Source organism: Scyliorhinus torazame, chromosome 5 (genome assembly GCF_047496885.1).
Source record: "Scyliorhinus torazame isolate Kashiwa2021f chromosome 5, sScyTor2.1, whole genome shotgun sequence".
Taxonomy (NCBI): domain Eukaryota; kingdom Metazoa; phylum Chordata; class Chondrichthyes; order Carcharhiniformes; family Scyliorhinidae; genus Scyliorhinus; species Scyliorhinus torazame.
In genome coordinates, this window is record NC_092711.1 from 72,182,664 (window position 1) to 72,254,495 (window position 71,832).

At 47.3% G+C, this 71,832-nt stretch overlaps 3 protein-coding genes and 1 pseudogene across 4 annotated transcripts; 2 read left to right on the forward strand and 2 right to left on the reverse strand.

Moving 5' to 3' along the window:
• The first annotated feature begins 433 nt into the window (after positions 1 to 433).
• Positions 434 to 2,693, forward strand: LOC140418389 (uncharacterized). Its single transcript, XM_072501864.1, has 2 exons — positions 434 to 1,115; positions 1,246 to 2,693. The coding sequence occupies exon 2, from the start codon at positions 1,577 to 1,579 to the stop codon at positions 2,579 to 2,581; it is 1,005 nt and encodes a 334-aa protein (XP_072357965.1). The 5' UTR covers positions 434 to 1,115; positions 1,246 to 1,576; the 3' UTR covers positions 2,582 to 2,693.
• Positions 2,694 to 21,285: 18,592 nt separating this feature from the next.
• Positions 21,286 to 25,312, reverse strand: LOC140418388 (uncharacterized). Of its 2 annotated transcripts, none has more exons than XM_072501862.1 (2): positions 25,109 to 25,312; positions 21,286 to 23,070 (listed from the first exon to the last, which is right to left on the reverse strand). In XM_072501862.1, the coding sequence occupies exon 2, from the start codon at positions 22,703 to 22,705 to the stop codon at positions 21,671 to 21,673; it is 1,035 nt and encodes a 344-aa protein (XP_072357963.1). In that variant the 5' UTR covers positions 22,706 to 23,070; positions 25,109 to 25,312; the 3' UTR covers positions 21,286 to 21,670. The 2 variants fall into 2 exon arrangements, with proteins under 2 accessions (XP_072357963.1, XP_072357964.1); XM_072501863.1 differs by lacking the exon at positions 25,109 to 25,312 and adding an exon at positions 24,491 to 25,099.
• A 3,201-nt stretch (positions 25,313 to 28,513) lies between these two features.
• Positions 28,514 to 29,367, reverse strand: LOC140418393 (uncharacterized). The gene has a single exon (XM_072501873.1). It carries the CDS (start codon positions 29,289 to 29,291, stop codon positions 28,674 to 28,676), a length of 618 nt encoding a protein of 205 aa, XP_072357974.1. The 5' UTR covers positions 29,292 to 29,367; the 3' UTR covers positions 28,514 to 28,673.
• An 8,022-nt stretch (positions 29,368 to 37,389) lies between these two features.
• LOC140418384 (uncharacterized) lies at positions 37,390 to 43,366 on the forward strand (annotated as a pseudogene).
• The last annotated feature ends 28,466 nt before the right edge of the window (positions 43,367 to 71,832 follow it).

A 71,832-nucleotide genomic window follows, 5' to 3' on the forward strand; every position in this document is an offset into this window, starting at 1 on the left:
TAACCAGGACAAAGGATAATGCAGTTTGCTGGCCAGGTTGTCTCCATTCTGAGCAATGTGGAATAAGCTTCTCCCAGTCATTGAAAATGTTGCCCCCTACAAACATGGCGGCCGCACATGCGCTCTACTGCACATTGTCCCGCATAAATATGTCGGTCGTTACCCCGAACCGATCACTGGAACCTCGCGGCCCCGCTCCGTGAAACGGGGGAACTAGGAAGTGATCTTTACGGGTATGGACTTGCACAACATGCTTAGAAACCTTCTCCACTCACCAGGCAGATCATCGCTCCCCGCGTTCCACAATATTCATCTTACCCTTTGTGGATCCGAGATAACAGCTTCTGGGCATCGCCATTACCCGCAGTGCGCATGCTTCAGACGAAGTCCCACCCACCCTCACTCACTCCGATTGGTTGGAGGACCAGCCTCGTCCGCTCACTTAGCCAGCCCCGCCCCTCTTTCTATTGGTCCGGAGCTTCCGTCAATCACTCCCCGAGTATTGTTTGTGGAGCATGCGCAGTGCGGTTCATGTCCAGGGACAGAAGCTTGTTTGTCTCATCTTCAGGCGGGAAGAAGGCGGATAAGCGGAGGCAGCGTCAGGGGCAGTGGGTGGGAGTGGAGGCCTCAACACCCCCAATAACAAACTAGCGGCACCGCCTCAACACCCAACACAACGGCAGCTGCCGCTTTCTCCCGGTGCCGGGCCCCAGTGGACAAATGTGGCTTCAGGAAGGAAATGCAGCAATGGATTTGGTCAGGAGAAATTATCTTCAACTCACTTTGCTGATCCTGAACATGAAATGAAAATGAAAATCGCTTATTGTCACAAGTAGGCTTCAATGAAGTTACTGTGAAGCCCCTAGTCGCCACATTCCAGCGCCTGTTCGGGAATTGAACCGTGTTGCTGGCCTGCCTTGGTCGTCTTTAAAAGCAGCGATTTAGCCCAGTGTGCTAAACCAGCCCCAGATCCTGGAGCAGGAGGAGAGAATGGGGGCAATTTCTATCCTGCTCTCACACTGATGGATTTGTTAATGCAGATAGTAGAATTTAAATTCAGTGAACAATCTGGAATTTAAAGCTGTACTCAGTATTAATGACCTTGAACCATTGTGGTGAGTTTATGGGAATGGCAAAATGTATGGGACTGGAATTTGCAGCTTTGGGAAATGAGAGAAACAATTATTCCCCAGAAACTAGAATTATCTGTTCTGAATTTCTGACATGTGTAAACTGATTTTACAGGGTTACAAGGCATGGATTGACAGAAAGGAAACTCAAATCAATTATCACATCGAGATCTGACAGTCACTCAATTCATCAGGATCTGAATGTTATCAGCTTTTGAATGTGGAAAGAGAAATGTTTGTCTGTTCTGTCTGTGGGAAAGGATTTCAAACATCATTGTGACTGGAAAAGCACAGCGACACACACACACCCGAGTGAGAGTGCTGCAGTGAACTGACAGGAAAGAGCTTTAACCAGTTGCACAGCCTGAAAAACACCACACCCTCACAGCGAGAAGAAACTGTACACGTGTTCTGTGTGTGGACGAAGTTTCAACTGATCATCCAAAATGGAGAGACAGAAGGACGCCGGCACCATTGAGAAACCGTGGAAATGTGGGGATTGTGGGAAGGGATTCCGTTTCCCTTCTGAGCTGGAAACTCATCACCGCAGTCACACCGGGGAGAGACCATTCACCTGTTCCGAGTGTGGAAAGGGATTCACTCGACTAACACATCTGACTGCACACCAACTTGTTCACTCTGACATGAGACCTTTTAAATGTTCCGATTGTGAGAAGAGCTTTAAAAACAAATTTAATCTTCTGACGCACCAGCGAGTTCACACTGGGGAGAGGCCGTTCACTTGCTCCGAGTGTGGGAAGGGATTCACTCAGTTATCCAGCCTTTTGACACACCAGCGAATGCACAGCGGGGAGAAACCATTCACGTGCACTGATTGTGGGAAGAGATTCGCTCAGTTATCCAATCTTCTGACACACCAGCGAGGTCACACTGGAGAGAAACCATTCACCTGTCCTGAGTGTGGGGTGACATTCGCTCAGTTATGCAAACTGTTGGATCATCAGCGGGTTCACACTGGGGAGAGACCATTCACATGCTGTGTGTGTGGGAAGGGATTCGCTCAGTCATCCACCCGGCTGAGACACCAGCGCATTCACACTGGGGTGAGACAGTTTATCTGCTCTGAATGTGGGAAGGGATTCACTCAGTCTGCCCAACTCACCTCACACCAACGTGTTCACTCTGACGCGAGACCTTTTAAATGTTCCACCTGTGAGAAGAGCTTTAAAGGCAAAATGGATCTGCTGATTCACCAGCGCAGTCACACTGGAGAGAGGCCGTTCACCTGTACCATGTGTGGGAAGGGATTCACTCAGCATTCCCTCCGGCTCAAACACCAGCGCAGTCACACCAGGGAGACATTATTCATCTGCTCTGTGTGTGGGAAGGGATTCACTCATTCATTCACCCTGCAGAAACACCAGCGAGTTCACAAGCGATTACAGGGGTTGGATTCTGATATTGCTGCTGTTAATCACATCCAGGACTGAACCATGTTCATTCTGACAGTTGGAGTTTGTTTCAGTTGTTGTTAATTATTCCTGTGACTCGGCCGGAGTTTAATATTCTGTATATAGATTAATTAAATTAGATTTGTGTTAATGACAGTGTTCCAGTCCTTGATTTCTGTCAGATAGGAGGAAACTGATTGATGTCCTGTTCCTGACTGTTCCATTGTTGTGTCTTTTCTGATTTGTTTTGTATGATGTGGTAAAGTAAAGAGTAAGACCAGAGAGAAAGGTAAGAATATGGGAAATGATAAACAGATTGTGGCAGGAAGAGACGGAAAGAACACATTTAAAATTACATCAGATAAACGTTACAAATATAATAAAAGAACAAAACCAAAGGCTCTGTAGCAAAACACAAGTAGCATTTGAAACAAAACTGATGAATTGCCAGCACCTATAGAAATAAGTAAGTACGATCTGATGGCCATTGCAGACATAGATTGGGACCTGAATTTTTTTATATTCATTCATGGCATGTGGGTGTCACTGGCCAGTCCAACATTTATTGCCCATCCCTCATTTCCCTTCTAAAGATGGTGATGAGCTGAATATTGTAATGCATGTGAAATTTAAGAAGGACAGAAATCTTGGAAAAGATGGAAGAGTGCCTCTGTTAATTGTTGATGGTGTTAGCACATTAGACAGGGATGACCGAAGTTCAGGAAACCAGGATGTAGGAATGGTTTGGTTTGAGATGAAAAATGGTAAAGGCAAGAATTTACTTCTGGGAGTGGTGTGCAGGCCTCCTAATTGTAACTACACAGGAGACCAGAGTTAAAAGAAAGAGATAATGGAAGTTTGTCAGAAAAGGTACAGCGATAATCAAGGGGGATTTTAGTAAAGTTATAAACTGGAAAAATCAGATGGTCGAAGGTAGCATAGGTGAGGAGTTCACAGAATGATTTTGCGATAGTTTCTACAATCAGCACATTTTGGAGCCATCCAGAGGGCAGTTTATACCAGACATCGTATTGTGCAACAAGGATGAATTGATAACCTCATGGTGAAGACATCCCCAGGTAACAGTGATCATAATTTGATTGAATCTGACATGCAGTTTGAGGGGAAGAAGATTGAGTCCAAGACGAGCAAGTTAAGCTTAAATAAGAGCAATTATTTTTATTTATTTATTCATTTTTTAAAAATTTAGGATACCCAATTATTTTTTCCCAATTAAGGGGCAATTTAGCGTGGCCAATCCACCTAGCATGCACATCTTTGGGTTGTGGGGGAAATGAGAGCAATCATTAGGGCATCAAAACAGAGCTAGCTAAAATGAATTGGCAAATGAGCTTGTGTGTCAGGTAAATAGAGATTCTGTGCCAGACATTCAAAGAGATATTTCATTATACACAGAATAGATATATTTTCGTGAGAATGGAAAATTCCAGGGGAGGACCCAGCATCTGTCTTTAACTAAAAAAGTTAAAGAAATATTGATATGGGCCAGGGTTTAAAAAGCTCCAAACTATTTCATGGAGTTCACCTGACCTCCAATAGTTTATCAATTTTGATTACGAGGAGCACAAGGGCCTACTTTTCAGGTGTTATTCAACAGAGGCCTTAAACACTTTCAAACAAAACAAAGATAATTCGATAAATTCAGCTAACATTTTATAAGCACACACACTAAGCATTTTTATCAACTGCAAACATAAATACCCCACACAGCTACAGTTCTCTCTCTCTCTCTCTATATATATATATATATATTTATATATATATATAACCCTTAATAACTTCCCTTTCAACTGTTTCAATTTGATATCAATATCCACTAAACTAGGAAAAATTATTTTACCCAAAACAGTAGGTTTGAATTCTTTCCAGAGAACAGTTATCACTTTTAAATTATCAAGTGATCTGGACACCTTTTAACATGCAGAGGGAGACAAAATAAACCTTCTTTGTCTGAATTCAGCTTTCAACTGTCTAAACCGAAAGTAAAACTCAGCGCCACAGCCCAGCTCCACCCACACAATGACATCACTGAAGCCATGTGATAATAGAACTCATTTCTTAAAGGGACAATCACATTACAATATCAATGTTTTTTAAAAATTATATAGCAGTGCAAAGGCAGATGACAGGTCAGAACATTTGGCAGAGTATAAAAGCACAAAAATATTAATAAGATGAGAATAATTAGAGTACCAGAGAAAGCTGGCGAGAAATATAAAGACAGATAGTAAGAGTTTCTATGGATATTTGTGGAAGTAAATAATTCAAGTGAGTGTTGATTCTCCAGAAAGCTAGTCTGGAGAATTAACAATGGAAAGTAAGGAGATGTCAAATGAATTGATCAGGTATTTTCATCAGTCTTCACTATAGAGGAATCACGTAACATTCCAGAAATATCCGTAAATCAAGAAATTGAAGGGATGGAGGAACACTCACCAGGGAAGTGGTAATGAGCAATGTTTTGAGTCTGCGAGCTAACAAAACCCCGGTTCCTGGCGGACTTCATCATCAGGTCTTGAAAGAAGCAGCTTAAAGAGGGAGTTGATACACTCTTTTCATTGTCCAAAATTCACTAGATTCGAGGAGGATCCATTAAATTGGAAAATAATAAATGTAATTCCTTTATTCACAAAGGGAGGGGAACAGGTGGCTGGAAACTACAGGCCAGTTAGCCTAATATTAGTCATAGGGAACATGTTTGAAGCTATTATTAAAGATGCAATGTCAGATCTCTTAGAAAAGTCAAGGCAATCAGGCAGTGTCAACATGGTTTTATGAAAGGAAAATCACATTTAACCAATTTATCAGAGTTACTTGATGGGGTCACATGACTGTGGATAAAGGGGAACGGGTGAATGTACTGTCCTTAGATTTCCAGAAAGCATTTGATAAGTTATATCAAAGGTTATTATAGAAAATAAAAACTCAGGATATAAGGGATAACATACTGGCATGGACTGAAGATTGGCTAACCAGTGGGAAACAAAGAGTAGACATAAATGGGTATTTTTGTGATTGGTTAGATGTGATGAGTGGTGTGCCACAGGGATCAGTACTGGAGACTCAACTTATTATAATTTATATAAATGACTTGGATGAAGTTACTAAAGGTTCTGTTGCTAAATTTGCTGATAACACAAAAAAAGGTGGGACACTAAATTGTGAGGAATGCAATACAGCCACATAGGGACATCGATAGGTTAAGCAAGTGGGCAAAGGCCTGGCAAATGGAGTATCATGTGGGAAAATGTGAAAATGCACATTTTGTTGGGAAGAATAAAACAGGCAGATTGTCCAAATGGTGAGAGACTTTTAGAGTTCTGAGATACAGAGGGACCGAGGTGTTATTGTGCATTAATAACAAAAGGCTAGCTTGCAGGTACAGCAAGTAGTTAGGAAAGCTAATAAAATGTCATTTGAATGTTAATTGAATATTTATTGTGCGGGGAATTGAATACAAACTGGGGAGGTTATGCCTCAGTTATACAGGGCATTGGTGAGACTGCACGTGGAGCACAGGGTACAGTGTTGGTCTTATTTTTTTTTAAAATCCAATTGAGGGGCAATTTAGCGTGGCCAATCCACCTGCCCTTTACATCTTTGGGTTGTGGGGGCGAGACCCACGCAGACACGGGGAGAATGTGCAAACTTCACATCAGACAGATCTCCTTATTTAAGAAAGGCTGTAAGACCATAAGACATAGGAGCAGAAGTAAGGCCATTCGGCCCATCGAGTCCACTCCACCATTCAATCATGGCTGATTTCAACTCCATTTACCCTCTCTCCATAGCCCTTAATTCCTCGAGAAATCAAGACTTTATCAACTTCTGTCTTAAAGACACTCAACGTCCCGGCCTCCACCGCCCGCTGTGGCAATGAATTCCACAGACCCACCACTCTCTGGCTGAAGAAATTTCTCCTCACCTCTGTTCTAAAGTAACTCCCTTTAATTCTAAGGCCCCCGGGTCCTAGTCTCCCCTGCTAATGGAAACAACTTCCCTACATCCACCCTATCTAAGCCATTCATTATCTTATACGTTTCTATTAGATCTCCCCTCAACCTCCTAAACTCCAATGAATATAATCCCAGGATCCTCAGACGTTCATCGTATGTTAGGCCTACCATTCCTGGGATCATCCGTGTGAATCTCCGCTGGACCCGCTCCAGTGCCAGTATGTCCTTCCTGAGGTGTGGGGCCCAAAATTGGTCACAGTATTCTAAATGGGGCCGAACTAATGCGTTATAAAGCTTCAGAAGTACATCCCTGCTTTTATATTCCAATGTTTGTTGGACGTCATTCAGAGAAAGTTTACGAGATTAATACCTGGAATGGACCTGTGGCCTTATGAGGAAAGGCTGGATGGGCCAGGCTTGTATCCTCTCCAGTTATGAGGAAAGGATGGATGGGCCAGGCTTGTATCCTCTCCTGTTATGAGGAAAGGATGGATGGGCCAGGCTTGTGTCCTCTCCAGTTATGAGGAAAGGCTGGACAGGCCAGGCTTGTATCCTCTCCAGTTTCGAAGAGTGAGGGGTGACTTCATTGAATCATATAAGACTCTGAAGGGTCAAAGCTAGTAGAATGCTTGCGCAGCAACTCAGGAGGAAGGAGGCGGCCAGAGAAATAGGCAGGGTAGTGGACGGTTTGGGGAACAGAGTGGATGACCCATCAGGACTGAACAAGGTGTTTCGAGAGTTTTACAGGAAGCTCTAAACCTCGGAACCCCCTGGGGAGCCGGAGGAGATGCAACGTTTCTTAGACGGACTGACCTTCCCAAAAGTGGGTAGGGGGCTGGTAGATGGACGTGGGGCCACGATCAGAGCAGAGGAAGTGCTGGGGGGCTTGAAGGCCATGCAGTCAGGTAAATCCCTGGGGCCAGATGGATACCCAGTGGAGTTCTACAAAAAACTTCTCAGAGATAGTGAGGCCGGTGCTGACTAGGGTATTTAACGAGGCGAGGGACTCTACCCCCGACGATGTCACAGGCTACCATTTAGCTGATATTAAAACGGGATAAAGACCCGGAAGCGTGTGGGTCATACAGACCAATCTCCCTGATCAACGTCGACGCCAAGCTCCTGGCTAAGGTCTTGGCGTTTAGAATTGAGGACTGTGTCCCGGAGGTGATCGGGGAAGACCAAACAGGGTTTGTGAAAGGCAGGCAGCTGGTAGCCAACTTGAGAAGACTACTCAATGTGATCATGATGCCCCGGAGGGCAGAGAGGTAGAGGCAGTGGTGGCAAGGGATGCCGAGAAGGCCTTTGACCGGGTGGAGTGGGACTATTTGTGGGTGGTACTCGGACGGTTTGGGTTCGGGGAGGGCTTTGTTGACTGAGTTAGACTATTGTACCAGGCCCCAAAAGCTAGCGTGAGGATGAATAGGACAACATCAGAGTACTTTAGAGTACACCGAGGGACCAGACAGGGATGCCCACTCTCCCCGTTGCTGTTTGCATTGGCCATAGAACCTCTGGCGATTGCCATGAGAACTGCGAGGTGGTGGGGAAGGGAATGATTAGGGGAGGGGTGGAAAACAGGGTATCGCTGTACGCAGCCGACCTGCTCCTCTACGTATCGGACCCGCTGGCTGGGATAGACAGTATAGTAGGAATATTGAGAGAATTTGGCAGGTTTTCAGGGTACAAACTGAACATGGCTAAGAGTGAGATGGTTGTAGTGCAGGCGAGGGGCCAGGAGAACAGGTTGAAGGAGCCACCATTTAGGATGGTCGGGGAAAGTTTCCGATACTTAGGGATACTGGTGGCACGAGACTGGGGCAGACTGCATAAGCTAAATTTGACTAGAGTGGTGGAACAGATGAAGAGCAAGTTCAGGAGATGGAATGCACTCCCGCTATCACTTGCGGGGGCAGTGTAGACGGTACTGGGCGGCCAACATAACCATGGTAAGGAGTTGGATGGTGGGTTCAGGGTCTATTTGGGGGTGAGTAGAGGCAGCTTCCTGCAGGGGCACCAGTTTGGCAGCCCTGGCCAGGGCCTCCCATCGCTCCCGCTGGCCAGGTGCTCCACCAGCCCGGTAGTGGTGGCAGCCCTACGGATCTGGAGCCAGTGGACAAAGCATCTAGGGAAGGTGGGAGCATCGGTCTGGTCTCCAATATGCGACAACCACTGATTCGCCCCTGGGAGTATGGACGGTGGATTCCGGGCATGGTGGCGGGCGGGGGTGGGAAGAATGGGCGATATGTTCTTTGGGGGGAGCTTCTCGAGCATGAGAGCCTTGGAGGAGAAATTCGGACTAGTAAGAGGGAATGACTTTCGGTACTTGCAAGTGTGTGACTTCATACGTAGACAGGTCCCAAAGGCGAGGAGATGGAGGAGGGGGTATGGGCGGAAGCCCTGAGTAGGATAAATTCAACTGCAACATGTGCTAGGCTCAGCCTGATTCAGTTCAAGGTCGTACACCGGGCCCAAATGACGGTGGCCCGAATGAGTACATTTTTTGGGGTGGAGGACAAATGCACTAGGTGTGCGGGAGGGCCAGCGAATCATGTCCACATGTTCTGGGCATGCTCAAAACTTAGGAGATACTGGGAGGGATTTGCGGATGCCATGTCCCAGGTACTGAAAACTAGGGTGGTGATGAGTCCAGTGGTGGCAATTTTTGGGGTCTTGGAAGATCCGGGGGTCCAGGAAGAGGGGGAGGCCGACGTCTTGGCCTTTGCTTCCCTGGTAGCCCGGCGACGTATACTGCTGGCATGGAGGGACTCCAAGCCCCCAAAGACCGAAGCATGGCTCTCGGACATGTTGAGCTTTTTAGAGCTGGAAAAAATTAAGTTTGCCTTAAGAGGATCTGTATTAGGGTTCACCCGAAGGTGACAACCATTCATCGAATTCTTCGCGGGGAATTAAATGTCAGCAGGGGGGTGGGGGGGGGGGGAGGGTTAGATTAGAGTAGAAACGAGGGATAAATAGGCGGGTACTATTTATGAGAGAGGATTGGTCTTTTGCACTATATTTCTGCTTTGTGTTGATATTTGCACATTACTGTACACTGTAACTGGTTACAATGCCAAAAAATACTTCAATAAAATTGTTTATTAAAAAAACGACGATGAAGGGTCTTGACAAAACCGGATGTGTGGAGGATGATTCCTCTTGTCAGAATCTAGAGTCACTGAATATTTTTCAGCCGGATGTAGTATTTTATCGATGGTGGGCGGCAATGTGGAATTATATTCCAATCTGATCAGCCATGATGGTATTGAATGGTGCAGCAAGGTCGAGGGGCTGAGTGGCCGCCTCCTGCTCCCAATTCCTGCGTCGCCCTGCCTCGTCCCCTTCTCCTTCCATTGGTCCGGTGCTACCGTCAATCATTGCCTCAACATTATGAGGTGTCAGGTGAGAGGTCAGTGTCGGGGGGCGGGGTTTACAAATACCCAGTGCGGCCCCAGAGCCGAATGTGAATAAATTAACATTCTCCACTCTGTCTATCCGCCACTATTGGACATGCGCAATGTGGCTTCGATTGTTGCATGGCGTGGACTCCGGTAGCCGCATGCGCAGTGTGGACTCCGGCAGCCGCCGCCGGGAGATCATTTGGTTTCCGCGATTAGACAGAAACAGCCGCTTGTGGCCGGGTAATGGAGGTGGCCGAGTGGGTGCTGAGGCTTCATAAACACCCAGTGCAGGACTCAAAACCCAAATAAGACCCGATCGGTCCCGTGTTCGCACCAAATGGGGGCCGCGGCAGCCGAAAGGCCCGAAACCATTTCAACCAAATGTAATAATCTGCAGCAGGGCGCATGCGCGGTGCTCCTTGTCCTGTCAGCAGGAGGAGAGAATGCTGTGAATTTCTCTCCTGGACTGACAGGGATGGAGTCTGCAAACTTCTTTTACAGGGGCTTAGAAGGCGAGGATTTGCACACAGAAAACTCAAATCAAGAGAAATGTTTGTCTCTTCTCAATGTTTGATCTTGGACTGACAGTGTGATGACTTCTGTTTACAGGACGTTGGAAGAGCAGAATTTGAAGACGGAAAACACAAAACAAACATCAGATCAAAATGTGACAGTCACTCGATTAATCGGAAACAAAATGTAAGTCTGTGGCAAAAATATTCAAACGTGTGTGACTGGAAACGGGGATGAGCAATATGGAGAGATGAAGTGAAATGAAAATCGCTTATTGTCACAAGTAGGCTTCAAATGAAGTAACTGTGAAAAGCCCCTAGTCGCCACAATCCGGTGCCTGTCGGGGAGGCTGGTACGGGAATTGAACCGTGCTGCTGGCCTGCCTTGGTCTGCTCTAAAAGCCAGCGATTTAGCCCTGTGCTAAACCAGCCCCAGATCTGAAAAGAAAGGTGAGAATTTTAAATTGATTTGCTGTTTAACCAGGAGCCTGTGTTGATCAATGAGGACAGGGTGATGAGTGAGTGAATGGAAATTAGTGTAGAGGACAGAGGCAGCAGAGATTGGGATAAACTCAAGCTTATCACAGGTTGAATGTCGGAGGCTGGTCATGAGTGTGCAGGAATAGTGAAGTCTCGAGGTAATAAAGGAGTCGATGAGAGTTTCACAAATCTGAGACAGGATCAAGTCCAGTGATGTGAATGAGACAGAAACTCCTTCGAGGAGCTGGCAGAGATTGTGGTCTGAAACTCAGCTGGCGGCTCTGAAGATGTTAAATGGACTGAAACGTTAACTCTGTTTCTTTCTGGACAGATACTGCCCAATCTATTGAGTTTATTCAGCATTTTCTATTCTTATTTCAGATTTTTAGAATCTGGTAGCACAATGGTTAGCACAGTTGCTTCACTGCTCCAAGGTCCCAGGTTCGATTCCCGGCGTGGGCCACTGTCTGTCTGAAGTTTGCATTTTCTCGCCATGTCTGCTCCCAGACTCCAAAGATATGCAGGATTGACTGTGCAAAATTGCCCTTAGTGTCCAAAAAGTTTAAGTGGGGTTCCTGGGTTAGAGGGATAGGGTGTCGGTGTTGGCTTAGGTAGGGTGCTCTTTCCAAGGGCTGGTGCAGATTTGATGGGCTGAATGGCCTCCTTCTGCACTGTAAATTCTATGACTGTATTTTGCTTTTATTTTAGTGAAGTATTTTCCCATGGTTATGAACAGCCTGGGTCAGCCTCGCACTGTTTTCATGGTGAAGTGATGGAGTCAGTGGGTCGGGAGTGGAGTTTGTCGTGGGAACTGAAGACAGTGACTCAGATCTTTCCATATTTAAATGGAGGACATTTCTGTTAACCTAGTACTGGATGTCAGACAAGTCAGGATGGTGTGACTTGGATTGTAACTTGAATATGATGCTGTTCACATACGCCTGCCACCCTGGTCTTTCGAGGTGGTGGAGGTTGATGGTTTGGGAGATTCTGTCAAAGTTCTGGCTGAGTTTTAGATATATACAATCCACTCCCTCATGCTGCTCCCACCTCTCTCTCTAAAGGCGAGTTGTCTTGCATCGGCCCAGACCACTGACTCTCTTCCCTGAAGGACATTAGTGAACTAGTAGAGTTTTTACAACAATCCAGCAGTTTTCATGGCCACTTTTCCCTAGTGCCGGCCCCACAAATGACCAGATTCATTCAGCTCAATTTCACAACATGCCTTTGTGTTTTTGTGGGCTCTCTCTCACTCCTTTTTCTCTGTTTTAAATTAATTTCTCAGGGTATTAGGAAAGCATTTGCAGCCAGGAATCTGAAACCAAACATCACATCAGGTCCTGACAGTTGCTCAATTTTTCATAACCTGAATATCATCGTATTTTGAAGATGGAAATAAAAAGCACAGTTCACAGTGAGGAGAAACCATGGAGATGTGGAGACTGTGGGAAGGGAGTCATTTACCCGTCTACACTGGAAACTCATCGACGGACTCACACTGGGGAGAGGCCATTCACCTGCTCCACATGTGGGAAGGGATTCACTCAGTCATCCGACCTGCTGAGTCACCACCGAGTTCACAGTGGGGAGAGGCCATTCACCTGCTCTGTGTGTGGAAAGGGATTCACTCAATCATCCAACCTGCTGATACATCATCAGCGAGTTCACACTGATGAGAGACATTTTAAATGCCCAGACTGTGGAAATGGCTATGTAAATTTCCAGGAACTGGTATACCATCAGCGTGTTCACACTGACGAGAGACCATTCAGATGCTCTCACTGTGGGACTGGGTTCAAGAGATCAGCTGCACTCACTATACACCAGCGCACTCACACTGGGGAGAGGCCGTTCACCTGCTCCGAGTGTGGGAAAGGATTTAATCAGTCTTCTTCACTGCGAACACACCAGCGGCTTCACGCCAATGAAAGACAATTTGTCTGCTCTGAGTGTGGGAAGGGATTCACAGATTCATCTAACCTGGTGACACACCAGCGAGTTCACACTGTGGAGAGACCATTTAAATGCCCAGACTGTGGGAAGACTAAAAAAATTCTGGGGTTCTGATGCACCATCAACGTGGTCACACTGATGAGAGACCATTCAGATGCTCTCATTGTGGGGCAGGATTCAGGCAATTATTTGAGCTTGTTCTGCACCAGCGCACTCACACTGGGGAGAGGCCGTTCACCTGCTCCGAGTGTGGGAAGGGATTCAGTCAGTCATCCAATCTACTGAGACACCAGCGAGGTCACAAGCAACTACAGTGATGGAATTTGGTTGTTAATTACATCCAGGACAAAACCATGTTTTCTGGGGTCCAATTATCGGGTTTATATCTTGCTTACAGCCAAATAAACCAACTTTTTAGCATTGTATTAAGCAGTGTGTTGAGTCTTTTTCCTATCTCAAACATGAATTAGTTCCTTTTGAAGTGTTCTCCCTGTCCCATCTCTGAAATCCTCACCTCCAACAACAAGCGAGGAGCTGATGGAGCTTCTTTGTCACTGAGATGGAGACAATCTGACCAGCTGCCTCTGCTGCTTCCCTCCCACTAACCCACCGCGGGCAGACTTTTGTTTCTGAGCCCTGAGCTCACACCTTTCTCCAGTTTCTCTGCCATCTTCTCTCGTGCCCTCTCAGTGCTCATCTTGTCCATGAGACCCACATTCTGCTGTATTGACCCTATTCTCACTGAACTACTGATCACCCAACTTCCCTGTTTTACCTGATAATGTCAATGGGTCTCTCTCTTCTGGTACTGTCCCTCTCACCTTTAAATCCACCATCATCACCCATCTTAAAAAAGGATCTGTCCTCGGCCCCTCCTATTTCTTATCTATAAGCTGCCCCGAGGTGACATCATCCAAAAGCACCGCGTTAGTTTTCACATGTACACTGACAACACCCAGCTCTACCTCACCACCATCCCTCTCCATTCCTCCACTGTTACTAAATTATCAAACTGCTTATCCCACATCCAGAACTTCCTCCCATTAACCTTGGTCACAGCCATTATCTTCAGTCACCACTATAAATTCCATTCCCTAACTCCATCCCTATGAGGTAATACTGGGATACAGTTCCCTGTGTTTGTCAAGCCAGGAATGTTTATTTCTAAGCAAGAGAGACACACACACACAGCTATTCCTGTAATCAATGCATTTCTGAAGATTTTATTAGGTTACAAGATAGTGATTTCTTACAGATCTCCCCACCTTCAGGAGGGATCATCCTTATTGACGTCTCACAATCTGATTTCTGATTAACCCAGCTATTTCTAAACTACAAGCTTATTTTCCAAATTTCTTGTTACATTCCATAGATAATATTCTAAAGCTGCTGGAATGATCAGAATCAGCAACACAAACCCTTGAGCTGCCACCGAGAATAAATGTAAATTTTTTTCCAGTAAATTGCGATCATTATTGACTAGATTCATCCCCCCCGCCCCCGCACACCATCTCTCACAATTCTAAATTATTGGCATCGTAAACACACCTGGTTGAAACAAAGGTTCAGGAACTAACTTCAAAGATTCCCCGGTCCCTCTTCACCTGCATCCACATTGTGGATATTTTCCAAATCCAGATTTGAGATCTCTCTTCACTTTAATTTTACTCCCTCTGATAGATGCCAGTGTGTTTAATTCTGTCCTGATTGTTTTAAAGTCAGATTCTCTGTGCAAGATATGTCAATGTCTTGATAACTTAAAATGCTCTGTCATTTTTTAAAATAAATTTAGAGTAACCAATTATTTTTTTCCAATTAGGGGACAATTTAGGGTGACCAATCCACTTTCCCTGCACATCTTTGGGTTGTGGGGGTGAGACCCACGGAGAAAAGAGGGAGACTGTGCAAACTCCACACGGAGTGTGACCTGGGGCCGGGATCGAACCCGAGGCCAACACTGGATTTGCGCATGCTCCAAACTCCATCCGTACGCCTGCGCAGTGGTGTCTAACTAAGTAGCCGCACTGCGCATGCTCTACATTGCAATTCCCGACTGATTGACGCCATCTCCGGTCCAATAGGAAGAGGCGGCGGGGCTGGAGGACCGGGTGGGAGCGGCTGGTCCTCCAACTAATCAGAGTGAATGAGGGGCAGGGCTGAGCCTGGATCTCCCTCATTGGCTGAAACTCTGCATTTTGAAAGCAGACTTGTCTCAAACTCCAGGAGAAAACTGGACCTTTCTGTTTGTGGCTTTAAACAGATGAAACCCTGTGGGTGTGGAGCAAACATTTCAACATTTGTTACTGAAATGTGGCAGCAGGATGGAATAATTCACAGGCAATTTAAGGGCTGAGTTGGAGAGTTAACTGGGTAGAAAGCACATGTCACCATTAGAACTGGGAGAGTCCCTGGTTTCAATAAATTATCCGGCAGAAAGGTTGGGACAGGTGAGGAAGGTTAACAAGAACAAAGGAAGCTGGAAAAACTCAGGTGCTCTGCCAGCATCTACCGTGAAAGAAACAGAGTTAATGTTTCGAGACATGGAACCTTCGTCGGAACAGAGGAAGTTTAATACTGTTAATACGAATTCTGTATAGCATGCAAGACTTTTCACTGTAAACTAATACATGTGACAATAATAAATCAAATCAGCATTCAGAAAAGCATGAATGATAGATGAGGAACTGATCTTAAAGACAATCTCTTGTAGTTTGTCTGGAGGAGGATGTGATGAGTCAATTTTAATGGGGTTTTACATTTGTTCATGGGATGTGCACATTACTGGATAGACCAGCATTCATTGGCCAACCCAAATTGTCATTCAGGTGATGGGGGCTGCCTTCTTGAAGTGAAAATTTGAGGTTACTATCAGGTCACCCGTGATCTTATTAAATGGCAGGGCAGGGTTGAGGGGCTGAATGACCTACATCTGCTCCAATGTTTGTATGTTCACTGCAGTCCATGAAGCGGGGGGACACCCAAAGTGCTGTTAGGAAGGGAGTTCCAGGATTTTTACCCAATGGCAGTGATAGAACAGCGATATAATTCCAAATCAGGATTGTTTGTGACTAGGAGAACTTGCAGGCGGACGTGGTCCCATGTACCTGCTGCCCTTGTTCTTTAGGTGGTAGAGTTTATGCTAAATTGCCCTTTGTGTCCAAAGATGTGCTGGTTAGGGGGTAATGGGAGTTACAGGTATGGGATGGGGGAGTGGGAGGAGGGTGCTCTTCAGAATGTTGGTGCACACACGATGGGCTGAATGGCCTCCTCCTGCACTGTAGGAATTCTATGGTTCAATGGAAGGTAGAGGCCATGGGGTTGGAAGATGCTGTTGAAGGTTAAATGATGTACGTTTTCTATGATGTTAACAAATAATCAGATGAAAAAGTGGAACTCACATGAGGAAAAGGATTAGTGGCATCAAGATCAATGTATTGCTCGCAGAAATGATCCCTGTGACAGCAGATGTCCCATTGCTATTGGCAAGACCAATGTAAATATTTAAAATGGAGGCCATAGGTGTGTTGGAGGCACACAAGGAATTTGTGAACTATCTGAGGATAATAGTGAGGGGAAAGGCATCGAGTTGGAAAGCAGCAGACACTTCATGTTGTTCCAGGAGAAGAGGGGTCTGGTTGTGCAGATGGCAGGTTTGGCACAGCACACGGTCAGTCTGTGGATTGGATTTGTTTCTCACGTGTACCGAGGTACAGGGAAAAGTATTTTTCTGCGAGCAGCTCAGACAGATCATTAAGTACATGAAAAGAAAAAGAAAATACATAATAGGGCACCACAAGGTACTCAATGTAAATACATAACACCGGCATCGGGTGAAGCATAGAGGGTGTAGTGTTAATCAGGTCAGTCCATAAGAGGGTCGTTTAGGAGTCTGGTAACAGCGTGGTAGAAGCTGTTTTTGAATCTGTTCTTGTGTGTTCTCAGACTTTTGTAACTCCTGCCCAATGGAAGAAGTTGGAAGAGTGAGTAAGCCAAGTGGGAGGGGTCTTTGATTAAGCTGCCCGCTTTCCCCAGGCAGCGGGAGGTGTAGATATAGAATCAATGAATGGGAGGCAGGTTTGTGTGATGGACTGGGCTGTCTTCACGACTCTCTGACGTTTCTTGCGGTCTTGGGCTGAGCAAGGCCCTGTACAATTGCGGCAAGACATCCGTGCCCCTGTACATAAATCCTCTCGCTAAGAAGTCCAACAGACTATTTGCTTCTTTACTACCTGCTGTATCTGCAATGCTTACTGTCAGTGACTGGTGTACGAGGATACCCAGGTCTCGTTGCACGTTCTTCTCTCTTAATTTATAGCCACACAGATAATATTCCCGTACCAGCCTCCCCGAACAGGCACCGGAATGTGGCGACTAGGGGCTTTTCACAGTAACTTCATTTGAAGCCTACTTGTGACAATAAGCAATTTTTATTTTCATTTCACCTTCCTGTTTTTCCTACCAAACCTCACATTTATCCAAATTATACGAATCAGCCATTCATTTCCCCACTCGTCCAAATCACACTGAAGGATCTCTGCATCCTCCTGACAGCTCACCCTCCCACCCAACTTTGTGTCATCTGCAAATTTGGAGATATTACATTTTGTTCCCTCATCTAAATCATTGATGTATATCGTGAATAGCTGGGGTTCTAGAACCAATGCCTGCGGAACCCCACTGGTCACTGCCTGCCACTCGGTAAAAGACCTATTTGTTCCCTGACTGCCAACCAGTTTTCTGTCCATCTCAATACGGTACCCAGTCCAATGCGTTTTAATCTTACATGCTAATCTCTCATATGGACTTTGTTGAAAGCCTTCTGAAAGTCCAAATAAGCCACATGTACTGGCTCCCCTTAATCAGCTCTACTCGTTGCATCCTCAAAGAATTCCAGCAGATTTCTCAAGCATGAATTGCCTTTTGTAAATCCATGCTGACTCTGATGCTCCCACTGACTGTGAATCACTTTGGGATGTTCAGAGGGTGTGAAAGCTGTGAAATAAATACAAGAACTTTCACCTCCACATATATCCACAGGGGAGTTCTCCTGATGCAGTGTGACCAACATTTGTGTTTCAACTAACACCCAAAGAAACACTGAATTAATCAGTCACTGGTCTGCTTGCTGTTTGTGGAACCTTAGTTTGCACAAACTGGCTGTGGTGAAACAATAACAACCTGTATTTATATAACACAATTAATGTAATAAAACATCCCAGGGTGTTTCAGCTAACATGGGGAAAGTAGGCGGTCAGCAGTTTAGTCAGAGTGGGATCGAGGGAGAAGGCAGGTCTCATGGACAAGAGGATATAGAAGGAGCTAAAAGAGAGGAGAGAAATTGGACGATGATGCGAGTTCAGGGCTTGCACAAGCCGGACCTTTAGGAGCCAGTTTGGCCCTGTGGGAAGGGAGAGAATCAGCAGAGGCAGCTGATTGACTGTCTCAATCTTAGCGACAAAGAAGCTCTTGGAGCTCCTCACACTTGTTGGAGGTGAGCATGGAGGAGACACGGCCGAGGGAGAGCACCTATTTCACAAGTTGAGCCATTTGGCCCATTGGGTCTGCTCCACCATTCGATCATGGCCGATCTTATCCTGGCCGTAACTCCACCGTGCTGCCCATTCTCCAAAACCCATCACCAATTTAAAAACTGTCTAACTCCGCCTTAAATTTACTCACTGTCCCAGCATCCACTGCACTCTGGGGTAGCGAATTCCATTTCACAACCCTTTGGGAGAAGTAGTTTCTCCTCAACTCTGTTTTAAATTTGCTACCTCTTATCCTAAGACTCTGACCTCTCATTCTAGAGCTACAAAAGGAATAAACTTGTATGAGAGTTACTAAACCGGCTGCGGCCAAGGTCCTGAGGGGGTTTATGGATCAGATGTGGGGAGTGGATCCATGGAGATTTGCTAGGCCAGGGGCGAGGGAGTTCTCCTTTTCTCATGTGCACAAGGCTTATTCACGGATAGGCTTTTTTGTGGTGAGCAGGGCGCTGATCCCGAGAGTAGAAGGGAAGGAGTATTCGGCCATCGCAATTTCGGATCACGCCCCACACTGGGTGGGGCTGGAGTTTGGGGAAGAGAGGGGCCACGCCCGTTGTGGCGCATGGATGTGGGATTGTTGGCGGATGAGGAGGTCTGTGGGCGGATCCGGGGGTGTATACAGAGGTATATGGAGGCCACTGACAATGGGGAAGTCTCGGTGAGTGTGGTCTGGGAGGCGTTGAAGGCAGTGGTTAGAGGGGAGCTGATCTCCATCAGGGCTCACAGAGAAAAGAGGGAGAGGATGGAGAGGGAGGGATTGGTGGGGGAGATACTGAAGGTGGATAGGAGATACGTGGAATCCCCTGAGGGACTGCTGAAGGAGTTCCGGAGCCTCAAACGGAGTTTGCATTGCTGACCACGGGGAAAGCTGAGGCCCAGTGGAGGAAAATACAAGGAGCAGTGTACGAGTATGGGGAGAAGGCGAGTCGGATGCTGGTGCATTAGCTGCGGAGGAAGGAGGCGGCTAGGGAAATTGGGGGAATCAGGGACAAGGTAGGAAATACGGTGTGGAGTCCAGCTAAAATAAATGAGGTCTTCGGGGACTTCTGTGAGAACTTGTATAAATCTGAGCCCCCGGAGGGGGGCCGGGGGTGTGTGTGTGTGGGTGCGGCGGTTCCGGGACCAATTGAGGTTTCAAGGGTGGAGGAGGAGCAGGTAGAGGGTTTGGGGGCCCGATCGGGATGGAGGAGCTGGTTAAGGGGTTGGGGAGTATGTAGGCGGGCAAGGCCCCAGGACCGGATGGGTTCCCGATTGAATTCTATAGGAAGTTCTCGGAACTGTTGGGCCCGTTGCTGTTGAGAACTTTTAATGAGGCGAGAGAGAAAGGAACTCTTCCCCCGATGATGTCACGAGCACTGATCTGGCTTATTTTCAAGCGGGACAAAGACCTGCTACATTGTGGTTCGTACAGGCCGATTTCACTCCTCAATGTGGATGCCAAGCTGTTGGCGAAGGTCCTGGCCACTAGGATTGAGGATTATTTCCCGGGAGTGATACCTAAGGATCAGACGGGATTTGTGAAGGATAGGCAGTTGAATGCAAATGTGCAGAAGCTCCTGAATGTGATTATGATGCCCTCGGAGGCGGGGGGGGGGGCAGGCAGAAGTGGTGGCGGCTATGGATACGGAGAAGGCCTTTGATCGGGTGGAGTGGGAGTACTTGTGGGAGGTGCTGGGTAGGTTTGGATTTGGGTTCATAGGGTGGGTTAAATTGTTATACCTGGCCCCGATGGTGAGTGTGTCGACGAACCGGTTGAGGTGAGAGTACTTTAGACTATACCGTGGAATGAGGCAGGGGTGCCCCTGTCCCCCCTGCTGTTTGTCTTGGCGATTGAGCCATTGGCCATGGCGCTGAGGGAATCTAGAGCACTGCATCTCACTATATGTGGATGATTTGCTTTTGTCTATTACGGACCCGGTAGAGGGGATAGGGGAGGTTATACAGACCCTCAGGGAGTTTGGAGACTTCTCGGGGTAGAAAGCTTAATATTGGGAAGAGCGAGCTCTTTGTGATGCATGCGCGGGGCCAGGAAAAGAGGTTGGAGGAGCTGCCACTCAAGATGGTGGAGAGGAGTTTTCGGTATTTGGGTATTCAGGTGGCCAAGAGTTGGGAGGTCTTGCATAAGCTCAATCTGGCGCAGTTGGTGGACTAGATGAAGGAGGACTTTAGGAGGTGGGACATGCTACCGCTCTCCCTACGGGTAGGGTGCAGTCTGTCAAGATGACGGTCCTCCCTAGGTTCTTGTTTCAGTGCCTGCCCATCCTCATCCCCAAGGCCTTTTTCAAGCGAGTGAGCAAGAGTATTATGGGATTTGTGTGTGGGCCCCGAGGGTTAAGAGACTGTTCTTGGAGCCGAGTTGTGGGATAGCGATATTTGGGGTATCGGAAGATCCGGGAGTGCAGGAGTCGAAAGAGGCCGGAGTTCTGGCCTTTGCCTCCTTGGTAGTCCGGACAAGGCTCTTGTTAATGTGGAGGGACGAGAAGCCCCCAAGTGTGGAGGCTTGGGTCAATGACATGGCGGGGTTTCTTAGGTTGGAGAAGATAAAGTTTGCCTTGCGAGGGTCTTTGCAGTGGTTCTCCAGGCGGTGGCAACCGTTCCTCGACTTTCTCGCGGAGCGTTAGATGGAGGTCAGCAGCAGCAGCAAACCGGGAGGGGGGCTGATTTATTTTCCTTTTTGAAAGGGGCGCTTGCCCTATTTTGTTTTGAGTTGGGTGTTAATTGTTTAGAGGTTAAGTTGTTCTGTTTGGTTGGCATGTTGCCCTTTTTTATTTGTATTATTTTCCCTTTTGGAGAGTTCTGTAAACTTATTGAAAAACTTTGAATAAATACATTTTTGAAAAAAATGAGAGTTACTAAAATATTCAGCACACTGTGTGTTGAAAATAAAGCTGATTTATTATTCATAGAGAAATATTTTAAAATATAAATTTAGTGTACCCAATTCATTTTTTCCAATTTAGGGGCAATTTAGCGAGGCCAATCCACCTACACTGCACATCTTTGGGTTGTGGGGGCGAAACCCACGCAAACATGGGGAGAATGTGCAAACTCCACACGGACAGTGACCCAGAGCCAGGATCTAACCTGGGACCTCAGCGCCGTGAGGCAGCAGTGCTAACCGCTGCACCACAGTGTTGCCCCTTTATACAGAAAATTAATCATTCTATCCGGGTTGGCCTTTATTAACATCAGCAGAAACAGATTCAATGAACATGGTTCAATCCTGGATGCGATTAACAACAAAATCCAGTCACTGTGGCTACTTGTGAATTTGCTGGTGATTCAGCAGGGTGGGTGGCTGGGTGAATCCCTTCCCACACTGGGAACAGGTGAAATGCCTCTCCCCAGTGTGGACTCTCCTATGTTTCTGCAGGGTGGATGAATCAATAAATCCCTTCCCACACACAGTGCAGGTGAATGGCCTCTCCCCAGTGTGAATCCGCTGGTGAACAGTAAGTTGAGAAGCTCGTCTGAACCCAGTCCCACAGTCAGAGCACCTGAACGGCCTCTCGTCGGTGTGAGAACGCTGATGGAGCATCAGGTTCCCAGCACTTTTATAGCATTTGCCGCAGTCTGGACATTTAAAAGGTCTCTCGCCAGTGTGAACTCGTTGGTGTGTCAGCAGCATGAATGAGTGTTTGAATTTCTTCCCACACTTGGAGCAGGTGAACGGCTTCTCCCCAGTGTGAACGCGCTGGTGTGCAGTGAGTTCAGAAGATCGCCTGAACCCAGTCCCACAGTCAGAGCACCTGAACGGTCTCTCGTCAGTGTGAACACGTTGATGGGATATCAGTTCCCAGGAACTTTTAAAGCACTTCCCACAGTCTGAACATTTAAAAGGTCTCTCCCCAGTATGAACACGTTGATGGCGTATTAGCTCCAGGGAACCTTTATAACACTTCTCACAGTCTGGGCATTTGAACGGTTTTGTGTCTGTGTGAACCTGCTGGTGTCTCTGCAGGTGCTGAGACCGAGTAAATCCTTTCCCACATTCAGAGCAGGCGAATGGCCTCTCCCCTGTGTGAACTCGCCGGTGTCGCAGCAGTCCTGATGATTCAGTGAATTCCTTCCCACACTCTGAGCAGGAGAAAGGCCTCTCCCCAGTGTGAACTCGCTGGTGTGTCTGCAGACTGGATAACCGAGTGAATCTCTTCCCACACTTTGAGCAATTGAACGGTCTCTCTCCAGTGTGAACTCGCTGATGTACAGTGAGGTCAGACGATCGCCTGAACCCAGTCCCGCGGTGAGAGCACCTGAACGGTCTCTCATCAGTGTGAACACGTTGATGGGACATCAGTTCCCAGGAACTTTTGAAGCAGGTTTATGGTTTCTCCACTGTGTGAACTTGCTGGTGTGCAGTGAGATCTGGTGATGAATTTAACCTCTTTCCACAGGATTTGCAGTTGGGGCATCTGAAAAGTCTCTCTCCAGTGTGAACTCGCAGGGTGAATGACCGAGTGAATTCCTTCCCACAGGACGAGAAGTGGTCTCTCCCTTCTGTTACTGCACCGATGAGTTTCCAGCAGAGACAGGGACCCGAATTCCTCCACACAGTCCACACATTTCTCAAAACATCTGATGATATTCAGATCCTGATGTGATGTTTGGTTTGAGTTTTCCACCCACAAATCCTCTTCTTCTAATCCTCTGTGAAATTGACTTAAAACAGAAAATAGGGAGTGAGAGAGAGCGCACAAAAATTCAAAGGCAGGTTGTGAAATTGAGTTGAATCAATCTGGTCATTTGTGGGGCCAGCACTACCTAAACATGACCATGAAAATGGCTGGATTATTGTAAAAACCGAACTGTTTCATTAATGTCCTTCAGGGAAGGGAACCTGCCTCCCAGTCTGGACCTACACAAAACTCGGACCCCTATTGGATCATAAGAAATAGGAACAGCAGTAAAATATTCGGCCCATCGGGTCTGCTCTGTTAATTACTACGATCGTAGATGGCTTTGGTCTATTAACTCCACTTTTCTGCATCTCCTCAACTCCCCTTACCCCCTGAGAGATCAAAACTCTCCATCTCAGCCTGAAGTATATTCAATGATGGAGCATCCACAACCCTCTGGGATAGACAATTCTACGTGACGAGAGAGAAAAAATGTGAGAGAAGTGGGAGAGAAAAAGATTGAGAGGTGGGAGAGAGACAAGTGGTTGGGAAAGACAGGGTATAATGGAGAGATATTTTATAGATGTTAAACTGAACCACCATTTGACAATCTCCCAAACCCTCAACATCCACCACATAGAAGGGTCAGTCTAGCAAGCGAATATGAACAACATCATCTCCAAGATCCCGATCAGGTCAAACACCATCCGATCTGTCTGATGTCCAATACTGCATGAGCACACATTTCCTCCAATTTAATATTGGGAAGACCAAAGCTGTTGTCTTTAGTTCCCAGTATAAACCACACTCCCGAGCCAATGACCCCATTCTTCTCCCTGGGAACTTTCTAAGGACAAACTAAACTATTCACAACAATTCCGAAACTGAGATTCTGACCAGATATTCACATCATCACCAAGACCACCTATTTCTGCTTCAGTTAAATTGCTCAATTCCACTCTGCTGCTGAAACCATCACACATTCTTTTATTACCTCTAGATTTAACAATCCTAAAGCACTCCCAGTCGGCCTCCCACATTCAACCTCCCTGTATTCTGGAGGTCATCAAAATCTTTGCTGCCTATGTGCTTAGTCACACCAAGTCGTGTTCCGCCCCTGTGCTCGCTGACCTACAAAGGCTCCAGTTTAAGAAATCACTCCATCCTTGGTGTCCATTCCCCAGTTTCCAAGCCTATAAACGCTGGAATTTCCTCCCTAATCCTCTCCCCTCTATCTTCTTTTCCTACTTTAAAATATTCCGTAAATTCTATATCCTTGGCCAAACCTTTGACAATCAGTCCTCATGTGTCCCTACATACTTCTGTGCCAAATGTTGCTTTATAAAATTCCCATGAAACACCTTGGAATGTTCCATTACATGAATGATACGATATAAACACACATTGTATGAGACAAATATTGCTGTTCCTTCAACATTGTTGCATGAATAACCTGTAACTACCTATCGAACAACACTGTGAGAGCAACGTCTGCAGCAGTTCAAGAAGATCAGTCATCAACTTCTCCACAGGTAACGGGATGAGGAATATTTGCAGCTGGTCCTGTGAGTGAAAGCACAGGGGAGTGGGACTAACTGCTTTGTTCTGGCAGAGAACTGGCACTAACAGGAAGGCTAAGCAGTCTTCTTCTGTAATAGTAAGAAGTCTTACAACACCAGGTTAAAGTCTAGCAGGTTTGTTTCGATATCACTAGCTTTTGGAGCGCTGCACCTTCCTCAGGTGAATCTTCTGTAATGTAATCATTCAATGATTCTACGACTTAACGAACAAGAGACAAACATTGGAAGCCAGGTACTAACTTCTGGAATTCATGGCAAATGCCCCAAATAAAGATGGCGCAGCACATGCGCTATGCTGCCCATTGCCCCCTACAAAGATGGCGGCCGCATTGCTCGCTGTTATCTAAAGATGGCGGCTGCAACATCGGTCCCAACAAAGGGCCTCGATGTTTTTATTTGCGGATGAGGCCTTCGTCCGGTGTTTATGAAACCTTCTATTCCTGCACCAAGTGTTCATGAAGCCTCCCTCCTCACACGCCGGCTGCATTTAACCTCACTCACCCGCTATCTTAATTAGTTCATCTCTGCCTGCAGCTCCTGCACATCCCATCCGAACACTTCCAACACCCGCACTGCGCATACTCCAGTAAGAGAGACACTGCGCATACTCCAGTAAGAGAGACACTGCGCCTGCGCAATGGTCTTCTGGACTGAAGCTGGGGCATAGTCACCCTCTCGGTGAATGCTGGGTAACCGCATCGCCATGGGCAAGCCCCATTGTCCAATATAAAATCATCCATCGCCGATTACGATTTCAGAGATAGATATAAAACAATTAAGTCAGCTGATACAGCATCCGAGCGAATGGGATCTGCTCCATAGTTCTAGCCTAGATTTGATTAAAAGCAGAGTTGGTCAGATGCCAACTCATTTGAACCTCAGCAGACAATGTGAACAGGTGTCTCTTTTCTCACAAAGAGAATATTAAAACATCACCTTCGCACTAAGAAGCAGTGACTGTATATTAATTGCTTTGGACTTTCAAAGCTCAAGTGTTAACAGGTAGAAAAATTGAATAAATCTATTTGCATATATGAAGTTCCATGGTTAAAGAAAAGCAAAATACTGCGGATACAATAAATATGAAATAAAAATAGAAAATGATGCCAATACTCAGAATTTGTACAACTTCCAGGTCAAACCTTAAATTGAAGTGATGTGTCACAGCTTTAGCATGAAGAAACTGGTGGGCATCAATATTATTCACAGCAATGGCATCTGCAGTAAATGCAGCACCAGGAATATCAGCTCAGAGTTGTTGAGCTGTCGCCTGAACTATAGAAATTAGACTGGGGAAGGAGAAAGTTTCCTGGATAATTTGATCCAGAAAGTCGTAAATTACATAATTTATGATTTAATCTATGGTCAGGGTTAGGAGGATCATAGAATCCTACAGGAGGCCATTCGGCCCATCGAGTCTACACCACCCCTCTGAAAGAGAATCACACCTCGGCCCAAATCCCACACTATCCCCGTAATCCCACCTAGGGCCAATTCAGCATAGCCAATCCACCTAACATGCACATCTGGGACTGGTTTAGTACAGTGGGCAACCCGCTGGCTTGTAATGCAGAACAAGGCAGCAGCATGGGTAAAACAGAAATCAAACATTCCCATTTGGTTCCAGGCATTCGCAGATTTTATTAGTTTCTTCTCCATTTTGACCCATTATAAAGTGCCTGATGTTTTCTCATTTCAAAATGATCCCAAATCCAAATAACAGTGTTTGCTCCTTAGTTTTATAGAACAGTACAGCACAGAACAGGCCCTTCGGCCCTCGATGTTGTGCTCAGCAATGAAAACCAAAAATCCCTGCAATTGGTTTGTCCAGTCCTTGAAGATGCACTGAAAACCTTCAAGGACCAAGGTTCATTAAATTGCCGTCTAAACAGTTTTTGGTGACGTCTCGCAACACCACACACACGACCACTCAGAGTTCCCCAGCTTTACTACTACTGAAGAGGAAGCTGAGAACGACATCTGATCAACATGTCCCCCAAGACGTTTGAGATAGTGGAACACAATCAGCAGTCACAAACCTGAAGAGAAGGTAATCCCAAAAGGCACTCGATTGTACAAGGAGAGCAAGTATTTGTGCACAGCTGTACTACCAGCGAGAAGTGGGTTCCTGCAACTGTATTGGCAATACCATAATAATCATGGGGGACTTCAACATGCAGGTGGACTGGGAAAATCAGGTTGTTAGCAGATCCCAAGAAAGGGAATTTTTGGAGCAACTTGTGGTAGAGCCCACTGGGGAACAAGCAATTCTGGATTTGGTGATGTGTAATGAGGCAGACCTGATTAGGGAACTTAAGGTGAAGGAACCCTTAGGGGACAGTGACCACAATATGATAGAATTTACCCTGCAGTTTGAGAGGGAGAAGCTGGAATCAGGTGTAACGGTACTACAATTGAATAAAGGTAACTACAAAGACATGAGAGAGGAGCTGGCCAGAGTTGATTGGAAGGGTAGCCTAGCACGGAAGACAGTGGAACAGCAATGGCAAGAGTTTGGGGGGATTATTCGGGAGGCACAACTGAAATTTTGTTCATGTTTAGTTTATTTCTCGACAGCTCGTGTGGTCGAAACCCAGGGCCACCCTGACTGTTTTATAGCTCGCTTTTTAAAATGAACATTTGATTATCCTCCAAAGCTTCAAATACATTTGCTTGAAATTTCCCAAAACATGACCATGGCCCTGTGGATTACTGGTCTAGTTGGAGGACAATATCACTACGCTATCACCTCCCCATATAAAACCTTTCGACAATGTTGTCACCAGAGTGATGTTGGGTTGAAATTAGAAACAATCACTTCAAAATCACTTTCCTGTCTAAAATTATTATTTCTCTCTCAAAGGCCTGGTGCAACATTTACTCAGACAAACCAACGACAATTGGTTTATGTATCCAACTGAATCAGGGTTATAAATGTTTTGTTTTAAAACCCGTGCTGGAGTCTTGTTCTGAGCAGAGATCACAGGCTTGTCCTATAATTGTCAGCCAGCAAGCTGCTGTGAAAGCTTTATTCAGGATAGATTGAGCGTGAGCTTTTGCCATAACATATAATGACTTTCTTGAGATTTAAAAGATTAATACATGGTTATTTCTTGAGGTCGATTCCATTCCCGTGCTGAGGAGATTTCTGTACCAGACAGGAGGGATAGCATTTGGAGACTCTCGATTCTCGACCAATTCCCATTCACTGTTGGATAATGGAGGTGTCACTGTGTGTAATGTACAACTTAGTAAGAATTGTCAGCAAGGGTTAATCAGCACTTTCTAATTGAAGATGCTAATCAGTGGCACATTTCAGACACTGAAATGTAGAGTTCTTACCAAAAGTCAATTCAGGAATTACCTGATCAGCGTTTCTGAATTCTGGGGAAAGATCAGACAGCAGTTGTGAAAGGGGCACCACAGCCCCGAGTACGCAATCGGCTGTAGATCCCCAATATTAAACTCTGGTCCAGTTATTAACTTTTATTTCTTTATTCTTTAAGGGGATGTGGGCATCACTGGCAAGGCCAGCATTTGTTGCCCATTCCTAATTCCCCTTGAACTGAGTGACCTTGAGGCCCATTTCAGAGGGAAGTTAAGTGGCAACCACATTGCTGTTGATCTGGAGTTGCATGTTGGCCAGATCAGATAAGGATGGCAGCTTTCCTGAAAGGACACTAGCGAACCAAATTTGTTTAAAAAAAAAAAAAATCGATGCTGAGTTCATTGTCATCATTAACTGAGACTAGCTTTCCAGATTTTGTAACTGAATTTATATTATCTCAGCTGCTGCTGAATGGAGAGATGCAGTCTTAGAATCAGAATGGTGACGCCACAGAAGGGGGCCATTTGGCCCATCGAGTCCATGCAAGAGCATGTGTCGGAATTTGAACCTATGTCCTCAGAGAATTAACCTGGGCCTCTGGATTACTAATCTAGTGACATTACAACAACACCACCATCTCCCCTGAATAACCTTGAACATCAGCAGAAACAAACTCGAACTGTCGGAATGAACATTGTTCAGTGTGATTAACAGCAGCATTAACAACAGAATCCAACTTCACTTGTGAACTCGCTCATGTGTTAGCAGGTTGGCTAACTGAGTGAATCCCTTCCCACACTCAGGGCAACCAAATGCCCTCTTCCCAGTGTGAACCCTCTGGTGTGTCAGCAGGGCAGATGACTGAGCAAATCTCTTCCCACACACAGAACAGGTGAATGGCCTTTCGCCAGTGTGGAATAGCTGGTGTATCAGCAGCTGAGATGACTGAGTGAATCCATTCCCACACAGGGAGCAGATGAATGGTTTCTCCCTGGTGTGACCTCGCTGGTGCACAGTGTGGGTGAATGACTGCCTGAAATTCGTTCCACAGAACGAGCAGCTGAATGGCTTCTCTTGTGTGTGAATTCGCTGGTGTGACTGGAGGATGAATAATGCAGTAAATCCCCTCCCACACACTGAGCAGGTGAATGGCCTCTCTCCAGTGTGACTGTGGCGATGGGTTTCCAGCTCCGATGGGTAATTGAACTCCTTCTCCCAGTCCCCACATTTCCACGGTTTCCCCATGGTGTGGCTGCGCTTGTGCCTCGACAGGCCGGATGAATGGCTGAAGCCTTGGCCACACACTGAACATGTGTAGGGTTTCTCGCTCTTGTGAACGGTGCCTTTTCGCTCCATGTTCAAATTCCAATGATAGGTTTCAATAAATGGAGCAGCTGTCAGATCTTGAAATGTTGTTTCTGATGTCTCACTGAAAATCCTCTCCTCTTATCCTATTATTACACTCCCTCTGCAAAAAGACTATTCACCAGCTAATTGTGGATTCACGGGGTCATCCATTTACTGACACAATAACACAGAAACATTGGAGAGGGACCATTCAGATATTCCACATGTCCAAAGGGATTCACTCGCCATTTCCAATTGTTAACCCTCCAATTTTCAACAACGAAAAGAATTGATTCATGATTGGCTGTGCAAATATTTTGCACAGGGAAAAGCTTCATTCGTTAACCCCCATTTACTGACCATTAATGAGTTTACATCTGTTCATCGTCGTTGGTTCTGATATTGTTGCTGTTACAATAACCAGGATGGAATTATGGTGTAGATCCCTTGAGATTCTGTACTAATTCATTCATTTTATATCCTGGCCCACTGGCTCTCAGTAAGATCATTAACTTGTTTTTTAATCTCTCCATTCAGCATAAAAAATCACTATAAACTAATGGAGACATTCAATGACGGGACTATTACACAGCATTCCCCGCTGTGGCGAATATCCCCGATCCACAGCACAGGAGACCAGAGCACAGGAGGAGAGAATATTCTGAATTTTACTGGAATTTGAGGAACATATAGGCCAGGATTGAACGGCGGAGCAGACTCGATAGGCCGAATGGCCCAATTCTGCTCCTATTTCTTATGTTCTTTTGATCTCTATTCTTCACTGATCCTCAATCCCCTTCTTTCCTGTAAATAATGGGAGGAACGTGCACTTCATTTTATCTACAGTTTTGCTTATTGACACTCATGCCCACATCTCCATCTCAATACAGTAAAATATCAGTGTAAACGAATGGAGACTGCCAATGGCGATATATATACCCAACATGCCCCGCGATGGAGAATATCCCCCATCCATACAGAAGAGACCAATGCGCAGGCGCAGTGCCAGTGATGGCGATGACCAGAATCTTGTTTGTTTCGGCCTGCGCCAGGTCAGAGGCGGCGAAGGTGCGGAGGGAGCGACGGAGCCGGTGGGTAGAGGAGGACTACATTGTAAATACTTTGTGAATTACCCAATACCCGAATAGGAAGCTCCTGGTGCTGCCTTTGTAGCGGCCTGTTCAACCTCTCAATGACCGGCCCGGGTTAACAAGGACAATGTGCAACAGAGCGCATGCGCGGTGATCTCTGTCCTGTCAGCAGGAGGAGAGAATATTGTGAATTTCTCTCCTGGATTGACAAGAGATGGATTCTGGAAACTTCTTTTACAGGGGTTTAGAAAGGGAGGATTTACACACAGAAATCTCAAACCAAGAGACATGTTTGTCTCATTTGAATTTCTATCCTGGGCCAACAGTCACGGTTTGCTTAAGCATAGAGATTGAAACGATTGGAGAAGATTGGCTAGTTGGGGTTTTTCATTTAGAAAAAGGAAAATTTGCAATCCCCTGATGGAGGTCTTCAAAATTTATGAATGGATTGCAGGAATAGATGTGGAGAGAGTGTTTCAATTTGTGGGAGGTTCCTAAACTAGAGACATGAATACAAGATAGGTACTGACAAATCCACAGGGAAATAAGCAGAAATGTGTTTCCTCAGAGTGGTTAGAATGTGGAACTCACTACCACAGGAGGTGGTTGTGTCAAAAAGCTGAAGATTCTTTCAAATGGAAACTACATGAGAAAATTAGAGCGATGAAGATAAACGGATAAACTGATGAGATTGGATGAGGCAGGTGAAATTGGATGAAGATAGGAGAAGCTTAATCACCTGGAGAAGCTCATTGAGCCAAATAACCTATTTATGTTTCATTTTCCAGGGTATTTGAAAGGGAGGATTTGCAGACAGGAAATCTTATCATAGAATCATAGAATTTACAGTGCAGAAGGAGGCCATTCAGCCCATCGAGTCTGCACCGGCCCTTGCAAAGAGCACCCCACTTAAGCCCACATATCGAACCTATTCCCGTTACCCAGTAACACCACCTAACTTTTTTTGGACACCAAGAGCTATTTAGCATAGCCAATCCACCTAACCTGCACATCTTTGTACTGTGGGAGGAAACCGGAGCACCCAGAGGAAATCCACGCAGACATGGGGAGAACGTGCAGACTCCACACAGGCAGTGACCCAAGCCGGGAATCGAACCTGGGACCCTGGAGCTGTGAAGCAACTGTGCTAACCACTGTGCTACCGTGCTGCCTTACCCCCAGATTATCATCAGCCTTTGAATGTGGAAGGAGAATGTTATTTCTGTCTGTGGGAAAGGATTTGAAAGAACGGAGTGACTGCAAAAGCACTGAGATACACACACACTGAGCGAGAGTGTCCCAGTGAGCTGACTGTGGAAAGAGCTTTAACCAGTTATACAGCCTGAAACAAACATCACACCATTTACAGTGGGGGTAAACTATACAAGTGATCTGTGTGTAAACAAGACTCAAAGTGATCATCCAACCTGGAGAGACAACTGCAGCATGGATAAACCGTGGAAATGTAGGGACTGTGGGAAGGGATTCACTTATCCATCCACACTGCAAATTCATCAATGCAATCACACTGGAGAAAGACTCTTCACTTGCTCTGTGTGTGGGAAGGGATTCATTAATTCATCTGACTTTCTGACACACCAGTGGGATTACACAGGGGAGAGACCATTTATCTGATCCGAGTGTTGGAAGGGATATGCTCGCTCATCCCACCTGCTGATACACAAGCAATTTCACATTGCGGAAAGACCGTACACTTGCTCTGTGAGAAAGGTTTCACAAATTCATCTGATCTTTGAACACTCAAGCAAGCTCATGCTGGGGAGAGGCCATTCACCTGTTCCATCTGTGGTAAGAAATTCACTCGGTCATCACTCCTCACTGCGTGTTCATACTAGCAATAGACCATTTAAATGTTCTGACTGTGAGAAGAGCTTTAAAAGCAGATGTGAAATGCTGACACACCAATGTGCACACACTGGGGAGAGACCGTTCACCTGCTCTGAATGTGGGAAGGGATTCGCCTGTTCACCCAACTTTCTGAGACACCAGCGAGTTCACACTGGTGAGAGGTTGTGTACCTGCTGTAAGTGTGGGAAGGGATTTGCTCAGTTAAACAACCTGGTTAGACACCAGCGAGTTCACGAGTGACTGCAGGAGTTGGATTCTGCTGTTATTGCTGCTGTTAACCACGTCCCGGACTAAACCATGTTCATTTTGACTTTTGGTGTTTCTGCTGATGTTAATAATTATAAGTGCTTAGTACTCTTGTTATTTCTCAAATAAATCGGCTTTGTGTTAAACCCATTGTTGTAGATTTTTGTCTTTGCTACCTTAGTGTTTAACCATGATGTGGAGATGCCGGCGTTGGACTGGGGTGAGCACAGTATGAAGTCTTACAACACCAGGTTAAAGTCCAACAGGTTTGTTTCGATGTCACTAGCTTTCGGAGCGCTGCTCCTTCCTCAGGTGAATGAAGAGGTATGTTCCAGAAACACATATATAGACAAATTCAAAGATGCCAAACAATGCTTGGAATGCGAGCATTAGCAGGTGATTAAATCTTTACAGATCCAGAGATGGGGTAACCCCAGGTTAAAGAGGTGTGAATTGCATCAAGCCAGGACAGTTGGTAGGATTTCGCAGGCCAGATGGTGGGGGATGAATGTAATGTGACATGAATCCCAGGTCCCAGTTGAGGCCGCACTCGTGTGTGCGGAACTTGGCTATATGTTTTTGCCCGGCGATTCTGCGTTGTTGCGCGTCCTGAAGGCCGTCTTGGAGAACGCTTACCCGGAGATCAGAGGCTGAATGCCCTTGACTGCTGAAGTGTTCGCCGACTGGAAGGGAACATTCCTGCCTGGTGATTGTTGCGCGATGTCCGTTCATTCGTTGTCGCAGCGTCTGCATGGTCTCGCCAATGTACCACGCTTCGGGACATCCTTTCCTGCAGCGTATGAGGTAGACATACGTACGTACGTACGTGGTACGTACTTGTGCGACTCGGCCAACGTTGTCTACCTCATACGCTGCAGGAAAGGATGTCCCAAAGCGTGGTACATTGGCGAGACCATGCAGACGCTGCGACAACGAATGAACGGACATCGCGCAACAATCACCAGGCAAGAATGTTCCCTTCCAGTCGGCGAACACTTCAGCAGTCAAGGGCATTCAGCCTCTGATCTCCGGGTAAGCGTTCTCCAAGGCGGCCTTCAGGACGCGCAACAACGCAGAATCGCCGAGCAAAAACTTATAGCCAAGTTCCGCACACATGAGTGCGGCCTCAACCGGGACCTGGGATTCATGTCACATTACATTCATCCCCCACCATCTGGCCTGCGAAATCCTACCAACTGTCCTGGCTTGATGCAATTCACACCTCTTTAACCTGGGGTTACCCCATCTCTGGATCTGTAAAGATTTAATCACCTGCTAATGCTCACATTCCAAGCATTGTTTGGCATCTTTGAATTTGTCTATATATGTGTTTCTGGAACATATCTCTTCATTCACCTGAGGAAGGAGCAGCGCCCTGAAAGCTAGTGACATTGAAACAAACCTGTTGGACTTTAACTTAGTGTTTAACATCACCCGGCAGGAACTCAGAAAGGACAATCTGGGGGAGGATCGTACAGCAGGAAGAGAATTTAAGTCTGGGCACAATCCAGGAGATGATGGTCATCTACAACTTGTTTCTAATGGAAAAACCTAACACAGTATTTATATGGGTAGCACAGTGGTTAGCACTGTAGCTTCACAACTCCAGGGTCCCAGGTTTGATTCTGGCTTGGGTGTCTGTGCGGAGTCTGCATGTTCTCCCTGTGTCTGCGTGGGTTTCCTCCGGGTGCTCCGGTTTACTCCCACGAGTCCCGAAAGATGTACTGTAAGGTAATTTGGACATTCTCAATTCCCCCTCTGTGTACCCAAACAACGCCCGAATATGGCGACTAGGGGCTTTCCACAGTAACTTCTTGCAGTGTTATTGTAAGCCTACATGTGACAATAATAAAGATTATTATTATATTCAATCTAGTTTTTGGATTTTTCATTTTGTACAGTTTACACGGTCTCCATGATAGCACATAGCTCCTCGGGGGCCTCTGCATATCTCCTGTCTACCCTTAGGATCTCCCCCACTAACCTCTCCCTTTCCCTGCCCTCTCTCTTTTCCCTGTCAGCCCTGATGGCGATTAACTTTCCCCTGACCACCGCCTTCAGCGCCTCCCATACTATCCCCACCTACCTCCCCGTTGTCGTTGGCCTCCAAATACCTTTCAATGCACCCCCGCACCCCTCCTCATCCGCCAGTAATCCCACATCCAGACGCCACAGCGGGCGTTGGTCCCTCTCCTCTCCCAACTCCAGCTCCACCCAGTGTGGGGCATGGTCTGAGATAGCTATGGCTGAGTACTCCGTTCCCTCCACTTTCGGGATCAGCGCCCTGCTCAAAACAAAAAAATCTATCTTGGAGTAGGCTCTGTGTACGTGAGAGAAAAAAGAAAATTCCCTGGCCAGGGGCCTAGCAAATCTCCACGGGTCTACTCCCCCCATCTGGTCCATAAACCCCCTAAGCACCTTGGCCGCAGCCGGCCTCTTCCCCGTCCTAGATCTGGAGCGATCTAATGCTGGGTCCAACACTGTGTTGAAATCTCCCCCCCCCCCCATTATCAAGCTTCCTGCCTCCAGATCCGGAATCCGCCCCAACATGCGCTTCATAAATCCAGCATCATCCCACTTCGGGGCGTATACGTTTAGCAATACCACCCACGCCCCCTGAAACTTACCGCTCACCATCACGTATCGACCTCCATTGTCCACTACAATATTCTTGGCCTCAAACGACACCCGCCTCCCCAGAAGTATTGCCACCCCTCTGTTCTTCGCATCCAGCCCCGAATGGAATACCTGTCCTACCCATCCCTTTCTTAACCTGACCTGGTCTGCCACCTTCAAATGTGTCTCCTGAAGCATGACCGTGTCTGCTTTCAGTACCTTTAAGTGCGCGAACACTCGGGCCCTCTTAACCAGCCCATTCAGGCCCCTCACATTCCAAGTTATCAGCCGGATTGGGGGGCTCCCCACGCCACCCCTGCTGACTAGCCATCTCCTTTTCTAGGCCAGTCCCGTGCCCGCGCCTCCTGCACTCTCCAGTCCCCCAGACGGGGGCCCCTGCCCCGACCACCTCTTCTGTTTCCAGTTCCCCATCAGCCAATGCAGCAGCAACCCTTTTTCCTCCCCCCTCCCCCGCTAGATCTCACTCTAGCTCTTTTGCTCCCCCCATAACCTTCCCGTAAGTCAGCTGACTCCTGCTGACCCCGGCCTCCCCCGCTGTCCCACTGACCCCCCTGTGTGGGAATCCCCCCTCCCCAGCAATCAGTGTGCGCTCCTCCACCCCCCTCCGTCCTTCCCTAGCGCGGGAAAAAGCCCTCGCTGTCCTGAGCCGGCCCCGCCCCCTCTGGCGCCGCTCCTGTTGCGGCCTTATCTCAATTCCCCCATCCCCAGGCCTCCTCTCCCTCCAGCACCGGCGCCCACACACTCTCACAGTCTCCCCATCAGATCTCTTCCCCCATCCCCATCCATCACCCAACTCGTGGAACATTCCTTACGCATAGTTAAAACCCTGTATACAACTGACACCCGCCCCCACAACCACAAACCCTCAGTTTGAGTCTAACTTTTCAGTTTGTATAAAGGTCCAAGCCTCCTCAGGCGTTTCGAAGTAGCGGTGTTGATCCTGAAACGTGACCCACAATCGCGCTGGCTGCAGCATTCCGAACCTCACCCCCTGCCTATGCAGCACTGCCTTGGCCCGATTAAAACCAGCTCTCTTCTTTGCCACCTCTACACTCCAGTCCTGATAGATTCGGATCTCCGTATTCTCCCACCTGCTGCTCCGCTCTTTCTTGGCCCATCGCAAGACACATTCTCTATCCACGAAACGGTGAAATCTCACCACTACCACCCTTGGCGGCTCGTTGGCCTTGGGTCTCCTCGGCAGGACCCGATGAGCCCCTTCTAGCTCCAGGGGACTCGGAAAGGCCCCCGTACCCATCAGCGAGTTGAGCATCGTGCTGACATATGCCCCGGCATCAGCCCCGTCCACTCCTTCAGGGAGACCCAGAATCCGAAGATTCTTCCTCCTTGACCTGTTCTCCAGGTCCTCGAATCTTTCTGCCCACCTCTTGTGCAGCGCCTCGTGTGTCTCCATCTTCACCGCCAGGCCCAAGATCTCATCCTCGTTCTCCGTGTTTTTTCCCCGCACCTCCCGGATCGCCGCCCCTTGGGCCTTCTGGGTCTCCACTAACCCCTCTTTCACCATCAGCATTGGCACCAGCACCTCTTTCTTCAGCTCCTCAAATCAGCATTTGAGAAACTCCAGCTGCTCCTGCACCCCTGCGCTTGATCTCTGCCCGCCGCCATCTTGTTTTTTCTCCCTTGCATTTTTCGCTGCTCCAAAAACGCTTTTTTGACTCCTCTGCTCCTGGTCCAATCCATATACTATGGGGGGTGGACCTTGCTATCACCTTCCCACACTGGAAGTCGTTGAAAAATTTCCGTTGGGGCTCCTCTGGAGAGCCCAAAAGTCCGTTTTAGCGGGAACCGCCGCATGTGCGGCTTAGCTCCGCATAGAAGTCAGCACTGCAGTCTCACGGTTCCGAGAATCTGTGTTCAATCCGGCCGCGGGTCACACCCATGTCTGCATGGGTTTACACCCTACGTCCCAAGTAAATGTGTAGGGTAGGTGAATTGGACACTCTAAATTGCCCCTTAATTAGAAACATTCAAAAATATATATATAAGCGATCATCTATTCACAACAATGAGTCTGAAATTTTTGAAAAGCAATTCATCTCAGTTGGGTAACAAATGTATTTTCTCTGCAGTTTCACGGTTCAATGGCGCTGACATACCCAGCATTCACTTCGGGTGTGCAAGTACGCTATTCACTCCACAGGAGCGAGCTGCGCAGGCGCAATGCTGGGCTGTATGTGGAGCATGCGTAGTGTCACTTTGCTCGGGGCCCTGTGCGTGCGGGAGACCATTTTCTGAACGGGTGAGAGTCGGTGGGCCGGAGGGAGGAATGGAGCCGGGAGTGGGGTTGGAGAGGGAGCGGAGGCTTCATAAACACCCAGTGCAGGTCTCACAACCTCAATAAGAACCGGAGGCCCCGGGTTTGGAACGCCGAGGCTTTTCCCCATGAACAGGCCCAGGTCACTGGCCGCCACTAATCAGTGGGGAGTGAAGCGCATGCGCCGTTATGTGACGCAATGGTGTGGGCGGGGCCTCGGTCCCGGTGGCCAGGGGAGAGTCTCCTTTGGGACCTTTCTGTTCTCAGAGCTGGATTCATGTGGACGCAGAGGCGACACTGGTTCAGGTGGCGAGGGACATCCTGGTGCACCCTCAGCCACCAAGAGTAATTATGCAACATGTCGAGGATTTGAAAGAGAGAAACATGCTTCAATTTGATCCATTATTTTTTCTAAGGCATCGAGGTGTCGCCCAATTCAAAGCAACATTTGACACTGAGCCACACAGGGAGATATCAGAGCAGGTGGACAAAAGCTTGTATACAAGGTAGGTTTTAAAATAGGCAAGTAAAGGAGTGAGCAGCGGAGGTTGAAGAAAGAATTTCCAGAGCTTGGCTATCAGGCAACTGAAAGAACAGCCACCATTCATAGAGTGATTAATATTGCAAATGCTCATGACCATAAGATGTAAGATGCAGAGCAGAAGTAGGCCATTCGGCCCATCGAGTCTGCCCTGCCATTCCATGAAATCGTGGCTGATCTGATATCCTCAACTCCACTTTCCCGTCTTATCCCCATAACCTTGATTCCCTTCCATTGATTAACAATGGTCTATCTCAGTCTGCGTCCAGAATTAGATGAGAGCAAACATCTCGGCGGCTGCATGAGATGACAGAGATAGGGAGACACAACCCTGGAGGAAAAGGTGCTTCTTTAATGGGAAATTTTATAGGGCAGTGAGCCAGGGGTGATGGGTGACCACGTCTTGGTGTGAATAAGCAAGAGTTTTGGATTCACGCAATATTACAGGGCGGTTGAATGTGGGAGGTCATCCGAAGGTGCGTTAGGATAGTTGGGTCTAGAGGAAATAAAAGAATGGATTGGGCAACACAGCAGCACCAAGTGGCCAGCACTGTGGCTTCACAGCGCCAGGGTCCCAGGTTCGATTCCCCGCTGGGTCACTGTCTGTACGGAGTCTGCACATCCTCCCCGTGTGTGCGTGGGTTTCCTCCGGGTGCTCCGGTTTCCTCCTACTGTCCAAAGATGTGCATGTTAGGTGGATTGGCCATGATAAATTGCCCTTAGTGTCCAAAATTGCCCTTAGTGTTGGGTGGGGTTACTGGGTTATGGGGATAGGGTGGAGGTGTTGACCTTGGGTAGGGTGCTCTTTCTAAGAGCCGGTGCAGACTCGATGGGCCGAATGGCCTCCTTCTGCACTGTAAATTCTATGATAATCTATGCTAAATTGCCCTTAGTGTCCAAAAAGGTTAGGAGGGGTTATTCGGTTACGGGGATAGGGTGGAAGTGAGGGCTTAAGTGGGTCGGTGCAGACCTGATGGGCCGAATGGCCTCCTTCTGCACTCTATGTTCATGTCGGCCAGACCAGGTAAGGATGGCAGATTTTCTTTTCTATTCATTCACGGGATGTGGGTGTCGCTGGCTGGGCCAGCATTCACTGCCCAGCACTAATTGCCCTTGAACTGACTGCATCTCAGAGAGCATTTTAAGAGTCAGCCAGTTAACTGTGGATCTGGAATCACATGTAGGCCAGACCAGGTAAGGATAGAAGATTTCCTTCACTGAAGGACATGAGTGAACCAGATGGGTCTTTATAACAATCGACAATTGGCCGAGCAAGCCACTCATTTCTAGCTAAATTAGGGATGGGCAATAAATGTTGGCCCAGCCAGTGACTCCCACAAATGAATAAAATCAAATCCTGGAGACTCCAGTCAGTCAATCCAGGAGAGTTGGCATCCTGTCCAGGCTCGCAGTTCATGCCATCATGGTCAGCAGTAGACTTTAAATTAATTAAAATTTTACCTTCAGCCTTGGTGAGATTCATGCCTGGATCTCTGGAAAATCATTAGGACAGTAAAAACGATTTTTGGGTCTCTGAAAAAAATAGTTGGCCCCTCGAGCCTGCTCCTTACATACAAACTAGGAGTCGGCGCCTCGAGATTGCTCGTTACATACATATTAGGAGTCGGCTGCTCGAGCCTGCTCCTTACACACAACCCAGGAGTCGGCCCCTCGAGCCTGCTCCTTACACACAACCCAGGAGTCGGTCCCTCGGCCCTGCTCCTTACACACAACCCAGGAGTCGGCCCCTCAAGCCTGCTCCTTACACACATACTATGAGTCGGCTGCTCGAGCCTGCTCCTTACACACAAACTAGGAGTCGGCCCCTCGAGCCTGCTCCTTACACACAAACTAGGAGTCGGCCCCTCGAGCCTGCTCCTTACACACAAACTAGGAGTCGGCGTCTCGAGCCTGCTCCTTACACACAACCTAGGAGTCGGCCCCTCGAGATTGCTCGTTACATACAAACCAGGAGTCGGCCGCTCGAGCCTGCACCTTACACACAAACTAGGAGTCAGCCCCTTGAGCCTGCTCCTTACACACAAACTAGGAGTCGGCCCCTTGAGCCTGCTCCTTACACACAAACTAGGAGTCGGCCCCTCGAGCCTGCTCCTTACACACAAACTAGGAGTCGGCCCCTCGAGCCTGCTCCTTACACACAAACTAGTAGCTGGCCCCTTGAGCCTGCTCCTTACATACAAACCCGGAGTCGGCCCCTTGAGCCTGCTCCATCATTCAAAAATTTTAACCTCCCTCCACATTCCTGCCGACCCCGATACCTTTCACCCTCTTGCTTATCAAGAATCTATCCATCCCTGCCTTAAAAATATTCAAAGACCGAGCAGCACGGTGTGTAGTGGTTAGCACTGCTGCCTCACGGCACCGAGGTCCAAGGTTCGATCAAGACTCTGGGTCTCTATGTGGAGTTTGCACATTCTCCCCGTGTTTGAATGGGTTTCACCCCCACAACCCAAAGATGTGCAGGTTGGGTGGGTTGGTCACGCCAAATTGCCCAATAATTGGAAAAAATGAATTGGGCACTTCAATTTATTTTAAAAAAAATATTCAAGGACACTCCTTCCACTGCATTTGAAGGACGGAAGTTCCAAAGTCATAGAATCCCTACAGTGCAGAAGGAGCCCATTCGGCCCATCAGGTCTGCACCAACCCTCTGAAAGAGCACTCTACCCAGGCCACTCCCCATCCCACCCACTCCATCCTCATATCCCCACCCAATGTGCACATCCTTGGAGACGAAGGGGCAATTTAGCATGGCCGATCCACCGAGCTTGCACATCTTTGAATTGTGTGAGGAAACTGGAGCACCCGGAGGAAACCCACACAGACATGGGGAGAACGTGCAAACCCCACACAGTCACCCAGGGTCGGTATTGAATCTTGAGTCCCTGGTGCTGTGAGGCAGCAGTGCTAACCACTGTGCCAATCCCTGTCTTGCAACCCTCAAGAGAAAAAAAAATCCTTATCCCCATCTGAAATAGGTGACCCCTTATTTTGCAACAGTGACCCCCCTTGTTCCAGATTCTACATCCTCTACTCTCCACATCCACCCTGTCAAGACCCCTCAGGATCTTATATTGTTCAATCCAGGCTTTACCCAAAACTTTAAATCTGTGTCCCGACTGCTTGTACGATCAGTGACTGGAAACAGAGTTTCTTTGTCCACCTGATGGAAACCTGGCATAATCTTGTGTACCTGAATCAAATCTCCCCTCAACCTCCTTTGCTGGAACCATTCTGGTAAATCTCCTCTGCACCTTCTCAAGAACCTTCACATTCTTCCTGAAGGTGAACACGCTCGAACATTGTCGAAAACAGCTTCTTCCCCGCCGTTACCAGACTCCTAAATGACCCTCTTATGAACTGACCTGATTAACGCTACACCCCCGTATGCTTCACCTGATGCCGGTGTCGATGTAGTTACATTGTATACCTTGAGTTGCCTATTATGCATTTTCTTTTCTTTTCCTGTACTTAATGATCTGTAGAGCTGCTCGCAGAAAAATACTTTTCACCTTGGTACACGTTACAATAAACAAATCCAATCCAATGAAGAGTGGTGACCAGAGCTTTATAAAGATTCTTATATATAATTAGAACCATAAAATTCCTACAGTGCAGAAGGGGGCCATTCGGCCCATCGACTCTGCACCTATCCTCTGAAAGGGCACCCTGCCTAGGCCCACACCCCTGCACTGTCCCTGTAACCCCATAGCCCCACCTTATCTGCACATCCCTGGACACTAAGGGGCAATTTATCAAGGCCAATCCACCTAACTTTCTCTTCTTTGGTCTGTTGGAGGAAACCTGAGCACCGGGTGGAAACCCACGCAGACACGGGGAGAAAGTGCAAACTCCACACAGGCAGTCACCAAGGCCGGAATTGAACCCGCGTCCCTGGTGCTGTGAGGCAGCAGTGCTAATCACTGTGCCACCAGAAGCTTAGTTTTGGTATCAATATTACTGATTATGAAACTCAAGATCGAATTTGCTTTGCCAACTACTCTCTTAATTAGAGAGTAGATATACAAAATCCCTCTTCACCTCTTTCCCTCTCCTCCCAAAGGGGCCAGTTGTGTTTTTACAACAATCCAGCAGTTTCATTGGTCACTTTTTCCCAGTGCCGGCCCCACAAATGACCAGATTCATTCAGCTCAATTTCACAACCTGCCTTTGTGTTTTTGTGGGTTCTCTCTCACTCCCTATTTTCTGTTTTCAATCAGTTTCACAGGGTGTTCGAAGGGGAGGCTTCAAAGTCCGGAAACTCAAACCAAGCATCACATCAGGATCTGACAGAGTCCTCAATTTATCATATCCTGAATATCATCGTACTTTGAACATGGAAGGAAAAAGCATCGTTGACAGTGGGGAGAAACCGTACACGTGTTGTGTGTGTGGACGAGGATTTGCTCGATCATCAGGCCTCACAAGCCACAAATGCAGTCACACTGACACGAAACCGTGGAAATGTGCGGACTGAGGGAAAGGATTCACTTCCCCATCCAAGTTGGAAACTCATCGACGCAGTCACAGTGGGGAGAGACCATTCACCTGCTCCAAGTGTGGGAAGGGATTCACTGAGTCATCCGCCCTGCGGAAACACCAACGTATTCACACTGGGGAGAGGCCATTCACCTGCTCCAAGTGTGGGAAGGGATTTACTTTTTCAGCCAACCTGCGGAGACACCAGCGAGTTCACACTGGGAAGAGGCCATTCAGCTGCTCTATGTGTGGGAAGGGATTCAGTGATTCATCCACCCTGCAGAAACATCAACGTATTCACACTGGAGAGAGACCATTCACGTGCTCTCAGTGTGGGAAGGGATTCAGTCACTCATCCGCCCTGCAGACACACCAGCGAGTTCACACTGATGAGAGACCGTTCCAATGTTCAGACTGCGGGAAGTTCTATAAAGGTTCTGGGGAATTGATGCGCCATCAACATGTTCACACTGACGAGAGACCGTTTAGGTGCTCTCACTGCGGGACTGGGTTCAGGCGATCAACTCAGCTCACTGAACATCAGCGAATTCACACTGGGGAGAGGCCATTTGCCTGCTCCAAGTGTGGGAAGGGATTCACTCAGTCATCTGCCCTGCTGAGTCACCAGCGAATTCACACTGGGGAGAGGCCATTCACCTGCTCCAAGTGTGGAAAGGGATTCACTCAGTCATCTGCCCTGCTGAGTCACCAGCGAATTCACACTGGGGAGAGGCCATTCACCTGCTCCAAGTGTGGGAAGAGATTCACTCAGTCATCCAACCTGCTGAGACACCAACGTGGCCATAAGGAACCACAGTGATTGGATTTTGCTGTTCCTCACATTCATTTGGGTCTCTTTCTGCTGATAACAAACTCCAGCCCATTTACAGGGGCTAAAAGTCAAATAAAGTTGATTTGTGTTAAATACCTCTCTGACAAAAGTTAGATCCTTTTGAAGTACTCTCGCTCTTCCTTGTCTCTTCCATCCTCACCTCCAACAAGACGTGTGAGGAGCTTGTGGAGCTTCTTTGTGACTGAGTTTGAGTAAATCCGATCAGCTGCCTCTGCTGCTGCCCTCCCTCCCACGAGCCCACCGGACCAAAGTGTCTCTAAATTTCATCCTTTCCTGAGCCCTGAACCCACATCTTTCTCTAGTTTCTCTCCCATCTCCCCTCATACCCTCTCAGAGCTCATCTTGTCCATGAGACCCAGCTCCCGCTCCATCGACCTTATTCCCACTGAGCTACTGATCAGCCAACTACCCTGTGTCCATGGATATTGTCAACATTTCTCTCTCTTCTGGTACTGTCCCTCTGTCTTTCAAATCTGCCATCATCAACCCCTCCTCAATAAAACAAACCCTTGACCCTGCCATCCTTACAAATTACTGCCCCATCTTCAACTTCCCTCTCCTCTCCAAACACTTTGAACATGTTGTCACTCCCAAATCCTTGCCTATCTTTCCCAGAACTCTCATGTTAGAATCCCTTCAATCAGGTCTCTGCCCTGTCACAGTGAAATACAAGATACAAACAGAATCTTACCCGGAGAGAAAGACAGACAATCCGGGAGCTTGGATCCAACACCGTTCAGAAGACTAGAAGCAAGGGTAGCAGCACAGTCATTATCGAGAGACAACAATACCTGCTGGAGACAGACAGACAGACAACTAAACAACACAAATCGCAACACCAAGCTACCTAGACCAATATACCCGAGACAGGAAGGAGAATTGGAGACGGACTGGAAGAACTCAGACTCCAGACACATTAACCAAAAACAGGTGGAATATCTGAGGGGACAACAAGGAGAACCAAGGAAGTTCCACCTGTTGCCTAAAATACACAAACATATAATGTTTATTATTGTCACAAGTAGGCTTGCATTAACACTGCAATGAAGTTACTGTGAAAAGCCCCTAGTTACCACACTCCGGTGCCTGTTCGGGTACACAGAGGGAGAATTCAGAATGTCCAATTCACCTAACAAGCACGTCTTTTGGGAATTGTGGGAGGAAACCGGAGCAGCCGGAGGTAACCCATGCAGACACAGAGAGAACGTGCAGACTCCGCACAGACAGTGACCCAAGTGGGAATTGAACTAGAACCCTGACGCTGTGAAGCAACTGTGCGACCCAATGTGCTACCGTCAGGTAAATGCCACTAGACACACCCAGCGGATCAGATTGAGAGAGAAAATCCTACAGAATCATAGAATTTACAGTGCATAAGGAGGCCATTCGACCCATCGAGTTTGCACCGGCCTTCGGAACCGGCCCCCTACCTAAGCCCATGCCTCCACCCTATTCCCGTAACCCCGCCTAACCTTTGGACACGAAGGGGCAATTTAGTGTGGCCAATCCACCGAACCTGCACATCTTTGGACTGTGGGAGAAAACTGCAACACCCGGAGGGGACCCACACAGACACGGGGAGAATGTACAAAGTCCACACAGTCACCCAAGGCCGGAATAACTGAAACATCAACACACTGCTCCTGGGAGTTGATGGTATAGTGGTTCAATAAATATAATTAATGAATAAAAAATGTGTGTAATTTAGAATTAAAACTGAAAATGCCAGATTAACTCAACAGGTCTGCAGCATAGAATCCCTCCAGTGCAGAAGGAGGCCATTCGGCCCATTGAGTTTGCACCAACCCTACAAAAGAACACCCCACCCAGGCACACTTTCCCTTCTCTCTCCCCGTAACCCCACTTCACCTTTGGAACTAAAGGGATATTTATAGCGTGGTCACACTTGGGAGAGACCATTCACCTACCTTGTGTGTGGGAAGGGATTCACTCAGTCTACCCACCTCATTTCACACCAACGTGTTCACTCTGACACGAGACCTTTTAAATGTTCCGCCTGTGAGAAGAGCTTCAAAGGCAAAATGGATCTGCTGGTTCACCAGCGCAGTCACACTGGAGAGAGGCAGTTCAACTGCTCTGTGTGTGGGAAGGGATTCACTCAGCACTTAAGCAAGGAGTCAGGAGGGCTAGAAGGGGTCACGAAAAGTCATTGGAAAATAGGGTTAAGGAAAATCCCAAGGCTTTTTACATGTACATAAAAAGCAGGGTCGCCAGGGAAAGGGTTGGCCCACTGAAGGATTGGCAAGGGAGTCTATGTGTGGAGCCAGAGGAAATGGGCGAGGTACTAAATGAATACTTTGCATCAGTATTCACCAAAGAGAAGGAATTGGTGGATGTTGAGTCTGGAGAAGGGTGTGTAGATAGCCTGGGTCACATTGAGATCCAAAAAGATGATGTGTTGGGCGTCTTGAAAAATATTACGGTAGATAAGTCTCCAGGGCCTGATGGGATCTACCCCAGAATACTGAAGGAGGCTAGAGAGGAAATTGCTGAGGCCTTGACAGAGATCTTTGGATCCTCACTGTCTTCAGGTGAAATCCCGGAGGTCTGGAGAATAGCCAATGATGTTCCTCTGTTTAAGAAGGGTAGCAAGGATAATCCAGGGAACTACAGGCCGGTGAGCCTTACGTCAGTGGTAGGGAAATTACTGGAGAGAATTCTTCGAGACAGGATCTACTCCCATTTGGAAGCAAATGGACGTATTCGTGAGAGGCAGCATGGTTTTGTGAAGGGGATGTCGTGTCTCACTAACTTGATAGAGTTTTTCGAAGAGGTCACAAAGATGATTGATGCAGGTAGGGCAGTGGATGTTGTCTATATGGACTTCAGTAAGGCCTTTGACAAGGTCCCTCGTGGTAGACTCGTACAAAAGGTGAAGTCACACGGGATCAGGGGTGAGCTGGCAAGGTGGATACAGAACTGGCTAGGTCATAGAAGGCAGAGAGTAGCAATGGAAGGATGCTTTTCTAATTTGAGGGGTGTGACTAGTGGTGTTCCGCAGATCTAGGTGTACAAGTCCACAGGTCACTGAAAGGGGCAACACAGGTGGAGAAGGTAGTCAAGAAAGCATATGGCATGCTTGCCTTCATTGGCCGGGGCATTGAGTATAAGAATTAGCAAGTCATGTTGCAGCTGTATAGAACCTTAGTTAGGTCACACTTAAGATTAGTGTTCAATTCTGGTCGCCACACTACCAGAAGGATGTGGAGGCTTTAGAGAGGGTGCAGAAGAGATTTACCAGAATGTTGCCTGGTATGGAGGGCATTAGCTATGAGGAGCAGTTGAATAAACTCGGTTTGTTCTCACTGGAATGACGGGGGTTGAGGGGCGACCTGATAGAGATCTACAAAATTATGAGGGGCATAGGCAGAGTGGATAGTCAGAGGCTTTTCCCCAGGGTAGAGGGGTCAATTTCTAAGGGGCATAGGTTTAAGGTGCGAGGAGTAAGGTTTAGAGTTGATGTTCGAGGCTATTTTTTTTACACAGAGGGTAGTGGGTGCCGTGAACTCACTGCTGGAGGAGGTGGTGGAAGCAGGGACGATAGTAACATTTAAGGGGCATCTTGACAAATACATGAATAGGATGGGAATAGAGGGATACGGACCCAGGAAGTGTAGAAGATTGTAGTTTAGTCGGGCAGCATGGTCGGCACAGGCGTGGAGGGCCGAAGGGCCTGTTCCTGTGCTGTAATTTTCTTTGTAGCAGTCCCTCCGGCTGAAACACCAGCACATTCACACCAGGGAGGGAGCGTTCATCTGTTCCCTGTGTGGGAAGGGATTCATTCAGTCATTCACCTTGCAGACACACCAGCGAGTTCACAAGTGCCTACATTACTCTGCTGTTATTGACGTTAATCACATCCAGGACTGAACCAAAATCATATCCAGGACAGAACCATATTCATTCTGACAGCTGGAGTTTGTTTGAGTTGATGTTAATAATCCCTGAAACTGAGATTAGAATAGATTGGTGCTTGATAGCCGGCAGACACAATGGGACAAAGGGCCTTGTTTTGTGCTGTAAAACTCGAACCCATCTCACTTCACACCAACATGTTCACTCTGACACAAGACATTTTATGTGTTCTAACTGTGAGAAGAGCTTTAGAAGCGAAATGGATCTGCTGACTCACCAATGCGTTCACACTGGAGTGAGACCGTCCACTGCTCCGAGAGTGGGAAGGGATTTACTTATTCATCCACCCTGCAGATACACCAGTGAATTCACACCAGGGAGAGGCCATTCACCTGCTCTCAGTGTGGGAAGAGATTCTCTCATTCATTCACCCTGCAAATACACCGGCGATTCCACAAGTTATAGGAGTTGGATTCTGCTGTTCTTGCTGCTGTGAATCACATCGAGGACTGAACCATGTGCATTCTGAAAGTTAAAGTTTGTTTCAGTTGATGTTAATAATCCCTGTAACTGGAGTTTAAAGTTCTGGATAGAGATTAATTAAATCCGGTTGGACGGATTTGTAGACCGGATTGAGCCGGTGCAGACTCAATGGGCCGAATGGCCTCCTTCTGCACTGTAAATTCAATGATAATCTATGATTAATCTAGGACAAAGGTTCGGCACAACATCGTGGGCCGAAGGGCCTGTTCTGTGCTGTATTTTTCTATGTCTATGTTCTAAATCTGCTTTGTGTCAAACACACAGTGTTGGAGTCCTTGATTTCTCTAAGATAAGAGGAGACTGATTGATGTCCTCTTACTGACTGTTCCATTGTTGGGTCTTTTCTCCGTTGTTAATGGAAGACTTGTATTTATATTGCGCCTTTCACAACTTCAGGATGTTCCAAAGTGCTTTACAGCCAATGAGGATCTTTTGAAGTGTAGTCACTGTGGTAATGTAGGAAATACAGTCATCAAATGTGCGCAGAAAGATCCCACAAACAGAAATGTGATTGTGACCAGATAATCTGTTCAGTGATAAGAACAAGAACAAAGAAATGTACAGCACAGGAACAGGCCCTTCGGCCCTCCAAGCCCGTGCCGACCATGCTGCCCGACTAAACTACAATCTTCTACACTTCCTGGGTCCGTATCCCTCTATTCCCATCCTATTCATGTATTTGTCAAGATGCCCCTTAAATGTCACTATCGTCCCTGCTTCCACCACCTCCTCCGGTAGCGGGTTCCAGGCACCCACTGCCCTCTGCGTAAAAAACTTGCCTCGTACATCTATTCTAAACCTTGCCCCTCTCACCTTAAACCTATGCCCCCTAGTAATTGACCCCTCTACCCTGGGGAAAAGCCTCTGACTATCCACTCTGTCTATGCCCCTCATAATTTTGTAGACCTCTATCAGGTCTCCCCTCAACCTCCTTTGTTCCAGTGAGAACAAACCAAGTTTATTCAACCGCTCCTCATAGCTAATGCCCTCCATACCAGGCAGCATTCTGGTAAATCTCTTCTGCACCCTCTCTAAAGCCTCCACATCCTTCTGGTAGTGTGGCGACCAGAATTGAACACTATACTCCGAGTGTGGCCTAACTAAGGTTCTAGCCAGCTGCAACATGACTTGCCAATTCTTATACTCAATGCCCCGGCCAATGAAGGCAAGCATGCCGTATGCCTTCTTGACTACCTTCTCCACCTGTGTTGCCCCTTTCAATGACCTGTGGACCTGTACACCTAGATCTCTTTGACTTTCAATACTCTTGAGGGTTCTACCATTCACTGTATATTCCCTACCTGCATTAGACCTTCCAAAATGCATTACCTCACATTTGTCCGGATTAAACTCCATCTGCCATCTCTCCGCCCAAGTCTCCAAACAATCTAAATCCTGCTGTATCCTCTGACAGTCCTCATCGCTATCTGCAATTCCACCAACCTTTGTGTCGTCTGCAAATTTACTGATCAGACCAGTTACATTTTCCTCCAAATCATTTATATATACTACAAAGAGCAAAGGTCCCAGCACTGATCCCTGTGGAACACCAATTAGAAAAGCATCCTTCCATTGCTACTCTCTGCCTTCTATGACCTAGCCAGTTCTGTATCCACCTTGCCAGCTCACCCCTGATCCCGTGTGACTTCACCTTTTGTACTAGTCTACCATGAGGGACCTTGTCAAACGCCTTACTGAAGTCCATATAGACAACATCCACTGCCCTACCTGCATCAATCATCTTAGTGACCTCCTCAAAAAACTCTTATCAAGTTAGTGAGACACGACCTCCCCTTCACAAAACCATGCTGCCTCTCACTAATACGTCCATTTGCTTCCAAATGGGAGTAGATCCTGTCTCAAAGAATTCTCTCCAGTAATTTCCCTACCACTGAAGTAAGGCTCACCGGCCTGTAGCTCCCTGGATTATCCTTGCTACCCTTCTTAAACAGAGGAACAACATTGGCTATTCTCCAGTCCTCCGGGACATCCCCTGAAGACAGTGAGGATCCAAAGATTTCTGTCAAGGCCTCAGCAATTTCCTCTCCAGCCTCCTTTAGTATTCTGGGGTAGATCCCATCAGGCCCTGGGGACTTATCTACCTTAATATTTTTTAAGACACCGAACACCTCGTCTTTTTGGATCTCAATGTGATTCAGGCTATCTACACACCCTTCTCCAGACTCAACATCTACCAATTTCTTCTCTTTGGTGAATACTGATCCAAAGTATTCATTTCGTACCTCGCCCATTTCCTCTGGCTCCACACATAGATTCCCTTGCCTATCCTTCAGTGGGCCTACCCTTTCCCTGGCTACCCTCTTGCTTTTTATGTACGTGTAAAAAGCCTTGGGATTTTCCTTAACCCTATTTGCCAATGACTTTTCGTGACCCCTTCTAGCCCTCCTGACTCCTTGCTTAAGTTTCTTCCTACTTTCCTTATATTCCACGCAGGCTTCGTCTGTTCCCAGCCTTTTAGCCCTGACAAATGCCTCCTTTTTCTTTTTGACGAGGCCTACAATATCTCTCGTTATCCAAGGTTCCCGAAAATTGCCGTATTTATCCTTCTTCCTCACAGGAACATGCCGGTCCTGAATTCCTTTCAACTGACACTTGAAAGCCTCCCACATGTCAGATGTTGATTTGCCCTCAAACATCCGCCCCCAATCTCTGTTCTTCAGTTCCCGCCTAATATTGTTATAATTAGCCTTCCCCCAATTTAGCACATTCATCCTAGGACCACTCTTATCCTTGTCCACCTGTACTTTAAAACTTACTGAATTGTGGTCACTGTTACCGAAATGCTCCCCTACTGAAACATCTACCACCTGGCCGGGCTCATTCCCCAATACCAGGTCCAGTACCGCCCCTTCCCTAGTTGGACTGTCTACATATTGTTTTAAGAAGCCCTCCTGGATGCTCCTTACAAACTCCACCCCGTCTAAGCCCCTGATGTTTGTTGAGGGATGAATATTAAGCAGTAAACCAGGGAGAACTCCCCTGCTCTTTGGAATAACATCATGGGAACCTTTACACCCAACTGAGGGCAGATGGGGCCAGAGTTGAAGGTCTGATCTGGAAGGTGGGACCTCTGACAGTGCAGTGCTCTCTCAGGGCTGTATCAGAATATCAACCCGGATTTGATGCTCATGTTTCTGGAGGTGGATTTGAACCCACAACCTCCTGACTCTGAGATAAGAATGTAACCACTGAGCCACAACTAACACCTCTTCATTACTCTAGATTATTTCAGTTCTCAGACCTTCCCTTACTCTCATGGACAAGTGTCCAGGAGTCACAGATTATCCAAAAAGGGGGTCGAAATCATAGGTGATTTTAAAGCAGTTGATTAAGAAGCAACAGTTTAGATATAATGCATCAGCTAAATAGACAGAAAAGACATTTGACCCTGGATCAGCCGGTATGGGAATTGAACCCATGCTGTTGGCCTGGCTCTGCATCACAAACCAGTTTACTTGCCCCACATCAGGGGGATACTGAGTGGCTCGAGGTGAGATGCTGATCTCCAGGGCTGGAGGTGACAATCTCCTAGGAATGGTTTACTGGTCCCAGATCAGTGTCTCCAGTGGGCTAAACAGCTGGCTTGTAATGCAGAACATGGCCAGCAGCGCGGGTTCAATTCCCGTACCGGCCTCCCCGAACAGGCGGCGGAATGTGGCAACTAGGGGCTTTTCACAGTAACTTCATTGAATCCTACTTGTGACAATAAGCGATTATTATTATTCATTGCAGGCTCACCCTGCATTTCACATGTCAGTTACTCCATATGTAACAAATCACATCTGCACACTCACAGCGGGGGCAGTGGTGTCTGTCTCAAGATCTTGACGTATCTCTCCCACCCCACCCTGCATGGTGCAACGCCTCGGGTAGTAGCCAGACTATCAAGCATAGTTTTGTTAAAAAGTGCAGAGGGAAAGGTACAAACATCACCAGAGATTGACTATTTTCATGTACTGGAATGTACCTGGATGACTGATTGTTTAAAAAAGTATTTTTTTCATGCGATGTGGCCATTCCTAATTGCCTGAAGACCATTTCAGAGTCCAGCACCTCACTGAGGGTTCGGCCAGACCAGGTAAGGACACCAGAATCATTACTGAACCACATGGTAACTCAGGCCAGCTTCCATTAACTGAATTTAAATTCCTCCAGTGACTGTGATGGGGTTTGAACCCATGTCCCCAGAGCATTGTCCTGGCCGACTAGTCCAGTGACTTTACCCCAGCCCATCATCTCCCCGATAGATTGATCTGTTCTATTGAACTATACCCAGGCTGAGTTATTCCAATTCCCATTTGATGGTGTGACTTTTGTCTTTTATTCCAAGTGGGACATACAGAGACACAGATCCAGGTATTTCCAATCAGCTCGGAGATAACTCCCTCATTTCCCATTCCCAAGAATTTTATTTTGAAAGATAACAGGTGGGATTTTCCGGTCGCACTCCTCCACCTTCCCAAACTCCCCAAGCCCAGACCGGAAATTCCCGCCCAAGGTAAAGGACCTTTAAAGGGGCGGCCAGGTAGCACAGTGGTTAGCACTGTTGCTTCACAGTACCAGGGTCCAAGTTCAATCCCCGGCTTGCGTCATTGTCTGTGCGGAGTCTACATGTTCTCACCGTGTCTGCGTGGGTTTCCTCCGGGTGCTCTGGTTTCCTCCCAGAAGTCCCGAAAAACGTGCTGTTCGGTAATTTAGACATTCTGAATTCTCCCTCCGTGTACCCGAACAGGTGCTGGAATGTGGCGACTCGGGGATTTGCACAGTAACTTCATTGCTGTGTTAATGTAAGCCTACTTGTGACTAAAGATTATTATTTAAAAACTGTTCCAGCAAATTTTCATCCCGCCCGCGATGATTCCCGCAGCTGGAAATATCACCCCAACAAATGGGATGAAGCCAAATCTTTAAAAGGCAAAATCGTTATTTCAAATCATTGCCGTGCTGTCAGGGGAAAGGGTTAACTTCTCTGCTTGTTTACAAAAGGGAAGAGGAAACATTCACAAAGCTTCCCACAGCTTGTGAGCTCCGAAACATAACTTCAAGGCTGAAGTTTATCTTCAGAGATTGAAACATTTTAGTGCCTTTTCCATTTGTACCAGTAAATTGTGATTCGCACTGAAAGGTTTACTTTCACTCAGTAATTAGAACATTTCACTTTCTCAGTACTGACACTTTAGATCAAATCCCAATTGTTCTCTTCCCTTGTAGCTGGTGTGTGGAGAAGATCATTTTCACCGTAGATCGGTCAGCAGAGAAACCGCACTGTGCTTCTGGATAAACTCAGTTTGCAAGTCGATGAATCTTTTAAACATCACCCAAGTGAAGGTCTTCCCCTGACTCTAAGGAGTGAGATGTCCCTGTAGTTGATGCTGTCTCCTCTGTCACTGCTGTTTTTATTGCATCACACACGTTCCGTGGACCAGTCTCACAGCCCAAAAGGGGAGGGCAGGAAGGTGTGACAGTCGATGGGACTTTCCGTGTGTGAGCAGTTCAGCTGGAATTCCATCCTTGCCGGGCACCTTGCTGCTTGCTCAGCAATGGCCTTTTCCAGCTCAAATGATGAAAGTTCCTTGTCCAACTCAATCATGACAGGAAGCTGCAGGAGAGTCAGAGACTGGGAGATGCCCTTCTCACAGGGTTACAGCTCACTGTTGTGTTCAACCCAGCTCCTCCTCACTCTCTCACCATGACTGACACTGAGCATGCTCAGAACACACACCCACACTGCACCTGTGCACTGGCCTCGTACACTCACTGATCGGGAACATTCTGTTTGTGGGGGATTCTGGGTAACACAGCAGCCATAGAGCAATTAGTAAACAGGAAGATTCTATTTCCCAGTTAGCAAAACAGAAGATCCACAGGCAAGATGCTGGGCATGAAGCACAATGAGAGGTTTGGATACTTTATTTAATACAGAAGCACATTATTCTGATAAGATATCACTTAGACATGGGCAGCAAGCAGGCTGATCTACAGTATGTACAGTATTTACAACACCTGGGACACGGTAAATCATCTCATCAAACCAGTGATAGATTTGTTTACTGTTCATAATTGTGACTGGGTCACACTCATGATTCATGCGAAATGCAACCCTCCAGGTTTTTTGACCCACTCCCTCCAGACTTGTTTTCACGCCAAGGGTCTTGACATCTGCCTTAATCTTTATCCAGCCATGTATGTTCAGCTCACACTGCCCAACAACCAGTCTCTCCTGCACTGGGCACAGGGTTTCCATCACCAAAAATCTGTCCTGGTCCACGCACATCGACGCTACCACCAAGAAAGCACAACAGCGCCTATACTTCTTCAGGAAACTAAGGAAATTTGGCATGTCCACACTGACTCTTACCAACTTTTACAGATGCACCATAGAAAGCATCCTATCTGGCTGCATCACAGCCTGGTATGGCAACTGCTCTGCCCAAGACCGCAAGAAACGTCAGAGAGTAGTGAACACAGCCCAGTCCATCACACAAACCTGCCTCCCACCCACTGGCTCTATCCACATCTCCCGCTGCCTGGGGAAAGCGGGCAGCATAATTAAAGACCCCTCCCATCCGGCTTACTCACTCTTCCAACTTCTTCGATCGGGCAGGAGATACAAAAGTCTGAGAACACGCACAAACAGATTGAAAACAGCTTCTTCCCCGCTGTTACCAGACTCCTAAACAACCCTCTTATGGACTGACCTGATTAATACTACACTCCTGTATTCTGCACTAAATGCCTTTGTCTGTATATTTACATTGTGTTGCCATATTATGTATTTTCTTTTTAATTTATTTTCGTTTCATATACAAAATGATCTGTTTGAGCTGCTCGCAGAATAATACTTTTCACTGTACCTCGGGAGCAATCTGCCTCTCTTGCATTGGTGCTCTGCATTTCCCTCATAACACAGTGACATAGAAAGATGACAGCACAAAACAAAGGCACTCAACAAATTGTCTCTGTGCCAACGTTCTGCAACAGTCACAATCCGCTGTCATTGGCCCTGAACTCTGCAGATATTTTTGTCCTCAAAGGATACGAACAGATGACCAAGGAGCTGGAGTTGGCTATTCAGCCCAGTCTGCTCCACCATTTAATAAGGTCATGGCTGATCTGATAGTAACAGATAGTTGTCCAATTATTTTCAAGGCATCAATTGAATCTGCCTCCACCACATTTTCGAGCAGTGCATTCATGATCCCACATGCAGCACAGAATGTTTTTCTTCACATCATATGACATAGGAACAGAATTAGGCCACTCGGCCCATTGAATCTGCTCCGCCATTCAATCATGCCTGATATTTTTCTCATCTCCATTCTCCTGCCTTCTCCCCATAAACGCTGATCCTCTTATTAATCAAGAATCTATCTATCTCTGTCTTAAAGACAGTCAGTGATTTGGCCTCCACGGCATTCTGTGACAAAGACTTCCACAGATTCACCGCCCTCTGGCTGAAGAAATTCCTCCTCTGTTTTAATTCCTCATCATCATCTGAGGAAGGAACTGTGCCCCTGAAGCTAGTGAGTCGAAACAAACCGGTTGGACTTTAACTTGGTGTTGTGAGACTTCTTACTCTGTTTTAAACGATCGCCCTTTAGTCTGAGATTGTGTCCACTGCTTCTACTTTTTCCAACAAGTGGAAACATCTTCTCCATGTCCACTCTACCCAGGCCTTGCAGTATCCCGTAAGTTTTAATAAGATCCCCCAGATCCTTCTAAACTCCAACGAGTACAGACCAAGAGTCCTCAACCGTTCCTCTTACGACAAGTTCTTCATTCCAGGGATCATTCTTGTAAACCTCCTCTGGACCTTTTCCAAGGCCAACACGTCCTTCTTAGATACGGGGCCCAAAACTGCTCATAATACTCCAAATGGGGTCTGATCAGATCCTTATACAGCCTCAGAATTACATCCCTGGTCTTGTATTCTAGCCCTCTCGACATGAATACATTGCATTTGCCTTCCTAACTGCCGACTGAACCTGCACGTTAACCTGAAGAGAATCTTGAACAAGGACTCCCAATTCCCTTTGTGCTTGTGATTTCCTCAGCATTTCCCCATTGAGAAAATAGTCTATGCCTGCTTCGAAAGTCCATAACCTCACACTTTTCCACATTGTATTCCATCTGCCACTTCTTTGCCCACTCTCCATTGCTTCTTTTTCTAATCACTTTAAATGAATGCCCTCTGTTTATAATCTTGCCCTAAATATGACTTGCTAGATCAAATGTCAATTTCAGATCCTTAGTTTTAATGTGGGCAAGTGTCTTTCCATTTGAGAACTGTTCAATAAAGTTATTTGAATTATATGTAGCTAGGGCAGCACGTGGAGCACTGGGACTACAGCGCTGTGGACCCGGGTTTGAATCCCGGCCCGGGGTCACTGTCCGTGTGGAGTTTGCACATTCTCCACGTGTCTGCATGGGTTTCACCCCCACCACCTAAAGATGTGCAGGTTAGGTGGATTGGCCAGGCTAAATTGCCCCTTAATTGGGAAAAAAATAAGAATAACTGGGTACTCTGAATTTATTATTTTTTTTAAAAAGGATTATTTGTAGCTTCCCCACCAATCAGTGACCTTATTTTTATCGGGAATTAACTGACGTGTGTTCCTAACTTCTCCGTATCTAAATTTCCATTTACCATTTTTCTGTCCACCTGACCCAGTCCATGGCTTTCTCCCTCATTGTCTAAAACATATCTGCACCTTTTGTGTAATCCTGGTGCATACATTTAAGTCTAAATCATTGATATATACCGGAAACTGTGGAGCCCCACTGGAAACAGACGTCCAGGCATCATTCAGTCCTGGATGTGACTAACAGCAGCAACAACAGCTGAATCTAAACCCTGCTGTTGCCTGTGAACTTGCTGATGTCTGTGCAGGTTGTTTGACTGAGTGAATCTCCTCCCACACACGGAGCGGTTGAACAACCTCTCCCAAGTACCGCTCCCACGTTTGGGTGACACAGTAGCACAGTGGTTAGCACTGTTGCTTCACAGCTCCAGGGTCCCAGGTTTGATTCCCGGCTTGGGTCACTGTCTGTGCGGTGTCTGCGCATTGTCCCAGTGTCTTTGTGGGTTTCCTCTGGGTGCTCCGGTTTCCCCCCACAATCCAAAGATGTGCAGGTTAGATGAATTGTCCATGATAAATTGCCCTTAGTATCCAAAAAGGTTAGGTGGGGTTATGGGCTAGGTTGGAGGTAAGTTGGCTTAAGTAAGGTGCTCTTTGCAAGGGCCGGTGCACTCGATGGGCCAAATGGCCTCCTTCTGCACTGTAAATTCTATGATTCTGTTTCAGTGTGAACTCACTGGTGTTTCCGCAGACTTGGTTTTCTTTTAAATCTCTTTTCACATTCAGAACATTTAAAAGGTTTCTGATCAGTGTGAACAAGTTGGTGTGAAGTCAGGTTGGATGACCGAGTGAATTTCTTCTCACACACGGGGCAAGAGTACGGTCTCTCCCCAGTGTGAACTCGCTGGTGTTTCAGAAGGTCGGATGAACATGTGAATCTCTTCACACACACGGAGCAGGTGAACGGCCTCTCCCCAGTGTGAGTGCGTTGATGTGACAGTAAATGCTTTTTACTTTTAAAACTCTTCTCACAGTCAGCACATTTAAAAGGTCTCTGATCAGAGTGAACAAATTGGTGTATCACAAGGTCGGATGAACATGTGAATCTCTTCCCACACACGGAGCAGGTGAATGGCCTCTCCCCAGTGTGAGTGCGTTGATGTATCAGTAAATTATTTCTGCTTTTATAGCTCTTCTCACAGTCAGCACATTTAAACAGTCTCTGGTCAGAGTGAACCTGATGGTGAGCCCGGAGGTTTGACAAATCATTAAATCCCTTCCCACATTCCAGACAGGTGAATGGCCTCTCCCCAGTGTGAGTGCGTTGATGTGTCAGTAAATTATTTCTGCTTCTAAAGCTCTTCTCACAGTCAGCACATTTAAAAGGTCTCTGATCAGTATGAACAAGTTGGTGTCTCTGGAGGTGAGATGCACGAATGAATCCCTTCCCACACACCGAGCAAGTGAATGGCCTCTCCCCAGTGTGAGTGCGTTGATGTGTCAGTAAATAATTTCTGCTTTTAAAGCTCTTCTCACAGTCAGCACATTTAAACGGGCTCTCATCAGTATGAACAAGTTGGTGTGTCAGGAGGTGGGATGACAGAGTGAATCCCTTCCCACACACGGAGCAGATGAACGGCCTTTCCCCAGTGTGAATACGTCGATGAGTTTGCATTTCAGACGGAGAATAGCATCCCATCCCACAGTCCCCGCATTTCCACGGTTTCTCCATGGTTATCGACAAGTTATCAGGTGCAGGTGGGATGCAGATTTGCAGTCGCTGTCAGATCAGCCGTGAAGTTATTAAATGGTGGAACAGGCTCACGGGGCTGAATGTCCAATTGCTGCTTCTTGATTCCTTTGGTGCGAATGTCCTTATGTCTCTCCAGCTTGGATCATCAGTTGAAGCCCGAGTACGGTGACTCCCTGATGTAAATGCTGCAATTTAATTTCATGCTGTGTGATTGGATCAAGCTCAGTTCCAGCTAACTGTGGAAAATTACTTTGATGTCTGTGTCTCGGTGCTTTTCCAATCACAGTGATTTTTGAATTTTTTCCCGAAAGACAAAACAGACAAACATTTCTCCTTCCACGTTAAAAGGCCGGTCCTGATGAATCAAGTGACTGTCAGATCTCGACATGATGTTTACATCTGCAAATATTCTGTAAAAGGAGATTACATTGAATTACTGTGAATATGTAAGACACAAACAGGCCATTCTGTCACAGATTCTGCTGCTGTCCTTACTCGGGCCCCACACCTCAGGAAGGACATACTGGCACTGGAGCGGGTTCAGCGGAGATTCACACGGATGATCCCAGGAATGGTAGGCCTAACATACGATGAACGTCTGAGGATCCTGGGATTATATTCATTGGAGTTTAAGAGATTGAGGGGAGATCTAATAGAAACTTACAAGATAATGAATGGCTTAGATAGGGTGGACGTAGGGAAGTTGTTTCCATTAGCAGGGGAGACTAGGACCCGGGGGCACAGCCTTAGAATAAAAGGGAGTCACTTTAGAACAGAGATGAGGAGAAATTTCTTCAGCCAGAGAGTGGTGGGTCTGTGGAATTCATTGCCACAGAGGGCGGTGGAGGCCGGGACGTTGAGTGTCTTTAAGACAGAAGTTGATAAATTCTTGATTTCTCGAGGAATGAAGGGCTATGGAGAGAGAGCGGGTAAATGGAGTTGAAATCAGCCATGATTGAATGATGGAGTGGACTCGATGGGCCGAAAGGCCTTACTGCCACTCCTATGTCTTATGGTCTTATACATCTCCGACTGTCACACCTATCAAATCTCAGCCTTTCAGCTGATTTTCGATTCCATTTTCTCTCATGTGCTTGCCCAGTTTCCTTTTGAAAACATCTCAGCAGTTTCCTCAACTCCTTTCCATGGTAATGAGTTGCACATTCTGAACATGTGATAAACAAATTGTCAAAATTGCCCCCTTGGATTTATTCGTAACTATCTTGTAATTATGACTTGTTTATTAATGGTCACTGATTTTGGACTCTCTCACATCAACCCCTCTCAACAGTACTGATAATTTTAAAGAACTGATAATTTTAAAGATTTCTATCAGGCCACTGCTTAATTTGTTGTTTTCGATAGAAAAAAGACCCATCTCCATTTAATCTTTCCTGAGAGCTGTAATCTCATGTTACAAAAGTCATCACTGTCAATGCAGGATAGAAATCAACCTTTCTGTTGGATTGAGTTTATGATGTGTAACTTCTCCAATTCTAACCCCCTGTGAAAGGAGTTTACAAAAGTCATCACTGTCAGTCCAGGATAGAAATTCTGAAGAGGCAATTCTAGTTTCTCTGGAACATTTTTTCCTCTCTTGTTCCCCCAAAGCTGTAAATCCCCGTCCCACACACTCTCCCTCCTCCCTGGGCTGAAATCCAAACCCATCTCACCATCTGCACCATTTCTTTCCTCCACTCCCAGTTTTCTCGCTCCCTCTCCTCTGCCTGGGTTCAGTTCTCCAGCTCCTGTCTGCAGACTGACAATAAAACCAATGGGTCTTATTGGGGTTTGGGGCCTCCAGCGGGTGTTTGTGAATCCTCCCCTCCCACCTGCCAGGGTTTCCTTCCTTGCCAGAGATCAGAGTCCTCATTGATTTGAGTGCAAAGTGTAAGCTCTTATTTCTTGTCCCCCTCCCCCATCCTCTGATGTGAACCATCCTCCAGTGTCTGAAGCAGGATGATGCCCGTTAACCTGGGCCTGTTCCCGGGAGGGAGAAGCTCCGCAGCTGCAAACCAGGGAGCTGACAATGATTGTGAAGGGTTTGCTCCAGCTCCCAAGGCCCGGGGACTGATTGACGGCGGGTTCGAGCCAATAGAAAGAGGAGGCGGGGCTGGAAGACCGAACAAGAGCGGCTGGTCCCTCAACCAATGAGAGTGAATGGGAGGCGGGGCAACGCCGGGGCGCTCGCTCCATGCGCACGCGCCCTGCCCCACACTTCGTCCACCCGGGCCTGTGTCAGGGAAAAGCCTTAGCAGCTTTCACCAGTTCAGCTGCTGTATCCGAGCTTCGTATTCGGGGCTTGGGGCCTGAACGGAGTTTTTATGAAGCCGCCGGACACACCCGCCGCCCCAATCCCTCCCTCATGACTTACCCGGCGGTAGCAGATCGACTGAGAATTTCCGAACGACCACCTCAATCGGAGTTACTGCAGGCACTGCGCATGCTCCAGCTCGCCATGCCCGGGGAGTGATTGACGGCAGTTCCGGGCCATTTGGAACAGGAGGCGGGACTGGAGGACCAATCGGGAACGGCTGGTCCTCCAACCAATCAGAGTTAATGAGGGGCGGGACTGAGCCCGGATCTCCCTCATCAGCTGAAACTCAGCATCATTTTGAAAGCTCAACTCCAGGAGAAAACTGTTTGTGGCTTTAAACAGATTGTTCATGTCCTGTGGAATGTCAGATTTTACACAGCACACCGTCAGCCTGCAGTTTCACGCTGGCCAAAGAATCTGCAAACAAGGCAAGAGAATAAACAATTAATGGTAGGACCCTAGAGGATCAGAGGGACCTTGGTAGGCATATCCATAGGTCCCCGAAGACAGGAGGCCAGATAGATAGGGTGATTGAAAAGGAATATGGAATACTTGCCTTTATTAACTGAGGCATAGACTATAAGAGCAGGGAGGTTATCATGGAGCTGTATAAAATGCTGGTTAGACCACAGCTGGAGTAGTGCGTGCAGTTCTGGAAGGAAGTGATTGCACTTGAGAGGATGCAGAGTAGATTCACCAGGATGGCCTGGACTGGAGTATTTCAGCGAACAAGAGAGACTGGATCGGCTGGGGTTGTTTTCCTTGGAGCAGAGAAGGCTGAGAGGGACCTGATTGAGGTATAAAATTATTGAGTGAATTAGTGGTGAATAGATGGGGTGAATAGGAAGGAACCTTTCCCCTGAGTGGAAGGGTCAATAACCAATGGCGATAGAAGGAAACTTTCCCCTTACCGGAGGGGTCAATAAGCAGGGGCATAAATTTCAGGTAATGGCAGGAGGTTTATAGGAGATGTGAAGAAAAACTTTTTCACCCAGAGAGTGGTGGGAATCTGGAACTCACTGCCTGAAAGTGTGGTAAAGAATGTCAACTTCACAACATTTAAGAAGTATTTAGATGAGCATTTGAAATGCCATTGCATGGAAGGCAACGGACTAAGTGCTGGAAAATGGGATTAGAGTAAATAGGTGCTTGATGGCTGGTGGAGACACGATGGGTCAAAGCGCCTCTTTCACTCCTGGAAAAGCTCTCTGACTCTAATCGTACCATTCAAATCACTCAATGAATTCTCAGGATCTACATTGGAGAGGAAGGTTGCTTACACCTAATGATAAGCAGCACACGCACAAGCAGCAAGACACACAACTTTGGTCGGACAAGATTTTCCCATTTGAAATCCATTTGACTATTCATTGTTATGTTTATCTTTTCCGGATTTAAAAAATTCCCTCCTTTACTCAGGATTCGATTATTTACCACTGTGAAGCTAATTGTTTCGTAATTTCCTGGATATGTTCTGTCCACCATTTTAAATATAGGAATTACATTACTGAGCTGCCAGTCTTTTAGAACTGAACTTTTTTAATGAATTATTAAATAAGAGCAGTAATGTCGCTCCCTGTGAATCTTTTAAAATACGTGGATGTCATCCATTCGGATCAGGGGCCTTATCCCCTTTGAGTTTGATTAGTGTAATCGATAATCACCTCATCATTCAATGTCCTGTTTACCTGCTCTATCTCCTTGAGAAACAATGATGCAAAGTAATTATTTAATATTTCTTTTTTTTCTATATTGTTCCTAGTGGTATTATCCTGTCTGAACCTTAATGCTCCCTTAATGCTTCACAGTGCCAGGGTCCCAGGTTCGATTCCCGGCTTGGGTCACTATCTGTGCGGAGTCTGCACGTTCTCCCTGTGTCTGTGTGGGTTTCCTCCGGGTGGCTCCGGCTTCCTCCCACAAGTCCCGAAAGATGTGCTGTTAGGCAATTTGGACATTCTGAATTCTCTCTCAGTGTACCCGAACAGGCGCCAAAATGTGGCGACGAGGGGCATTTCACAGTAACTTCATTGCAGTGTTAATGTAAGCCTCTATGTGACAATAAAGATTACTATTATTTACTTTCGTCCTAACGTTAACTGGCTGGAGTTTAATCTTCAAGATATATGTTGGTTTTTGTGATGGCAGGGTCTCTTCGATTTAAGAACTCCCAAAGAAACTGGTGAACAATAAAATTATGAATTTTTACTTCAGTCCTCAGTTGTTTTTGTAAAAAACTCTACAATTCAGTGTCTGAACACTTCCTCTGATTAACATCTCCAATTAGAAAATGTTGATCAATCCTCACTGACAATCCTTATGACTGACACATTCTTCACTTATTTTTACTATTTTAGGGCAGCACGGTAGCATAGAGATTAGCACAGTTGCTTCACAGGTTCGATTAGCGGCTTGGGTCACTGTCTGTGTGGAAGCTGCACATTCTCCCCGTGTGTGCGTGGATTTTCTCTGGGTGCTCCGGTTTCCTCCCACGGTCCAAAGATGTGCAGGTTAGGTGAATTGGTCATTCGAAATTGCCCTTAGTGTCCAAAACGATTAGGTTGGGTTGAGGGGATAGGGTAGAGGTGTGGAGCTTAAGTAGGGTGCTCTTGCCAAGGGCCGGTGCAGACGTGATGGTCTGAATGGCCTCCTTCTGCACTGTACATTCTAAATTCTCAGTGACACCTCCATTGCAAAAGTAAATTATCAAAGAAAATATAACGGGTCAATATTTTACAAAAACATCAATAAAAAAAAATTAGGCATACATTAACACTGCAATGAAGTTACTGTGAAAATCCCCTAGTTGCCACACTCCGGCGCCTGTTCAGGTGAATGTTCAATTCTCCTAACAAGCACATCTTTTGGGGAAAACGTAAAGACTGCACAGGCAGTGACCCAAGCGGGAATCGAACCCGGGACCCTGTTGCTGTGAAGCAACAATGCTAACTGTGCTACCGTGCTGCCCTAAAGATGCTGTTTGATGCGCACGTTGTCACGATAGTGACCGATTGGCAGCAACCTCTTCCCAGTCTTTATGATCAATGCTTATTACATATGTGGAGAATGAACAGGAGTGGAGTAAATTCAGAGACAGGCAAGGCAGCACCCAGTTATTAGCCTTGACCAGAACATCAGCTTTTTCAGCATTGTTTCTCCAGAGTTATTAAAGCTCTTGAATGTCTCACAGGAAGGAATCGCAGGTTTAGGTGCGGATGGAGAACCTGGTGCATCCTCAGCCACGGGCAGCACGGTAGCATTGTGGATAGCACAATTGCTTCACAGCTCCAGGGTCCCAGGTTCGATTCCAGCTTGGGCCACTGTCTGTGCGGAGTCTGCACATTCTCCCCGTGTGTGCGTGGGTTTCCTCCGGGTGCTCCGGTTTCCTCCCACAGTCCAAAGATATGCAGGTTAGGTGGATTGGCCATGATAAATTGCCCTTAGTGTCCAAAATTGCCCTTAGTGTCGGGTGGGGTTACTGGGTTATGGGGATAGGGTGGAGGTGTTGACCTTGGGTAGGGCGCTCTTTCCAAGAGCCGGTGCAGACTCGATGGGCCGAACGGCCTCCTTCTGCACTGTAAATTCTATGATATCTATGATATAAAATCGAGGATTTGAAATACGTGAAGGTAGGAGGTATGATCAGTAAGTTTGCAGATGCAAAATTGTTGGTGTGGGAACTAGCGAGGACAAAAGCCTTAAATCACGGGATGATACAGATGGGCTGGTCGTATGGGGGCAGAACAGTCGCAAATGAAATTTAACCAGGAAAAGTGGTAGTTCTTGCACAAAGTCAGTACAGACATGATGCGCCGAGTGACTTCCAACTGTGTTGGATCATTCGAGAAAACACTGAACATTCAGTATGATGAGCAAGAGGGAAGAAGATGCAGGAATGACTGATTCTGGAATTGGACCTAGCAAGAGTTTGCATCTTCTGGGGAAGAGAGAGGAAGGACCCATTGGGGACAAAAAACTTTAAGTTCTGCATTGTTGCACAGGAGAGCAGCATTTAATCATTTTGAGAAATGGAGAATAGTAGAATACCCATTGACAATAATTTGTTTGATTATTTTCGCAATTGGTGACCAAGTTATTTTGTATTAACTGTTTCAATGGTTCGGCTATTACCCAACATTCCCTGCGTCTGTGAATGTGCCCTATTCATTCCACGGAGCCCTGTGCGCAGACGCAATGTTGGGTTATATCTGGAGCATGCGCAGTGTCAGTTTGCTCGGAGGTCTGCGGGAGGGGCTGTTTCGGGCGGTGAGAGTCGGTAAGGCGGAGGGAGGAATGGAGCCGGGAGTCGGGGTGGGGAGGGAGTGAAGGCTTCATAAACACTCCCTGCTGGTCACAAGGCCGGAATAAGACCCTGCAAATCCCGCGTTTGTAGCTGCGGAGCTTTTATCCGGTATCAGGCCCAGTTCCACGGCCGCCATCTTTGTTTAGCGGAGAGGCTGAGGGGTCACCTTGATGACGTAACAGAGGCGGTGCTTCAGGATCCGGGTGACCCGGAGAGAAAATCATTGTCTCGATGATTGACAGGCCCCTCCAGAGGGGGGAGGTGGGACTGCCATGTGTGGCAATCCAAAGAACAGAAGGAGAATAACATCAGAATTAGCAGCAGGAGTAGGCCATTCGGCCTATTGACCCTGCTCTGCCATTCAATAAACGCTGATCCGAATGTGCCATTAATTACATTTTCCTGTCTGCCCCCAAAACTTGACTCCCCAGTAGATAAAAAAAAGACAAACTCAGCTTTGAGTATATTCAGTGACCCAGCGCCACTGCTCTCTGGGAGAGAGAATTCCACAAACTCAGCTTTGACAAAGAGTCATCCAGACTCAAAATGTTAGCTCCCTTTTCTCTCCACAGATACTGTCAGACCTGCTGAGATTGTCCAGTATTTTCTGTTTTTGTTTCAGATTCCAGCATGCACAGTAATTTGCTTTTATCCACAGACTGATGACCCTCTGAGGGAAGACATTTCTCCTTATCTCAGTGTCAAACTGGAGAACTCTTATCTTTAACCTGTCCTCCTTAGTTCTTGAATCCCCATGTGGGAAAATATTCTTTCATCAAAACCCCTCAGAATGTTTCAATAAGATTACCTCTCATTCTTCTAAACTCCATCGGGTACAGACCAATCAGGCTCAATCTTGCTCCATAAAACAAACTCTCCCCTCCCAGGAATCAGACTAGTGAAACTTCACTGAACTGCCTCCAAAGCAAGTATTACCCACATTACATAATCCTGGGACTGGCAACAAAGGGAGAGAATGTTTGGAACTTCTATCCTGGACTCGAAGGGTGATGGATTTTGGAAACTCCTTTTACTGGGGTTAGGGGACGATTTACACCCAGTATACTCAAACCAAGATAAATGTTTGATCTTAATTTTTAACCTCGACTAACATTTCTGACCATTGTAATTTCCTTTGACAGCTGCTTCCAAAGCTTCTGATATCTTTCCAGCCGAAGGTTGCAGCAGGAGATTGTAAACTTGAAAACACTGAAATTGTGACAAGAGGTGAGTTATTATTCATCATAAATTTACAGTCCCCAATTATTTGTTTCCAATTAAGGGGCAATTTAGCATGGCCAATCCGAAGCTGGAACTCCCAGTGCAGACTTTAGTGTTGTGAGATTGTTGCTGTGGTGGAGAGTGGCTGCTGCTGTTGCTCTCTCTCTCTCTGTTGCTGCTCTCTCTCTCTGTCTGTTGCTGCTGCTCTCTCTCTCTGTCTGTTGCTGCTGCTCTCTCTATCTTGCTCTGCTGCTGTTGCTCAGTTTGCTGCCTGTTTCCAGTGCTGGTTGCTGCTGAGCTGCCTGGAGGAAGGAGAGGGGAGTAACGGAAGGAGAGGTGAGAGAAGGAAGGAGATAAGGACAACAACAAGGAGGCAACTTCAAAAACAAGGTGGGAGTAAAGCCCTTTGGACTTCTTGTTTGCTGGCCCCCTCCCGGGTTGAGGGCCTGGCCCAGTCTTCCCAACTGATAACATCTGCCTTCAGCAAGGACAAAACCTTCCTTATTCTATCCAATGTGCTTGTTCCGGGGCAGGGGGATCGAGTGGGCAGTGTGTTTGCTGAGCCTCCTCCCGGCCTGAAGACTCCACACACCAGCAGGGAGGAGGTGGATTCCATTGGGTGGTCCTTCCAGGGTGGGAGCACGGACTGTGTTTTTGCTGAGTCCTACTTGGGCCGAAGACCTCGCAAACCAGCGCCACTTACCTCCTTGTGAACCTGCTTCTGGGCCTGGCGAAGTGCGTCATTTATAGGTCCAGGCAGCGGGTGACCTGGGGGGGGTCATCCAACCAGACTTTTTGCCCCTTTTCCATGGCTACATTCGCAGCTGGGTGTCCCTAGAAAGGGAGCATGCGGTATCCATGGGCACCATCAAAGCCTTCCATGCCCGGTGGGCACCGCAGGGGTTGGGGTGCTTGATTGACCCCTTTAAATGCACTCTCATCAGATGTTTTTAAGTTCCTGCTGATCTTTGTTATGTTCGGCAGTGCCCCTAACTGGAGTGGCCCTTTTTGCTTTGTCCCTAAGTTTGTTTCCTTGGTTCTATTTTGTTGGTGGACCTCAAAAGAGTGGCCAATCCACCTTGCCTGCACATCTTTGGATTGTGGGGGTGAGACCCACGGGGAGAATGTGCAAACTCCACATGGTGGTGACCCGGGGCCGGGATCGAACCTGGGTCCTCAGCACCGTGAGGCAGCAGTGCTAACCACTGCCACCATGCCTCCCTTTGTCATGATGTTTCCATTCCTATTTTATCACACACCTCCCAGTGACACTCATTGTAACACAGAAACTTCAAAATATCAATGCTACCTTGTATCTTGCCCTCCTATTATTGTCTGATGATAACAGTAACAGAGTAACACACACCAGAATTGGAATATCAGATAGGTTGTTGTCTAATAACAATAGTGACAGAATAACGTACACCAGAATTGGAATAACAGGCAGGTTATTGTCTGATCATGACAGAGTTGCAGGGGGTGACTCGGTAGTTAGCACTGTTGCCTCAAGCACCAGGTACCTGGGTTCGATTCCGACCTTGAGTCACTGTCTGTGGAGTTTGCACATTCTTCCCGTGGCTGCGAAGATTTCCTCCCAGAGTCCAAAGATGAGCAGGTTAGGTGGATTGGCTGTGCTAAATTGTCCCTGGGTGGGGTTACGGGGTTAGGGTGGGGGATTGGCCACGGTAGGGTGAACTTTCAGAGGGTCGGTGCAGACTCGATGGGCTAAATGGCCTCCTTCAGCACTGTAGGGATTCTTTTTTAAAACAATATATTTTATTGAAATTTTTTTCCCAAACAACAATTTTTCCCCTCTTACAAAGCAAACGTAACAATACAGAAATTTTTAACAATACACAAATAACAAAACCCCATTATCTTTTGACATAAACTAAACTAAAGAAAAACCCTCCCCCCTCCCCTCCCTCCCCCCCCCCCCCCCCCCCCCCCGGGTTGCTGCTGCTGGTCATCTGTCTTCCCTCTAACGTTCCCCTAGGTAGTCGAGAAATGGCTGCCACCGCCTGGTGAACTCTTGAGCCGATCCTCTCAGGGCAAACTTTATCTGCTCCAGTTTAATGAACCCCGCCATATCATTTACCCAGGCCTCCAGTTCGGGGGGTTTCGCCTCCTTCCACATGAGTAGGATCCTGCGCCGGGCTACTAGGGACGCAAAGGCCACAACGTCGGCCTCTTTCGCCTCCTGCACTCCCGGCTCATCCGCAACTCCAAATAGAGCTAACCCCCAGCCTGGTTTGACCCGGGCCTTCACCACCTTCGAAATCACTCCCATCACTCCCTTCCAAAACCCTTCCAGTGCCGTGCACACCCAAAACATATGTGCGTGGTTTGCCCGGCTCCCGCCACACCTCCCACACCTGTCCTCCACTCCAAAGAACCTGCTCAATCTTGCTCCCGTTATGTGTGCTCTATGTAGCACCTTAAATTGAATCAGGCTAAGCCTGGCGCATGAGGAAGAGGAATTTACCCTGCTTAGAGCATCAGCCCACATACCCTCCTCTATCTCCTCCCCTAGTTCTTCTTCCCACTTTCCTTTTAGTTCGCCCACCGACTCCTCCCCCTCTTCCCTCATCTCTCGGTAAATCTCTGACACCTTGCCCTCTCCGACCCACACCCCTGAAAGCACTCTCCTGTATCCCCTGTGTCGGGAGCAACGGAAATTCCCTCACCTGTTGTCTAGTAAACGCCCTCACCTGCATATATCTCAAGAAATTTCCCCGGGGCAACTTATACTTTTCCTCCAATGCTCCCAAGCTCGCAAAAGTCCCATCTATAAATAAATCTCCCACCCTCCTAATTCCCAACTGGTGCCTGCTCTGAAATCCTCCATCCATTCTTCCTGGGACGAACCTGTGGTTGTTCCTGATTGGGGACCCCACCAGGGCTCACCGCTCCCCTCTCTGTCGCCTCCACTGTCCCCAGATATTCAATGTTGCCGCCACCACCGGGTTCGTGGTAAACTTTTTAGGTGAGAACGGTAGCGGCGCCGTCACCAGCACCTCTAAACATGTCCCTTTACAGGACTTTCTCTCCAGTCTTTTCCACGCCGCTCCCTCACCCTCCATCATCCATTTACGAATCATTGCCACATTGGCGGCCCAATAGTAATCGCCCAAGTTCGGTAGTGCCAATCCTCCTCTGTCCCTACTACGCTGAAGGAACCCCCTCCTTACTCTCGGAACTTTCCCTGCCCACACGAAGCTCGTGAAGCTCCTGTCTATTTTATTAAAAAAGGTCTTGGTGATTAGTATAGGGAGACATTGAAATGCAAATAAGAACCTCGGGAGGACCATCATCTTAATTGCTTGCACCCTGCCCGCCAGCGACAGAGGCTGCATGTCCCTCCTCTTGAAGTCCTCCTCCATTTGTTCTACCAGCCGTGTCAGATTAAGTCTGTGCAAGGTTCCCCAGCTCCTAGCGATCTGAATCCCCAGGTATCGGAAGTTTCTTTCCACTTTCCTTAGAGGCAAGCCTTCTATCTCTCTACTCTGGTCCCCTGGATGTATCACAAATAATTCACTCTTCCCCATGTTTAGCCTATACCCCGAGAAATCCCCGAACCCCCTCAAAATTCACATAACCTCTATCATCCCCCCCCGCTGGGTCCGACACGTATAACAATAGGTCATCTGCGTATAACGAGACTCGGTGTTCTTCTCCCCCTCTAATCACCCCTCTCCATTTCCTGGAGTCTCTCAACGCCATGGCCAGAGGTTCAATTGCCAACGCGAACAACAATGGAGACAGCGGGCATCCCTGTCTTGTTCCCCTATATAGTCGGAAATATTCCGATCTATGTCGACCTGTAACTACACTTGCTGTTGGAGCCCCATGAAGTCTAACCCAGCTAATAAACCCGTTCCCGAACCCAAACCTCCTTAACACTTCCCATAAATACTCCCACTCCACCCTATCAAATGCCTTCTCTGCATCCATTGCCGCCACTATCTCTGCCTCCCCCTCCACTGGGGGCATCATTATCACCCCTAGTAGTCGTCGCACGTTAACATTCAGTTGTCTCCCTTTTACGAACCCTGTCTGGTCTTCGTGCACCACCCCCGGGACACAGTCCTCTATCCTCGGTGCCAGTACCTTTGCCAACAATTTGGCGTCCACGTTCAATAATGAAATAGGTCTATAGGACCCGCACTGCAACGGATCTTTATCCCTCTTCAAAATTAGTGATATCGTCGCCTCCAACATTGTCGGGGGTAGAATCCCCCCTTCCCTGGCCTCATTGATCGTCCTCACCATCAACGGGGCCAACAAGTCCACATATTTTCTGTAATATTCCATCGGGAACCCGTCTGGTCCCGGGGCCTTCCCTGCTTGCATGCTTCCCAGTCCCTTAATAACCTCGTCCACCCCAATCGGTGCCCCCAGGCCTACCACCTCCTGCTCCTCCACTTTCGGGAACCTCAATTGGTCCAGGAACTGCCGCATCCCCTCCTCTCCCTCTGGGGGTTGAGACCTATACAGTCCCTCATAGAAGGTCTTGAACACCTAATTTATCTTTCCTGCCCTTTGCACCGTGTCTCCCCTTTCGTCTCTAATTCCTCCTGTCTCCCTCGCTGCTGCGCTCTTTCGCAATTGATGAGCCAACAGGCGACTAGCCTTTTCCCCATATTCATACCTCCTCCCCTGTGCCTTCCTCCACAGTACCTCCGCCTTTCTGGTGGTCAGAAGGTCACACTCCGTCTGGAGTCGTCTCCTCTCCCTGTACAGTTCCTCCTCCGGGGTCTCTGCAAATTCCCTATCCACCCTTAAAATCTCCCCCAGTAATCTTTCCCTTTCCTTGGCCTCTGTTTTCCTTTTGTGGGCCCCAATGGAGATCAGCTCTCCTCTGACCACCGCTTTTAGTGCTTCCCATACCACTCCCACAGGGACCTCGCCATCGTCATTGACCTCCAGGTATCTCTCAATACACCCCCGCACTCTTGCACACACTCCCTCATCCGCCATCAGTCCCACATCTAATCGCCAGAGTGTTCGCTGCTCCCTTTCCTCTCCTAATTCCAGGTCCACCCAATGTGGGTCATGGTCCGAAACCGCTATGGCTGAGTACTCAGCTTCTTCCACCCTAGAGATCAACGACCTTCCCAAAACAAAAAAATCTATCCGGGAGTACACTTTATGGACATGGGAGAAGAAGGAGAACTCCCGAGCCCTAGGTCTAAGAAATCGCCATGGATCCACTCCCCCCATTTGGTCCATAAACCCCTTAAGTACCTTGGCTGCTGCCGGCCTTCGTCCGGTCCTTGAGCTGGATCTATCTAGCCCCGGGTCCAGCACCGTATTAAAGTCCCCTCCTAAAATCAAGTTTCCTACCTCCAGGTCCGGTATACGCCCCAGCATCCGTCTCATAAATCCCGCATCGTCCCAGTTTGGGGCATACACATTAACCAACACGACCTCCATTCCCTCCAGCCTGCCACTCACCATTACATATCTACCTCCGCTATCTGCTACGATGTTCTTTGCTTCAAATGCTACCCGTTTCCCCACCAAAATGGCCACCCCTCTGTTCTTTGCGTCTAGTCCTGAGTGGAACACCTGTCCCACCCATCCTTTCCTTAACCTAACTTGGTCCGCCACCTTTAGGTGCGTCTCTTGGAGCATAACCACGTCTGCCCTTAGTCCTTTCAAATGCGCGAGCACCCGGGCCCTTTTTATCGGTCCATTCAGGCCTCTCATGTTCCACGTGATCAGCCTCACTAGGGGGCTACCTGCCCCCCTCCCGTGTCGACTAGCCGTTACCTTCTCTAGGCCAGTCCCATATCCCGCCTCCGCGCTCCCACTCGCTCCCCCAGCGTCGCATACCATCCCCGTCCACCCACTCTTTAGCCATTTCCTTTTGGATTTTCGCAGCAGCAACCCCCCCCCCCCCCCCCGCTAGATCTCTTTCTAGCG

Coding starts and splice junctions, on each gene's coding strand:
- LOC140418388 (XM_072501862.1), bottom strand. CDS start 22,705: ATGTCCCATCAACGTGTTCACACTGATGAGAGACCGTTCAGGTGCTCT.
- LOC140418393 (XM_072501873.1), bottom strand. CDS start 29,291: ATGGAGCGAAAAGGCACCGTTCACAAGAGCGAGAAACCCTACACATGT.
- LOC140418389 (XM_072501864.1), top strand. CDS start 1,577: ATGGAGAGACAGAAGGACGCCGGCACCATTGAGAAACCGTGGAAATGT.